The sequence below is a fragment of the Solanum verrucosum genome, unplaced genomic scaffold (genome assembly GCF_900185275.1).
Source record: "Solanum verrucosum unplaced genomic scaffold, falcon-dt-bn FXZP01000006.1, whole genome shotgun sequence".
In the NCBI taxonomy this organism is placed as follows: domain Eukaryota; kingdom Viridiplantae; phylum Streptophyta; class Magnoliopsida; order Solanales; family Solanaceae; genus Solanum; species Solanum verrucosum.
The window spans coordinates 425,989-498,077 of NW_026019841.1; the positions used below are offsets into that span (position 1 = coordinate 425,989).

The window sequence follows — 72,089 nt, forward strand, 5'->3', positions numbered from 1 at the left end:
TGGATATAATATAGTTTGATTATAATATTTGTTAAATTTCAAGAAATAATTATTATTTAGTATTGTTAGCACTATTGAAAAGATAATATACAAAGATATTACATATAGTTTAAATTTCGTTCTTTCTTTTGACATAATTATTTTTAATTGGTATATGATATTTTTTTTATTTAGTTGGTTGCATATAATGAAGAGTTTGACCTATGAATCAAAATATGATGGCGGATTTACTTGCAAAGGAAGATGGTAGAAGGAAAAAAAAGTGAAGCATAATTAGAGATTATTTTTTTCACTTTGAATTGTATTAGCAACTTAGTTACTTTTTGCTAGAATTTTTTAAATTTTGATTTGTATAAACAATTTAGCTAAATGCATTATATTTCAATGCTAATCATTTGATCCTTTATTATTCTACTTTTTCTTTGTTATAACACAAAATTAATATAATTATCTCATTTTGACAACAACAAAAATAATTATGATGATTAGGAGTTTCATTTTTATTATAAATATAAAAAAGTAATTGAAAAATAAAATATTATTTTCATGATGCCATTTTTTACGTATGTAACAATCTGTTTTCGTCATCGTTCTTTTTGCTTTGAAATGTATTTATAATTTTTATGTAGTCACCAATTATTATATTTTCTCTATTCATTTTTTATATTTTCACCCCTTATTTTTATTTATTTATTTTACAAATAAAAATAATGCATAATTAGTCATACATTTAATGTCTAATAAAATTATACATTTGAATTATTTATAACTCATGTCTCTTCATCTTACCTGTAACTTTTAATATTAAATATTATTCATAACTTTTGTATGTTTCAGTTTTCATAAATCTTATAAATATTTATTTAATGTTTAAAAAATTATAATAAGCAAATATAATAATAAGGACATAATAAAAAATCAATTTTGTTTTGATGAAATCAGAGTTTGAATAGAAAATTAGTACTCCTACAAAAGATAGAAAAAATTAAAACATGCATATAAAATATTTTCAACGTAATACAATATATTGTTATTTTAACATATTATCTCTTATTCTATTTACTTCACAACAGTAAATATTTTGCTCTACTATATACATATACAAAAAAAATTATATTTTATATGTTTAAAAAAATAAAAAAATCTATGATATCGCAGATGAAGAGAAATATTAATATTATCTATATATTCGATACTAACCTAAATATTACATATTTCATATTATTATCTTATAATAGTTCATATAGCTGCGCGAAGCGAGGATAATTTCACTAGTATGTGAATATATACGAATCATTTAAAATTTATCATTAACAAAATAAATTTTATATTCAGTAATATGGAATAAACATTTTCATTTTGTCCCTACACAAAATTAAAATCTAATAACTATAAAAAATAGTTACATTAATTTAAAGTCCTATTCATTTATGTAAGTATAAAAGTTATTAAAAACTCATCTATTGCACATTAATTCTTTAGTTGTAACATTATAAATTCTCTTAGTTATTACTAATTATTGCAAATGTTATTCACGCTCTTTTACACTCTTTAGCTATAATATTATGAATTCTCGTAGTTATTACATTAATTATTTCTATCTTTCATCTTTCCTTATATTAACTTTTGACCAATAATTTTTCATATTATTATACCGCCCCTCTATATATGAAAACACGTATTTGTTATTTTTCCTTGGAGGAATCATGCTTGGTTGAATAAATTGAAAATTATTTACAAGTATATGAATTATATCTCTATTGGGTGTAAGATAAACATGTGATTATATATATATATATATATATATTATTTCACAGAAAGAATATATTTTTTAAATTTAACTTTTAGTTTTTTCGTTAAAAAAATGAAACCTTTCTCAGTTAACTATGGACAGTCAGATAACTATCTTTGATTTATGTACACAGTCAATCGAAAAGTCAAATATGAGAGCCAACAAAAAGAACGTCGTCTATTATGTTATAACTTATAAAATAAATATTAATATACAAAAATAGTTCTAAAAAATAGAATGTAGTTGTTCTCCATATGTTCATACGACATCTAAACAAATTAAGTGGAATACACGTGCAAAGCACATCTGGTTAGATGACAAGAAAAATACACAACAAATATCGTCTATAAGGTAATATTAGTGAGATACAACTAATTACATAATTGAACCAAATCAAATTAAAATAAATATATATATTATTGCATTTAACTAATAATTTTTTTTCATTGACCGTCTTCATAGGTTCGTGTGAATAAGAGATATATATGATGATCCACATTGAACATTCACAAAAGAATCTGCAATATTATTTTGTGCAAAACTTATAATTCAAATCTTCGCTTAAATTTTCTAAATTGATAATCATGTGCAACACACGTATCAGAAAACTAATATATATATATATATATATATATATATATTCTCTTATTATATAAGCCAAGAAGGATGAGGACGAACGCAGCTACAAATATTTGTACAAAAAGCAACATAAATTGTACTTTTAAAGTAACTATAGCGTAAAGTGTATTGTCAACGTGGCCATATGTTATTGGATAACTGGATTTCTTTGCTCTTCTATTACAGACACTTTGTATTCTATATTTCAAAGTAAACCATTATTTTTACTTTTTTTAGTACACGTGTACGAACATGCATATCTTATAATTGTAATTTTTTTAACCAAATGTTGTATATGTTAAATTTGGTGTTCTTTTATTGGTAAATGAACACGTGTATCATTTTTGTTACATGCAGCAATAGCTATGCAATAATAGTATCACTTTAATTCTCTTTCTCCTTGTAAAAAACTCTCAACAAATTTATGTCTCCTCTGCTTCTACAATTTCATTTGTTTTTTTTTTTTTTGGAGTTCTTTGTTGTTGCATTTCGGTTGAATTTTTGTGGTCTTATAATTTTGTAATTTGTCAAAATAATGTTTGTATTAGAAGGTAAAGTGTATTTTGTTGGGTTTTTAAAAGGTGTGAATGGAAAATGAAGAGTTGCGACTTTTATGAAGAGTTGTGACTTTAATGAAGAGTTGCAACTTTTATGAAGAGTTGTGACTTTGATGAAAAGTTGCGACTTTTATGAAGAGTTGTGACTTTTATGAAAAGTTGCGACTTTTATGAAAAGTTGTGACTTTTATGAAAGGTGGTGACCTTTCCGAAAGATTGTGACTTTTCCAAAGGTTTGTGACCTTTCTGGTAAGGCACATTAAGAACCTTTTCACACTACCTTTGTTTTCTATAAATTGAGGGATTTCCTCTCATTTTATGAACGAATTTTCTGAACTTCTTCTTCTACTACTAAATCTAGTATTCTAAGTGTACTTTATTGCCGTTGAGTGGCTCGCTGACACCAGCGTTTTGGGTATCAATACACTGGTGATAGAGATCATTCTATCCTGGGAGGACATATTCCAAATCAAACTTCGGATACTAGAGGGGAATAATTTCCTTAAGGGGACACTGTGCATTCAGTGGGCTTGATCTTCTTTCTGTTTTTCCAGATTCTGGTATGTGTTACAGATTTTAGATTTGTGAATTAATTTATGTTCTTTTGTTCTTCACTGGTTCATTAAACTTTGGTAACTTCGTGTTTCTGTAAAGTTTGTTGGAATCAGTAAGATTCTTTAAACACAGATTGACAACAATTCTTCTTTAAAAAAAAAAAATCGTATATTTTATCTAATTTGTTTCTGGTTCTAGTTTCTCTACTAGTTTTAATTTTCTAGTTGTGAAAATGTTCTTAAACTTTATTGTGTCTTATCAAGTTCTTCAAAGTTTTGTTCTAAGTATCTTGGGAATACAAGACGAACAACAATCTTAAGGAAATTATTATACTGTTGGTATTTCTTGTATTCTACTGAATGAGAGAAACAAATCATGAAAGTAGAAGTTTAAGGCATTACTTCTCCATAATTTGGTGCTTTGTTTAGCAAGGTCGAAGTGAGAATGTACAGAAAAATTGGTGCTATTCTGGTTAAAGATTACACCAGGTAACCTTCTTATTATTTATCTAAGGAGGAAAATAGTTTCTAAGAGTTAACAATTTTGATTTTTTATCATGTGTATCTTTGGAAAAAGATCTGCAAACCATTTGTTGTGGAATGAATTTTTCTTGGCAAATAGTATTGCCTTTAAAATTCTTTAGTTTGCAAAATGAGAGATGCACATTTTTGTTTGATAAAATAGTATGTCAAAATGTTATAGTTGGAAGACTATTTGAAAAGAAAAACATTTCTATGTGATAAAGAATATGTTTAATTCTGTTTGGAGGAAAAAAAAAAAAACTTTTGTAGTTTTGTACTCCATGTGAAATTTGATTGTGTCTGATTTTTGTAGGCTAAATACTTTTGTAGTTTATTACTCTGGATAAATCAGACTATGCAATTGGTTTGAAAAATTATGAAAAATTCACATAATAAGTCAATGTTGTACTTTTAGTGGTATGCCTATTTGTGATAGATGGAAAAATACCAGTGACTTAGAGTTTGTGATTTTGTGCCTCTATGAATGAACTTTGACACTATGTAAATATTGTCAAAGATAATTGAAGCAATATAATTCTTTTGTAGAATAATATTTCCAAAAGAGGTTTCATAGTGCCAATGACATTTTGATGGTTTGGAAATATGTGGGAAAAACTATTTTCAAATACTTGAAAAATATTTTTGAGATCACATTTAAAATGTGGGGGTTCTTTGCTTATGATAAAGATAAAATTAGACTTGGTGTCTAATTTAATTTTGGAGCAAAAGATATGAAATTCAATGATACTTTTGTATTATGTTAGACCCACAAAATTCTTGGAGTATATTTTGTATTGTGGTTGTTGAGTTTCTCTATTACTAGTATACGGTGTGACTAGTATGAAACTACCAAATTCTATATATACTTGTTCAAAATAATTGTGTTCTTTTATGAAAAAGTGTCACTTAAAATGTTGTGATTTTTCATGAAAAGATATGTCTATTATGATAAAAATATTTGCATAGACATGAATATTGGTGAATAGTCATTTGTTATGTTCTATAAAAGAAACATTTGGACTATATTGCCTTTATTGGACCCGATGAAACTTTGTTCATGGGTAGTTCTATAACAATCCAATTGAAAGTTATGAAAAGTTCCTTCTGAAAAGGACATTTGACAAGGTGATGACTCTAAACAATGTTTGTATCACACAAAATTGTAAGAAATAGAAACAAAATATTAGTGAGAAAAAAGCTACCTCGTGAAGAGCTTTTCAAACTCAATATTTTTATTTGTTCTTACTTGCTTGAGTCAAAGTTTGTGACATGAACACTTGGGGCATGTCAATTACAAAACCTTGTAAGGAAAACTGATCAACTTAGAAGTTTTGTCGAACTTTGAGTGCAATAAATAAAAATGTCATGTTTGTGTGGAGTCTAAGTATGCTGAGCATTCTTATAAATCTGTTGAAAGGAATTTTAATCCCTTAGAGTTGATTTACACTGACATTTGTGATATGAAGGCAACATCATCTCGTGGTGAAAAAAAGTATCTCATAACTTTCATTGACAATTGCATTAGAAATGACTATGTCTATTTGCTGAATGGTAAGGATGAAGCAATAGAAATGTTTAGACAATACGATATCAAAGTTGAAAATCAGTTGGGAAATACATAAGAAGTGATAAGAATGGAGAGTATAAATCTGCTTGTGCAGAAATATGTTTGGAAAATGGAATTATCCATCAAACTGTTGCCCTATTCACCTCAATCTAATGAAAAACCGAACGTTGAAAGAAATGATGAATGCATTATTTATAAGTTCGGGTTTACCACAAAACTTGTGTGGAGGAACTATCCTTACTGTAAAAGGGAACGACAAAAAGTTTTGTCTGTTCAGAAAGAAAGCAATTTTGTTTGTTCAGGACACAATCTATTCCATATGAGAAATGGAAAGGAAGAAAATCCAACTTGAAATATTTCAAAGTGTGGGGGTGTCTAGCCAAAGTCCAAGTTCCTATTTCTAAAAGGATTATAATAGGACCTATGACTGTGGACTGTAAAATTAGACTTGAGTAGTCTAGTGAAGGGTCTAAAAGACCTTGGAAAGGAAAAAGGAGAATGTACTTAATAAAGAGATTCAGAGGCGTAGTAAATGTCAAAGGACATTTACTTCCTTCGAATATGATTTTGTAACATTTCTTGTGTCTTCTGTAGACTCATCCTTTTGGAAAGATGGTGTCAATAGTGAGATTGATGAAATCTTGAGCAACCATATTTGAAGTTAATTGATCTTCTTCTAGAAAATAAACCTTTGGGTTCAAAGTGAATCTTCAGAAGGAAAATGAAAGTCGATGGAACTGTTGACAAATATAAAGCAAGACTTTGTGTCAATGGCTTTACACAAAAACAAGGTCTTGAGCTTGTCGATATATACTCGTCAGTAACAAGAATTACATCCATTCGGATGCTAATATTATTAGTTGTGGTATATGACCTCCAAATTTATCATATGAATGTGAAAACAACTTTCTTAAATGGAGAATTGGAGGAAGAAATTTACATGGAATAGCCCGAGGGTTTTGTCGTTCCTGGTAAAGAAAAGAAAGTGTGCGAACTTGTTAAGTCACTTTATGGACTAAAACAAGCACCCAAATAATGACATAAGAAATTTGACCAAACTATGTTGGTAAATGGATGTAAGAATGATGAAAGTGATAAATGTGTTTACATTAAAATCACAAGGTCATTGTTTGTTTGTATATTGGTGATATGTTGATCATCAGTAGAGACACTAATGACATAAATGCTACTAAACATATGCTAGAAAGCAACTTTGATATGAAAGATCGTGGAGTTATTGATGTGATCTTAGGTATAAGAATCCTTAGAACTCCAAGATGTTTAGCATTGTCACGGTCTCATTACATTGAAAAAGTACTTGATTAGTTCAAATATTTGGATTTTAATATTGTCAAGACTCCAATAATGTGAGCTTTACACTTCAAAAGAATGAAGGTGAAAGTGACTCACAATTGGATTATACTAGAGTATTGGGAAGTATGATGTATATCAAAAAATGTACGCGATCAGATATAGCCTGTGCTATTAATAAACTGAGTCGGTTCACAAATAATCCCAATTAAACTCATTGGATGAAAATGAAAAGAGTTTTGGAGTATTTAAAACATACTCAAAACTATGTCTTGCATTATACAAATATCCTACAGTATTGAGAGGATATAGTGATGTAAATTGGATCACCGAGGTCAAATAGAGTAAAATCCACGAGTGGATATGTATTTACTCTTGGTGGAGGAGCAGTCTCTTGGAAATTTTCCAAAAAGACATGTATTGCTAGCTCTACAATGATCTCTGAGCTAGGTGCTCTAGATAAGGTCGGTGAACAAGTTGAAAGACTCCGAAATTTCTTGATAGATATTCTTTTTGGCCCAAACCTTTGGCATCAGTATGCATACACTTTGATAGTCAAGATGCAATAGGTAAGGCATGGAGAATGATGTATAACGAAAAGTCTCGTCATATAGGACATAAACAAGATACCGTTAGAAAACTACTCTCTAGTGGAATTATCAGAATTGACTATGTAAAGTCAAGGATAATGTGTCAGATCCACTTACAAAAAGGCCTAACTAGAGAGAAAGTTGAAAGATCATCTAAGGGAATGGATTTACGGCTTAGGACAAGTCATCATGGCGGTAACTCTATCTAGCAGACTGGAGATCCCAAGAGCTAGATTCAAGGAGAAAAACAAAGTTGCGACTGACGGTTCGGCATTGTCAACCAACTCAATTCATTCTCATGATGAAGACAATGCTCAGGAACAAGGATACATCATTAAGGCTTGTTATAGAGTTAATAAAGGTTAATGTTTTTTATGATTTACTAAGTTTGGCAGATTTGACCAAATAGTGTATCTACGCGATAACACGGTTAGAAATCACCTATGTGAGTGTGAAGTGTAAGCCGCTTCAAAGAGGATGATTGTCAAAAGCCCATCTCTCTATACACTCATGAAACCAGGAGGTGTTCATGGCTGAAACGAACACAACCGTAAGAACCATAAATGGTAAAGGGTTAATTGTGTGACATATGGTTGTCTAGGTATACACCAAAGCTCGACGGTTCAAAGATATCGCATCTACCGATTGACCGAGTATATCTGACATATGTTCACTACGGAAAGTCCAAGGGGAAACCTACTTATCCAGATGCAATTAATTCTTGCTTGTAAAGTACACATATTTGTCCGTTTCTTTGTCTTGGAGTCATTCCCCATTTATGCGGGGGATTGTTGGGTTTTTAAAAGGTGTGAATGGAAAATGAAGAGTTGCGACTTTTATGAAGAGTTGCAAGAGTTGCGACTTTTATGAAAAGTTGTGACTTTTATGAAAAGTTGTGACTTTTATGAAAAGTTGTGACTTTTATGAAAGGTGGTGACCTTTCCGAAAGATTGTGACTTTTCCAAAGGTTTGTGACCTTTCCGGTAAGGCACATTAAGAACCTTTTCACACTACCCTTTGTTTTCTATAAATTGAGGGATTTCCTCTCATTTTATGAACGAATTTTCTGAACTTCTTCTTCTACTACTAAATCTAGTATTCTAAGTGTACTTTACTGCCGTTGAGTGGCTCGCTGACACCAGCGTTTTGGGTATCAATACACTGGTGATTGAGATCATTCTATCCTGGGAGGATATATTCCAAATCAAACTTCGGATACTAGAGGGGAATAATTTCCTTAAGGGGACACTGTGCATTCAGTGGACTTGATCTTCTTTTTGTTTTTCCAGATTCTGGTATGTGTTACAGATTTTAGTTTTGTGAATTAATTTATGTTCTTTTGTTCTTCACTGGTTCATTAAACTTTGGTAACTTCGTGTTTCTGTAAAGTTTGTTGGAATCAGTAAGATTCTTTAAACACAGATTGACAACAATTCTTCTTTAAAAAAAAAAATATCGTATATTTTATCTAATTTGTTTCTGATTCTAGTTTCTCTACTAGTTTTAATTTTCTAGTTGTGAAAATGTTTTTAAACTTTATTGTGTCTTATCAAGTTCTTCAAAGTTTTGTTTTAAGTATCTTGGGAATACAAGACGAACAACATATTTAAGCTTAAGAAACGAATGATTAATTGGGTAATTTCCTATCTTTTTTACTTTCTATGCTATTTGTCTAAGGATTTTGAAGTTTTTCCTTTCTATTTGCAGTAGCCAAACTGAATACTGTCCAATCGACATTGTCCTACTTGACTGAGTTCACCATGAAGAATCATCGAAATATATGCCTAATAGGAATAAGCAAAGGTTGAATTGGAAAATATCTTCAAAACGAAAGCACAAATAATTTAGAATTAGAAACCAATTATGCATAGAAAATTCCAACTTCATGATGAGCGTTTGAATCGACTATTTACGTCTTAATAGGATACTACCATAAGCTTTTCTATGCTTACAAATCAAAACGTCGTTAATAATTTTCCATGTTTTCATTACATGCACTAGCAATAAACGAGGATGACATATATAGTTTGTGTACATTTATTTATTCAAACTTATTGCATAACTTTGGACCGAACATGCATGTGGTGGGTGTATCTAATGCTCAGAGCCTCAGGTGACCAAGAAGGAAATTAGTTGTTATCATGCAGTGAAAATACAATAGACATTTTTTATGCAAAATAATTGTAGCGGATGCATGCATTTCATCTTCAAACAGGAAAATTCTATCAAAGTAATTAATCACAAGTGTTAACATGAGTTTGTAGAAGATACATTTTACCCAGCTTCTAACTCGATCTTGAAGTATTGTACCTAACATATGCAATGAAATAATGTAAGTTGAAATTTTACCAGGGCATGCACTACTTATAATTCTTTCTGTTTCTCCTTTAATTTTGCTCAATAATTCCTTTCCTCTAAGTACACAGAGCTGGACTTTGTTGGTTAATTCACACTTCCTTTTATTAATGTGGTACTTTACGGATTCCTCTTTGTAGTAGTTTATTTTTTAGATTACATTTAGCTTCAAACCATGACATGCATGTAAATTTTTGTAGGCAGAGGCGTGTAAAGCTAATGAAAAACTGGAGATACATGGGAGGAATTAATGTAAGTTCTAAGATATTCTATTTTTATCAACTTTGTTGGTTTTAGTTGCTTGTGTTCTTTAGTCTTTACCTTGATTCCCATCAATAACTCTGTTTGTTGCATATGAAAAGATAAACTACTTTTGAAAGTAAATTTTACATCAGTTTACACTATATTTCTGGAATACAGTAAAATTGTTCTCTAAAATAGAACAATCCATTGGTGAACAAACAGATGTCTATAAAATTGCATCCCTTTGTAGTTGAATGAAATACATACCGTTAAGACGTTTAATTATTACAGTATAATTGATGATTAGTAGACATCTTTTGTTGAAATTTAAACCTTGATGCTTCTCTATTCAATTAAGGTAGAACAGGGTCTCTGCAGGTTTGAAACAATATATATAATGATGAAATGTTCAACAATTTGATGCTTATATTGATCGAGCCCCCTATTCTTCTTGCTACTTAGGTCTCTGATCAGAACATGTTCTAGCCAAGTGTCTTACAGTGTTGATAGAGTACTTCTAAGCCCAATTGTCATTAACAAAAACTCTATCTAACCTTACAACGTCTCCGATTATTACACCAAGTATATTATATTTGGAGTCTGTAAATCTCATGTCATTCATTCCACAAGAGTATACATATAGATTTTTTTCTCCAGGAGTTTAATCCTTCTTTTTGTGTTTTTGAGATAGATGTATAAATTTTACTGTACTAATTAAAATTTGTTAATATGAAGTATTCTCTACATTCTATTTTTATCGTTTGGAGTAATATTGATCATTTTATTGGTATTTTGACTTTATTTTTATGTTGATTGGCATTGCCTATGGATTTGATTTGGGAACTAACGCGTTCAATGATTGCTGCCACTACAATAAGCTTAGATGAAATAAAAGTCCTGCCTCTATTGGTGGACAAGGTATGGATTATAACTATTTTTTCGAGTCCAAATGATGTGATTGAAGTAAGTGTAATATTTTTCAAACTCACAGAAATAGAAAATTAATTTTTGTGGAGTAATTGTTTAATAAAGATAGCTCTGTGAAGTAAGAATAAGATGGAATGGTAAATGATTTTGTAAAAAGAAATTTTGTATGAAGGAAAGACTTAGGGAAGACATTTGGAACCAATATGGTGATGGTGGGGCAATCAAAATTATGAATATTTGATATTTTTCTGTTAGTGTTTTCTCAATAACTCATTACATCATCTTCTTCATGTTTGCTATTTGACTTCTATTTTCATCCAATCCTACTACGGCAGGAGAGTGCTTTTTTAAATCTCTTTTCTTTTAGGATTAACAGAGCCACTGATAGTCATTGTGCACAAGGATAGAGTCATTTAGTCCTTGCTACACAAATTTTAATTTATAAGATACTTACAATTTTTTGCTCATCATGATTTAGAATTTTTCTTAGTCAGAGAACTTGACATCAACAAATTGATGTTCTTGAAGACCACGTTAATCGCAAGTCAAATTTTATTAGAGTTTCATTTCAATTGAATCTTCCATATATAATGTATATGCACAATAATATTGATTCATTTTTATAGAATAATGATCTCAAGCCGTTTTATTGATCATACTGTGATTGTTGAATGGTAGCTTGAGTTTGTCTAAAGTGATGCTTTGTTGCATGTAATTTCAGCACATTGTGCTCTAAATTCAGTGTTGTAGGTGTGGCTTGACTACATTAGATTTAAGATGACGAGATAGCTATAGTGGTACAATGGTGTAGTGATTGATCTCCACTTTGTTGCTTATTTATTATGACCTGAGAGATCAATTATGTTACAATCTCATATTCTTTCTTCACTTTGCTAGCATTGGTAAATAGAATTGACTTAACCTTTTGTTTGATAGATTTTGCTTGAAGGACAAGAGAGTTGGATTTTTCTCATGTCATGAAGCCAAGTGAAGTGTAAGAGTGGCTTATGGATTTAAGTGAATGATATAAAGTTGTCAGTTTGAGATTTCATTTTCTAACTATGAATAAGATACATTAATGTAATAGATTGTGGTGTACTTGTAGTATTTTTTTTTTTTTGCATTGTTTCCACCTACACAACTTCTTCCTAGATGTCTGTTGTAGGTAGTCACTGCCCCTATTTTTACTAAACATTAAATGCAAAAATCTATTGTTGGTATATAAAGATAACGAAGCAAAAAATGCTTATTTCTTAACAATTCAATTATTTAAACAAATCAAAATTTTAAATTAGCAAACAAAGTTATTTACAACAGGATCTGGGGTGATGTATTACAACTACATGGCTAACATTTTACTAGGTTGAATTAACCCTTGCCATTATAAATCATAATATTACTATTATATGAAGTATTTATAATATTACTATTATATGAAGTTAAAGGTTGTATACTTTGTTAGAATACTATATTATAAATGAGTATAGAAAACAAGAATAATGACATTAAATTTTTGAATAGTTTAAAAGTTTTTATTGAAAGTAGGTTGAATGCTACTAATTTGATTGAACCATCTTTTAGCACATAGAAATTTTCATTCATATATAATTTTCTGTGTTATTCACGTGGTTTAATTAGTGGGATTGCTTTTATAATTGTGTAATTGTGATTATATTCTATTTGAGAAAAATGGTTATATAGTGGGATCGCTTTTATATTTGTGTAATTGTGATTATATTTTATTTGAGAAAAATGGTTATATAGTGGGATCGCTTTTATATTTGTGTAATTGTAATTATATTTTATTTGAGAAAAACACGCAAAAGAGTCCTAATGGAATAAGATACAATAATTTTTTTTATACCATTTAATTAGATATAAATATAAAATATTTAAGCATTAAATAATTAATTCTATTTCAGTGAAGTTTGATATATATGATTTTGAGCTCTCTAATATGAAGCTCAATTGGATTTGAGAAGTTTGTTGCTAATTAGCAACAAGAGTAGGTCAATACTTGTCATGGAAGACATTGAAAAATGTGTGACGATGCCTAAAAGAACTGAAAATTGCATAAATCACTTTGTAGATGATTGTTGATGCGGGATCAAGAGTTACCTGCTCTTCATCCAAGTTTTTTCCCCTTTATTTTCCTTAGTGTAACTTATAAATTTCACTTGATATTACATTGTAGGCTCGAACTTTGTATATGTATTAAAAATTTAATAAATAATAAATTTTGAACATAGCAAACAAATGCACTTAATATAATTTTAAACTTCAATCCATAAAATTTAAATGCTCAATTTGCTTCAATTACTATAATCTCTCACTTATGTTTTGTGTAAATTATATTTGGTGGATTATTAAAATTTGAAGACGGGTTATAATTGAGTTGTGGTAATGGAAAATCTGTTATATTCACCACAAATCACAAGTTATAATTGTTGACACCCAATTTTGACCCTCCACAATATAAATTAATCATTTTAAGTTTCTCCAATTTCAAACGATTTAAAATAATTAGTTTTATAGAATTTGAAAAAATAAAAATAAAAATAAATAAATAAATAAATAATAATAATAAAAATAAATAAATAAATAATAATAATAATATAGTTTGCGAGATTTTTAAATAGTTTTGTCACTTCTCATAATTTTTAGATGATATATATGTTTTACATAATTATGTATACAATTAGTATATTTTATTATTATTCGAAAATCGTCTTAAAAAAAAAGGGGGGGGGGGGGATTTTATATTTTAAATATTAGGGATGGATATAATTTTCAATTAATGAGTTTTATGAAATTCAAAATACTTTCTAGTTATTTTTAAAGTAATTTTATCATTTTAATAATAAATATGTATATTTTTGCAATCACACTATTTTATAATTATTTGAAAATCATCACAAAGGATTTTACATTTTATTTAAATATTTTATTAATTTACTTTAAGTTTTAGTTGTAATTTCGAGTTAATTAGTTTTGTAATTGAATTAATTAGTTTATAATTAAGTTAATTATTTTTTGTTTCGTTAAGATTAAGAAGCTCATTAATTCATTTATATTAATTCGTCTTATTTAGCTTTTTAGTCGAATCACCAATTAAGCTCGATGTAACTAAATTTTTAAATCCAATCGAACCTAATTGCAATTTGTATGGCCAAATCCTCAATTCAAAACCTAGCCATTTTTATTTCAATTTTAACCATTTATTTCCCCACCTAAACCCATTTGAGACCAATTTTGGGCCTACTTGACAAACTTTCCAGCAGCCCACTTCAATCAATACCCAAGTGTACAGCCCACCAACTCCCAAACCCACTCCCTCTTTGTTTTCCAACTCTCAGCCCAATCCATCTTATTTTCCAGCATACAACAATACATACATCAGTACTAATACAACAAACAGTAGCCAACAGAGACCTAACCCCTGCGTCTTCCTCCTTCCAAACGACTAGCAAGCAACGATCAAATCCCAGCAAATCCGGAAAGCAGCAGGCGTCTGCAATTACCATCACTATGGCCATTCTTTTTCCCTTTTCAAAACTTCCCATCCCTCCCACTGTTGCCTCGAAAAAGGCATACGAGTTCGGATTTCAAATTTGAAATTTCACCCGATTTTCCCTAATTTTTTCCAACTATATATTGCTCTCTTTTGATCACTGTTTGGGAGGAGGAAGCACAATAATTTCTTATTAGATATACAAGAATAGGTTTATATTTTCCCTCTCGTTTGCCCTAACTGGAATTTTTCTGAAACTCATAGGAGATTTATTTGTGGTGGTGTATAGCTTCACGGTTAAGCTCGGCGTCTCAGTTCCGCTGCTTCGAGAAAGGTAATCTACTCTCTTTTCGGTTCTTCGTTATTTCTTGCTTATATGTTTAGATTTAGTCTTTTGAAGTTTGATTTGTAGTTCTTATTTATGTCTTCTATTAGATTAAATCTATTGTTAAAAGTGCTTTGTGAATTTCTATTTAATATTTGCTCATACTATTGCGTCACTATTATGATTATGTTCATATCGATTTTTTTTTTTTTTTTATTTTTTATTTTTCTTTTCTCTTTGATTTTGGGATCGTCCAAATACGTTTGACTTTTCATGGTTAATGGAGAGTCTTGTCTACATTGGAGTTTGTTGTTTGTTTATTCTTGTTCCTTAGCATTCAAATATATTTGTAGGCATTGAATGATCTGAGGTTGAAGCATATGCTATGCTATTGTATGTTAACCTGGAATGGTTGTGCTGCCTTAAGACTTGTCACTTTGTTGGTTTCTTTGAAAAGCATATTTCTATAGTATGATTTGTATGGTGCTTGGCCATTTTTATGGTGTAGCAGTAGCCCATTGCTGAGTTTTAATTATTATAGTTCAATTATTTTGGGCTTGATCATGAATAAGCTAGAGTTACAAGGAACACATATCTTTTGGTTTGTAAATGCTATCCATTGCTAGTTCATAACCAATTAGTTTTCCTTTTTGTCATATATATATATATTAGTAATGATTCTGGTCTTTGGTTTACTGATACTTGTCTTGAGTTATTATGGCTTCATCGTGATCTCTTATCTTATGTGATTTTATCTTCTTCTTTACATGTGACATCCATCCGAGTCCATGGTGGACTCCTCTTCTTTGCATTTTCGAGTCGAGCCATAAAGGCTCCTTTCTTTGTCATTTGAGTCGGCCAGACCATCGAGAGCAGGCGTACAGGTTGAAGGCATGTAGCAAGTAAAAGAAAAGAGGCCTACAAACGGGCTATATACAGTCGTTACAATTATATACACGAGTATACACCCACTGTATACAGTTGAAGCGGTGACATAATGGGTCAAAAAATTAACATACGGGTTCAGAAGTTCAACTGGACTATATACATTTATTATATGGTCAGAAATACAGGGAAATAGGCCGAAATACAGCCTATATACAGAAGGATACGTAAAGCGTATACACAGATCAAAGAGGGCGAAAAAATAGGCTAAAGCCCAATAATTTATCTTTGCACACAGCAGGTCCAGCTCAAAATCAAATGGGCCAGGAGCCCAACCTTTCAGGCAGCAGTAAATATGGCCAAAAATGGCCCAAATTCAACCTCTCTTTTACTTTCCTAATTATTTGATTACAAATACTTATTATATGTTTTGTTAACTCTAACTTTAATTAACTTAATTAAATTCCCCAAAAGACAAGTTATTTTCTTTGTGTTGGTTTGCTTTGAATACTTGTTTTTGTGTTGAGGTCAATTATTTTATTAATTAAATATTGGTCAAATTTTACATCCTCAATTAAGTTAAATTGTTTGTTCTTGAAAAATGTGTTATTTAACGCTTCTTCACACATTTTTGCTCATTCTAAAATTATTTTAAGTTAAAGTATTTTTCTTCAATAAACTTTGAAAAATGGCTTTCTTTTACTTTGTCACTTTTTCTCAAAAAGTTAGTCAAAACTTTGCTTTTATTCTTCAATTAATTAAAAATTATTTTCACGCTTAAATTAACCAATTTGGTTTAAATTATTATTTTAAAAAATGATTCAAATAAAAACCAATTAATCTAGTTTTGTTAATATTTTAATTACTTGTCTTTAATTCAAATGGTTCAATTAAGGTCCCATATTCAAAAAAGTAAAATAATATAAAATGTGTCATTTATTTAATTATTTCCTAAAAGTTAATCAAATACATTGTAAGTTATTATTTTTCATGCTAAATCTTTATTTTTTCTAAAAATAGTCAAATATATTTTAGTCAAGTCGCAGGTCAACCGCATGTTAGCGGACACTTCGAATGCTTAAACCCTTCTCGAAGCGTAAATTGAACCCCGAACCCTCTTTGGTATTTTCAAATGATTTTTTCTGTTTAAATCTTTGGAAATTATAAGTTTTCTTAGTTTCTTTAAAAAATTAAGTGGCGACTCTTTTCTAAGTATTTTTCTCAAATTGTTTTATACTTAGAACATTTCAAAAAGTGATTTTTCTAGAAATAGTTAAATTACGGCACAACAATAATCCTCACTATAGTGGTTTTAAAAATTAATGGAAGATATACAAATTATCCCATCAAAGTTGATTGAAAAATTTATGAAAATTAAAGATCCCAATTTTTACATGGAAGGGTTGTGAAAAATTTCAAACAAACACTTTATGTAATAATAATGATACGTTTGTAGATTATACATTTATTATTGATGATACATGCTAAACACCGAACTACAAAGACATTCACTGCTAAAATAATGTAACTTCAAGTTTCCAATAAATTTGAGGAGTATATAGGTATCTCAGGAACTATAGTTAAAATAAATGAATAATTTTTTTTTAATATAAGAGATTAGTAAAAAAAAAAAAAGTAATAGAAATATTAGTAATTATTAAGTAAACCATCAAATCAATGCAACAATATATAATTGAAACCGTAGATTTGCTTGTCGAAAAAGAATTGCTACAAACGTTTGTAGTTTATTACACTAAAAAAAAAACTTGAAATTAATTATGAATTCGTGTTAAATTGTTTGTAGCTAAAAAATATTTTTTATTATTCATTAGCAATCCATTGCAAAATAGAGTTAGGGACTGTTATATATTTTGCTATAAAATTTATTCGCCAAAAATTATTGTTCGTTGATAATTACTTTAGCAGTGTTAGATTCTTTTTCTAACAAGTTAGAAACAAATAAACTAAACTTTTTTAAAGCTACAATTATCTATTGACGTTGTTGTATTTTTTTCAAGGACTTCTCCAAAAGAGTTTTCTACAAAAGTTTTGAAAAAGTATAACAATGGCGGTTGGGTAAGATTTTCACTAAAGAAGTAAGAAATAAATACACAATAAGCTAAAGGAATTCGATTGATATATTGTATATACATTAAAATGTAATTTTCTATTGAAATAAATCCCGATGAACCCTTACTCCCACATCTTCAGCTATATATCATATCATCATATTATATTATACGTGTGAAAAATGTTAGTCAAAAATTAGATTACCATTTTATCCCAACAATAAATTAAATATTATATTATAATAAAATTTAAAGAGTTAATTACATTTAATTTATGAACATTTTTAATTCACAAACTGTAATAATTTTTTGCATATGTTGGGTTAATTTCAACTTCCGGGCTCCTTCATTTAGCTAAACAAATAAATTTTGCGAGAATTAACTCCCTTAACACACTGAATTGAATTGTTTCAATAGTAAAGTACTATTATGAACCTTTCATTTATAATTTTTTTAAAAGCAAAATGACCAGCAGGCCATATATATCCTCATCTTAGTTTATTCATCACAGAGAATTTCATTTATAATTAATAATTTAATATTTAGTTAATCATTTTATAATGTGTCAATTTAGTGTAGCGGTACAATAATTATCCAACTTTGAACATTTAAATCACAAGTTGAATTACAAAAATATTCTTTTAAAATTAAGAAAATATTTATCCCTCATCAACTATTAATTTATATCCCAAAAATTTACTTTACATTTGATATTTGATTTAGGGTTCAATGAATATCGGGTGTACATTATATGCACTTGAATCTAAACGTTTTTCCCCATTTTATATTTTTGAATTTTCTTTGAAATGACAGAATTTGATGAGTTATTTATCTATATTATATTATAATTAGGGCAAACAACATAAATCCCACTAGTTTAAGAGCTAATTACCTCTCTTTCCGTGAGTTTTTGATATTACAATTTCTACCATATTTTGGTTTCAGATACATGTACATAACACGTTTAGATACATGTATCTCGGATACATGCTATGCAGATACATCTAATTATATGTATCTAAATATAAAAAGGTAGTTTAGATACATGTATCTCGGATACATGCTAAGCAGATACATCTAATTATATGTATCTAAATATGGAAAGTAACGTAAACACATCAATTTAGGAGGAAATCACGTGTTTTCCTATTAATTTCTTCTCCAATTCTTCCATGAATTTCCTCTCCCAAAAATTTCAAAAAAATAAAAAATTTCTTCTCATTTTTTTGAGCATCAGAATTTTTTTCTTATAGGTACATAATCTTAATTCAGATACGTGTACACTTTATGAGATACGCAAATTTTTAATTAGATACATATATATACACATACAACTAACTAGATACATATTTATAACACCGTCTCTCTTCCCTTTCCCCTTCGTCTCTCTCATCTTTGGCAATAGAAAAAGTGGCCATTGATGCCACTAGTAAGAAAATAATAAGTATTTTGCTGTCAAATCAGTCCAATATCATACAAAAGTTTGATTCTTCAAGTTATAATTAATTAGATATTAGACTTCCGCATGTTGATAGTCTTAGAGAAGACATGTCCATTGATGCATTCTTCTGCTCCAGTGGAGGAGTCATCATTGTACCGAGAGTATTTTGGGATGCGATGGGAGTGGAAGGATTAGGAGAGAGAGTAGGTTGATCAGTTGGATGACGATAAATTAGGGGAGAGGGGATGACGTGAGAGATAATTTGAATTGCTAATCAACCATAAATTAAGGAATTTGAATTTTAAGATAATTATTCAACACCATATTTAAGGAACTTGTATAACTGATTAAATCTTTTAAAATATATGATATAATTATTAAAAGTGATATTATATGTAATTGTTTTAAACTAGAGGTAAAATAAATATATATGATAGTGAAGTATGTTTAGATAAGTAGTTTTTCCTTATAATTAAGGAGTATGGTCTAATAATGTGACAGATCTTTGTCCCATTATCTCTTTTTTTACAGTTTAGTTTTGTAAACTCTTAGTTTTAATTGAAATTATTTGTATCTTTAATTTAATTGTTGCAGTTCAAGTCTTTTAATCAATGACCATTACTCTTCCACTCACATATCCACTATTTAAAAAATGACAAATTGCGGAGGTTAGGCAACAGTTGATTAACATTTTAAATTAACAATATCAGTTAAAACATCTAATCCAGTGCTCATAAGTCCTATTAAGCTTCAAGTGAGATAATAAATATAAATATGTAACAATGAGGGGAAACATTATGCTCTGAATAGATGAGAAAATAACTTACTTATCTTCAGTTATCGTTCTTTGAGATTTATCTGCAAATCTTTAACGAATTTACTGTTTAAGAAACTTTCAAGTAATTATTGGTATTTATAGTGAAGCATTAGATTAATTTTATTTAAATTGTTCTCATGTATTATGATTCTTTTACCAGTAATGACAATCTTTTATTTATATAAAAATATTGAACATTATTTTTGTGCCTGTCTCTTGGTTGGAGTTGTTTTCCTACCTCAACCATTATTCTACCTTGTTAAATTATTTAAGTGTAATTTAGACTATAGTGTGTTTGTCATGAGAAACCATACTTAGAGAATATAATTTTCTTAATGATAATTTTTTGTTATCCTAAATTATTGTAAATGTATTGTTTATACGAGCTGATAATATAGTTTAAATTCTGAATTCGTGTCAACGGTAATTTGATTGTATATGTCAATACAAGTTTTGTAGGATGCTAGAATGTAATCAAAATTCATCAATTCTCTCTCGAAAATTTGCTCATATCCATCAACTTTTTTGTGCTTCTATATTTTCATATTTAATTTAAAGAGAAATATTTTGCAACTCAATCATAATTTCTGATATGACATAACTTATTAATATTCAACGGGTTAAATGCGCACGTTGTGCCCGGAGACTAGTATACATGTATACACATACACATTTTTTATTCACAATATAGAATGAAACTAATTGTCAGCTGCGTGGGAGTTGGTGTCTTAACTTAATTATTACAACGGGAAATAATTTATATTATACGAGAAAGAGAAATATATTACCCCTATTATTTAAAAAAAAAAAAGGAATTGATTTTGCTTCTTTTTTCGTTTTGTCCTGTGAGAAAAAAATAAGTCTGTTATCTACCTTGATTGATAAAAAAAAAAAAAGATGATAGTATTTGAAGACTTGATTATGATATTTGTTTGTGTAAAATGTAAAAATTAAATAGGTGGTCTTTCACTATCAAGTTTATTAGGCGCTGGGAATGTGGCACAATTATGGCAAGAATTTAGCATATATATTGCGGGTGCCAGAAAGTAATATGAGTAGTTGTGGTGGCAAATGATTTAGCACGATAAATGGTGTTAAGGCGTGTGACTTGATGCCAACAAACCTGGTATTCTATGCGAACCTCAATTAGTCTGACCAGAGCTAGTTGTTGCCTAATGAGAGACAGATTTGATTGATGAGACCACTAGCGGTGCAATAGTTAGACACCGGGTCTATTCTATTCTATGCGAACCTCAATTAGTCTGACCAAGGAGGGAGGTTCTTACATGACATGGATATCATACCTTTAATAGCCTTACAACTGTTGGGAGAAAAGCTATGAGGAATTCCAAGACTTTAATAGTGTAAATACCCATAGCTCATTCATATCATTGTAAAATGCACCAAGAAAAATCTGTGCCACTCCAAAATCAATTAGAACTATGTTGTTATTATAACTACAAACAATTACAAGTGGTGATTGCTAAACCAAGAAAGCAAAAAAATGCGAACCATAAACATTATATACTCTAAATCATATGCTATTTAATCGCCTTCCAACAAGAAAAGCAAAGCCATTAAAGATCGCACACCCTTTTGCTATGGAAAAATCAACAAGTCAGGCAAACAGATATGAATTTATTATGCATGCTAGTTAAGCACAAATGGAAACTGACCAAAGCACCCCCACAATTGTTCTATGGATAGAGTTTTCAAGATTACACACCCCTCTGCTAGAGACTTACTTAAAGTAAGTTCCACGAATAACAAAATCATACACCTACAAGAACACAATACCATCAAACCAGAACACTCCCAAAAAAGAGTTCAAACTTATCTATCTCAATCTTGTGGCAAATCCATCTTCAAATCACATCAGGATGAACTTTGAATGAGTAGGATGGCTCTAAAGAGCCTTATACAATTCATCAATCAACCTAAATCACAATCACATCAATCAACTACGCCTTAATCCCAAATTAGTTATGGCCAGCTTTTTAAGTCCTCTGCATTTCATTATATTCTGGTTCTTTAGTACAGTATTCATAAATCATCACTCACATATGAATCCAAATCTTCATGCATAGTTACACGATTCAGTACCTGCATTTCTTTGCGAAAAATTGGCTGTATCATATTCACAAGTACATGAAAAACAATCAAATAAATATAGCTAAAATGGATCAATATTCTGAATTAATATTCCTTTTCTGAACAAAACTATGCGTTCCTTTTCAACTAGCTTTACTCATTGAACAGAGCTAGTTGCACAAAGTTGTTGCCTAATGAGAGAAAGATTTGATTGACGAGACTACTAGCACTTATGCGCCTGAATGTCATCTTTACCTTAAAGCTGCTTAAGATTGTTAAAATTCACTATTCGATTGATGCACTGAGAGTGACGAAAAAGGATTTTCGGGATAATGGAGACCAGGAAAGAGTGCAATAGTTAGGGGTGTTTTACCTCGGTTCTATTCTAATTTCTACGTGAACCTGAATTAGTCAGACCAGCAGGCGGGGCGAGAGAGATTTCATTGAAGGGAAGTTATGGATATCATATGGAGAATAACTATGAGAAATTTCAAGACTTTAACAGTTGTAAATAGCCACAGCTCATTGATATCGTTATAAAATGCACCAAGAAAAATCTGTTCCAGTCCAAGATCAATTAGAACCATGTTATAACTACAAACAATTACAAGTGCCTCTCTGCATTTTGGTGATTCCTAAAACAAGAAAGCCCCTGACAAAGCCTTATTGAACAAACAAATGCAAACCATAATCATGTTATACTCTAATCATATGCTATCAATCACCTTCCAATAAGAAAAGGAAACCCATTCAAGATTGCACACCCTTTTGCTATGAAAAAAACAACAAGTCAGGGCAAACAGATATGGATTTATTAGGCATGCAAGTTTAGCACAGAAACTGAACAAAGCACCCCCACAATAGTTCTATGGATAGAGCTTTCAAGATTGCACAATCCTTCTACTAAAAACTTACTTGAAGTAAGTTCCAGGAATAACAAAACCATACCACCTACAAAAACACAATATCATGAAATCAGAAAGCTACCAAAAAAAGAAAAGAAAAAAAGAGTTCAAACTTATCTATCACAATCTTGTGGCAACTCCATCTTCAAATCACTCAGGATGATGAACTTTGAATGAGTAGGACGACTACTCTGGGAAGTCGGATTATGATGATTGTTAAGAGCCTTATTCAATTCATCAATCCACTAAAATCAAACTCAATTCGTACACAATCACATCAATCAACTACGACTTAATCCCAAATTAGTTATGGCCAGCTTTTTAAGTCCTCTGCATTTCATTCTATTCTGGTTCTCTAGTACAGTATTCATAAATCATCACACTCACATATGGATCCAAAACTTCATGTATAATTACGCGATTCAGGACCTGCATTTCTTTGAGAAAAATTGGCTGACATTTTCACAAGCACATAAAAAACATAAAAGATAAACGAATAAACATAGCTAAAATGGATCGAAATTCCAAATTAATAATCCTTTTCTGAACAAAATCTATGCATTACTGATTAGACAAAACAAAAATCACATGTAAACGTTCAAAATTCCCTTAATTGGAAGCTTCTTTTATCATCTTCCTAAAGTCAAATTCAGCCATCTAAAACGGAAACAGAACCAGCAAAAGATGGTGAAATGAAAACCGAAATTAAAAACAACAAACAGACTAAATTTTCCTGTACGACGTGTGTTTCAAAATCAAAGATCTGAACCCGAATAATCAGGCTCCAGAGCCAGAGCCAGATCGGTAGCGGTAGAATTTGCCGAGGACATGCAGAGTAGTAACGAATCCGATGAAGCAGAGGCTCATCACAAGGACGACAGTCGGGCTAATTTTCAGACCTGGAGAATCATCGGTATAGAAACGGAGCATGTTGCTAGCGTTGCCGGAGCCTACTACAGCGTTACCACCACCACCAGAGGAAGAAGCACCGAGCCTGCGTCGGCGCATACCAGCTGTAGCGGCGGCGGAGCCACGGGGTGCGGCTGTTCCCGGGCGGGTTGTGGAGGAAGAGGTGGATTGAGAAGAAGAGCCTCGCGCCATTGTTGGTTATGGAGAGAAAGTGTTGAAGAGTGTGATTATTATGAGGAAATGAGAGAGAGGGTGAAAGTGTAATTAAATAGAAAAGTAGGGGCAGTTAAGATGACATGTTAGTATTGATTAGTTAGGCGGGTTGTTACGTGGATAAACATGAGTGCATAGTGTACAACAAAATAAGATACTTTTGGTGGTTTGCAGAGTCCATAAAAGGATCATCATTTATGTATCTTTTCGTTCGATTGACAAGTGTTAGTATAGGAGTATATAAGAATCTATATTATCAAAATTATAATATTTAGAAATATTAATTGAATTTTTACCTATAATATAAATAATCGTTATTGTTTTTTACTACTCCATTTGTTTCAAAAAAATGACATAGTTTCCTTTTTAGTCTGTATCTAAAAGAATAACTCTCTTTTTTTTAACAACACTTTAATTTTAGATTTTCACGTGTTATATTTAAGGTCATAAGATTAAATGATATTTTTATATATTTGACATAATTTTAATTTAAGACCACAAGATTGAAAAGTTTTTTTTATTTTCTTTAACTTTGTGTCAAGTCAAACTAGGTCATTCTTTTTTAATCGGAAAGAGTATTATTCCAATATTTAATATTTTAAAATTGACTATTTTAAAAAAAAATTGTGTTATAAAATATATTAAAAATGCTAATATTTAAGATTTCAAAATTAATACAATTTTATTAATTTATAGCAATTCTTTCTTTCTTTATTAAACGAAATAACAAGTCATTTTCTTTCCCCTACAAATTTCGAACGCTTCCTTCACACTTTGAAGTGTAGGTTTTAGTAATGACTCAGACGGTTTACATGTGTATTAAATTAAAGAAAAAGACATAATAACAGAAGTTATCTTAAATTTTTAGAAAGATATCTTAATTTGTAAGGGTGTTTTATACCCCACAAAAATATTAAATACCTTTGTAAATATACCATTTCAACTCACTTTGTCACCACATGCGTGATGCTCACCTTTTAATTTAATTAATTTAATTTAACTATTAAATCAACCTGACCCAATTTGTTTCAAAAAGGAAAAAAATTCTTCTTTTGTTTTCTATTTCTCAGTTTGTCTCCTCGTTTTCTTCATAACAACTGATCTTAAAGATCATCTGTTTCATATTGATAAATGGTGACAATTTATATTTCACGACTCGATCTAAATTTGCCTCCAGTTTTTTCATTTCTCCTTGGAAGTTTTAAACTTTTTTTTTTCAATAATTTGAACTCACAATCTTAAAATTGAATCAGATTGAGGATATTTACTTTGTGAGCAAACCCTATTATCAAATTTGCTTCCATTAAGAATGATGATGTATTAAAATGAAGTACATTTCTTTCCATTTTTTCCATTTCTCTGTTGAGTTTTTTTTAAGGGAAGATGATGTATTTAAATGAAGTAAATATTTAATAAATAAAAAAACTGAAAGGTGGCGCTTTTTCATTAGTTTTTTGGCAGCAAGAAAATACATCCACACGCGTTATTATTTGCGTGCTCACAAACTAGGTGAGAAAATGGACCGAAATAATATATTTACAAAGATATTTAATACTTTTGTGAGGGTAATAGGATGCTCGCAAAGTTAAAGGTGTTTTTTTAAAATAAAAAAATTGGGAGAACTTCAGTGGTGACTTTATGTTTTTTTTTGTCACAAAGTGGGTGAAAATCAAAGAAAATGAGCAAAATGGACCTTAATATATAGGTAATGCTTTATGTTGATCCTTAATATATTTCACTTGATTGAAATAGTCCTGCATGTATAACAAATGTGTTCATTTCGCTTCTTAATGTATTTTACTTGATTGAAATGATCCTTAATATATAACAAAATGTGTTCATATTGGTCCTCCAACCTAAATCTAATAGATTTGTAAAAAAAAGGGTGTTTAATTAAACTATGAACCCTATGTAGCTAATAAAATTCAACATTGTTGTCTTAATTGTTAGCTCTAAAGAAAGAACTCCAAAAAAACTAACACCATTTTCTCTCTTCTTAATGTTCTTGCTTTAATGACTTAGCCACACTTCATTGCTCTCATATAAGAGTCATAATACCACACTTGTAGCACTTACATTTATCGAAAAGTAACACCCTAATTCCTCACTTAATTTATGTCAAACCTACAAGATCAGATCTTAAAACTAACATCATCACTCTCATGTTGTCATTGTTTTATCACCAAAATCATCTCAAATTTAAGCTTAGCGTCTAGTACTAAATACGATATCAATACAATTGCTCACATACTATACTAACTTACGACTACTAGATAAAATTAAGAAAACACTCGCCCATTAAGACCTCATGACAAGTAGTTAATATTTATCTTCAGTCTATCAATTTCAATATTACCGTCACATTTCTTTTCACAACCTAAGTACTATTCACTCATTTTTGAATACCATGGGGTTTTCCATTTGAAAATCCTAAGCCTAGATTAGATCTATCACCTCATGAATACTCTTCTCTTCTATTTAACACCTATACTTGGTCTTCACTACTACAACGACACGTTATCTTAAACTCATTTCTAGTTAAAGTATACTTTAACTTATCCTGACTAGTGACTATTTATGTGCCTTCTATACTGAAATCGACATAAAATTATTATTCCTTAGCCTACACATAAAGGTAAAGTCCTCATTAATGATTTACTAGGTACATGGCTATTACTACACATTTACTCAATAACTATCTACGTTTATTAGGTTACTACATCTCTAAATGCATACTTCTAATTATGGGCACTGCTGCTGGCTTATAACATCACAACTCATACTATTTTTCGGGTGAAAAATACTATCCAATCATTCAAAAACATACTCTCCTCTTAAAGAGTGCTGCATGAAACAATGTTTTAAAGAAGAGAATATGAGAGTACGTATTGCTTTGTCTCAAACACACGATTCATATGAATAAGAGTGCATTCTTTTGGATCAATAAACTTAAGCGGACAAATGGGCTTCTCAAGCTCTTATGTAGTCTCTTGACTTTCTGAAGAATTTATTTAAGAGTAACTCATCGATAATGATTTGGGCTGACATTTCAACCACCTTGAGTATGAGGGGTAGTCGAATGGATTTGAAAAACACACGAGAATGAATGATTAACGTTTCAAGGACATTTAATCCAGTTCTAAGCGTCAATGATCGTTAGTCAGTATAATAACCCAAGTAAATGAGTTGGGGTCGAATCCCACAGGGAGTGGTACGTGTTTAAGATTCAAGAGTAAAGTACGAATATGTTCAAATCAGCCATAGGAATAGACATTAACGATAAAAACATAATGTAAATCGGGGGTGACACGAATGTCAAATAAGGGGGTTTTGGTATTAACTATTGATGAGTCCACAAATTGGACTCATTTAGGGCTTTATTTTAATGGAAATAGTGTCCTTGAATGCTTGTTTTATCTCAATACCTGATTAAAATGCTGAAGTTTTAGGTATTAGAAGTTTTAGTAGAAGCATGGACACTTAGGCGCAAAACGGAGCAAATAGGGCGGAAAAGAACAAGAAATGAAATCCTACGGATCGTCGAGTTTAACTTGGCGAGTCGCCGAAACGACATGGATCGACCTTCGTTCCAGTAAGTGGATCAAAAGGTGAGGAAAAAAGCAGTCGGTGAGTCGCCGATCAGTTTCGCGAAGCAGTACTGTACCGCCCAATGATCCAGAATGCGAGGATGCTATAGGCAAGACACTGAAGGCGATGAGTTGACCAAAAGGCGGATCGCCGATGAACTCGGCGATCTCGACTAATGTCGCCAAATAATCCTCCGCAGCATAATCTGTGAAAACTATAAATACTATTTAGAGTTGTAGTCTTAAGAAAAAATGGAGTGTGAAATAATTATTAATTATTATTATTTTCACTTTAGAACATACTTTAGCTGATATTTTTCTCTCAAGTTTGGAGAGGGTTTTGTGGAGATTTGAAGAAAGGAGTTCTTCTTCCCCGAGTTTGGAAGTGGGTCTTCTCTATTCATTTTCCTTTGCTTAATTCAAGGTTTAATTTCTTATACCCAGTTGATTTCATTATCATGTTAGGTATAATTTCTTATTTCTTGATGTGTGGCTAAAACCCTCCATTCTTGGGGTGTGATTTAGCAAATATGGGTTGATATTCTTGTTGGGTCTTGCTTGTTGATAGGTTAGATGTATTTTAATGGTAATTTCACCTAGTGGTTGTGGTTTAATCTAAAGGTTTTGTAGTTGCAAATACAAAGCCACCAATGTGTTTTCGGCTTGCTCGAGAGGGGGGTCGCGAAACCAAAACCACTAGATCGATAGCCTAATGAGTGGGTCGACATGAGGTTCAGCCCAAAAGGGTGAGCCCTAGTCCTATATCCTAACACTCAGCTCGAGAGAGTGAGTGGGGTAAGGCCTATGCTGGTCTTCATACGACAAATGAGTGTCCGAGAGGAACGCATTTGAAACGGGGTAAGTTGCCCGAGAGGGAACTTATTTCCATTTAAAGCTTAGCCTAGTCACTATTCTTTTGCAAATTTCCTATCGAAAGCATGTACCCAACAATTTATCTCAACTTGTATTGCGGTCACATCCCAAGAACCTTTCCCCATACTTGATTTTCTTGTTTATTTTGTTGTTTTAGTACTTGTTACAAAACCCTTTTTGATATTTGACGCTTTCGTGTCACCCCTTTAATCTATATTTTTATTCGTTAATATCTTTAGCTACGGCTAGTTAGAATGTAAATTCTATTTTTCTATCAATTCTCAAAACCGCTCCCTTGGGACACGACCCCAACCTTCGGTTGGGTTACTATATTATCGACGATCGTAGACACGCATACCGTAGGTCAGTGTCGTTGGTCACGATAAGCATCAAAATGGCGCCGCTGCCGAGGAGTGGTGTTATTTGAGAATTTTTAGTTCACTAGAATTTCCGTCTTATTAATCGTAGTTTACTAACTTAACTTGTAGTTTTGTTTTCTTGTCTTTATGTAAGCAGAGGAAGTGAGTATGGCGAGAAACACTCAGGAGCTAATGGAGTTTCTTCCATTAGAGGTAATGATATTTCGGGAGAGCGTCTCCTCACCTTCAAGCAATTGGAGGGTGAACAGATCCACAAGTCATAGGCAAGGTTTACTGAACTAATCAATCAATGCCCAAATCATGACATTCCCGACATAGCTCTTCTTGACTGTTTCTACAGAAGTCTTGATCCTGGAAACAAGAGGTTGGTGGACCAACTCATTCCGGGAGGCATTGCGAAACAACCATATGTGATAGCAGCTCACTTGCTTAATCAAATGGTTGAAACGAACCGAGAAGTGGAAAATGACTTCATGTTATCCGCCCTAATGGCTCAGATGGATGAGTTGGCTAAAAAGATGGCGAAGATTGAAATCCAGTGTAAAAGAAAGGATAAATACATCCCTCCTAATGAGAGAAGAAGTCTCAAGGACAACGTGGTTAAATGCCTTGAGGGAATGCTCTCAATCACTCTCCACAAGGTGACTGAGCAAGATAGCGAGCTGAAAGGAATGAAGGAAGACATTGAAGGAATGAAGCGGATGATTTGGTATCATTCCAGAGTTGTCCAGCTGCTCAAGAACCTCATGGGCTATGCGTCGCACGATCTCCACCCGCAACAAAACAGGGGGTTTCCTAGTAATACCATGGCTAACCCCAAAAATAAAGTTTGAGTGTTGACTTGCGTCGTTAACTAAGGCGCTGTTTGGGAGGCAACCCAAAACCTTTACGAGTTTTAGTTTTATTCTAAGAAATAATAGTGTATTAATTTCGCAGGAGAAAACGTGGAGAATGGATGAAAAATGTGGATTGGTAATTGATAGTCCCGCACGGCGAGCAATCGAACTATTCAGCGACTTCGATTTAGACCGCCGACAGACTTAAGATCCAAGCTACAGTCTTTAACAATCGACGGCGAGGTAAATCACTTTGCGTAACGCTGAATCATTCAGCGGTACAAACTAATATCGCCAAATAAGCAACAACTGGACAGTTTTTAAAGGCCAATAGTTTCAAAAATGGAAAAATGTTCATTTTCTACTCAATTTCTACTGTCGAAAAATCGCACCTAGTAAGTAATTTTCATTATCTCTACACTCCTGGTATTTTAGTTGTCGATTAGTACTAAAGCGTGGGATTACATTGCTTCCTAGCATTTCAACACAGTTCAAGCAGCATAAAAGGTTTGTTTCTCCCAAATCCCGAAACTACTAAAATTTTGTTCTCTTATTAAATTAAAACTGGTTGGGTTGACATGTGCTAGGCCTCTCTCTGATAAACCTATCTTGTCTAAATGCCAGATTCGATCTGAGAATCGTGCCTAATTGATCTCGATTTTTGAAATCCCTCCTTCTTTGCCTGTGCATGAAATGATTTAAGCTTTGGGTGGATGAATGTCATGGGTCTTAATTTAATTTCACTATTGCAACTGTAAATTATATTTTGGGAATTTGCGAGGTCGAATTCGAATTGAAGGAAGGCACGTTAGGTTGTTTAGTGAACTGGGTCGGGTTCGTCAAACAACTAGGCGGCTCACCTAAAGTGGCTTCAATCGCCCTCTGTCTGCATTCCTGAATCTTCATTGCACTGTAACTTTCAGCGAACGAACCTTTGATTGCCGATAGTAGTCGGCGATTCACGAATAGAACTTTCTCATCGCCGACTAGTGAAAGCTATTAGGGCAAAATCGTAGGCGAGCTCGACCCGACTCGCCAAAGAGATTTGGCAATTCGCCGACGAGTTCGACGCATCTGTCTACCACTAAAGGTCTGCACCACTAATTTACTTATTTCTAACTTACTCCTTATTGATTGCAAACATGGCCAGACCCAAAGTTACAAGAAGCAGCATGCCAACTCAAAGCAAGGAAAAAGGGATAAAAATTAACGATGATGCAGCTGCATCCAAAAGCAATGTTGCGAAACTTTCTAGTGCGAGCAAAAAAAGGCAAGGGCAAGGACAAAATCGTTGAGCTATCAGATGCAAGCTCCGATAACATGGGTTTTTACACCAATGACCCAACAACATATACTAGTGATAGTATGAGTTCAGATAAAGACGAAATGATTGAGGCACGGAGGAATGAGCTACGATCCAAACAGCTTAATGACCCATTGCGGATTAGAAATTCTCGATCCACTACTCAGACTCCTCCAGAACATGCAAAAATACTGTCACCTCCAGTACAAGCCCCCCCCCCTCCCCCCCCCCCCCGCCTAGATCATCGAATAGATTAAAGTCTAATGGATTAAGAACAATCATTGAAGAAAAATGGTTGTCCATAGATGGGGTGATCGATAGGTATCTTGAGATAATAGTGCCTGAAATATCATAAATTTCAAGTTTTCACAAAACCACGTGGTTCTTATATGACAAGTTGGGTCAGAGAGTTTTATAGTGCATACAGTGCATTGGTACCTCAGCGGAAAAGACTAGTCACGTCTTTCAAAGCAATTGACTATGTGGTGGTCAGAGGAAGGAAGGTAGCTTGTGACAGTGAGGCTATCAACATAGCCTCGGGTATGTCCAATAAGATTAATGATCACTGTCAGCACTTGATCAAAACAAAGCAGCTGGATGCGATGAAACAGTGGTTGGTCCCACTAATCTCAGATAACAATACTCTGAAATGGCTAGCAGAAGGAATCCCAATCGAAAAGAAAAATCTGAACATAGCTGCAAAAAACTGGTTCAGGTTTATCAACAGCTCAATTATGCTATCACAGAATCAATTCTTCGCCTCGCTAAAGCAACATGTCTTGGGTGCATCATAGAGAAAACAAGGATAAATCTGGGAACGATTATTGCTTCTGAAATCCATATGCGTGCCAAGCAAAGCCAGACATCTCTCCCTTTTTCGGTATTAATTACTGCATTGTAAAAAAATGCCCGAGTACCTCTAGATTCCAAGAAGGATGTAGAAATTATGCCCACAACCTCGACCAATATCCAAAAGATCGAAGCCGAATATCTTAAGTATCAAACAGAAAAGAAGAAGACTGAAGTGGCGACCACTAGATCTTCACCTACAGAAGCACTTCTGCTCACTCCAGCTCTTGGACCTTCAGGTATATCCATTACCACTGCTACTTCCACTGACACTCTAGGTTCCTCTGTTGCTATTTCCAGGCCCCCACTCACCCACGCTTCCGTACTTTGGATGGGACAAATGGCCCTTTTTGCTGATCGTCGGGTTGCTTGTTTAGAAGCAGTTGTTCCAGGCATGATCCAGACAACCCTAATTGATGTTGTGACACCCCTGAACACTACCATTGAAGCCCTAGCGGCCAGGATAGCGGTGTGTGAGCACAAGCAAGGGTCCACTAGTGAGATAAGATTCTTAAAAGCTGCCATTGCTGAGCTGCGAGAAGATGTGAATCACTTGAAGGCCACTGATGTGTCCATGGTCTTTGGGACAGTGGAAATTCCATCCATGCCTGAGAGGCCTCAGACTACTACTGGATATGGGGATAGAGCGGAGAAGACAAAAGATTCTGGAGCAGAAGCAGAGACTGATGAAGAGATGTTCGAGGGAGCTACAACAAACGACATAGCAGAGACAAATGCTTTTATTTGTGGTGGGGTGAGGCCCACCTTTGTGTGTTATTTGGATATTTGGGCTGTCTATTTTAATTTGTGTTATAAATATTGTGTTTTCTGTAGATGTTTGAGCGTATGACTCCTGTTGTTTTCCTTGCAAAATAATTTTGACCCTTTCAAAAAAAAATTCGCCACCTCTTGTGTTGAAAAGTGGCTGTTCTTTTGCAAAAATTTAAGTCTCAATTTCGATCAATACCGATGACTTAAATAGTGCTCCCAATTGAACAAACATAAATGCACGGCTACGACAAGGCCAAATGAAGTTACATAGACAATATGTGCACTCTTTGCATTACACAAAATAAAAAGCTTTTTTTACGAGGTACATATAGAAACTCCTCTTTATTTGATTTGTTACGAAATTGACCATAGATCAATTCCCTTTTTATTTGGGAGTATTGACTACACCCTAATTCTGAGCTTCATGTTACTCTTTCCAAGTGACATGTCAGGTCCAGGGCATCCCAATTGGATTGACTGGGATGACAGTTTCTCTTTTCGAGTCTGTAAAATCAGAATTTCGATCAAATCACACATTGCAGTATACTAGGCCTTCTAATTCTGTGACTAGCCATTTATCGAATTGATTATCTTGTGAGGACCGTTGCACGCTGGCGAACGTGTCTAGTCTTGTTTGATTGAAGTATCGATGCCTTGTGTGATTAGCTTACTTTGAACCATGAATGAATAAACCTAGAATTTGCCCTGTTAGTCTGATTGATTTAGAAATGTGTACTCTTGAGATGATCTTAGGAAATTTTAAAGAGTGTGAGCCAATTTGACATATACCTCTTTTTGTGGCCTACCTGTGAGCGTATGAAACTCTCTTGAACACCCTTTGAGCCTTACCTTTCTTTGGAAGAACCTTGATAAACCCTAGACCTTACTTGATCCACTACATATAATCCTCTTGATTTGCGGTTTAGTGAATAGTCAACTCAGGACAAAAAGCCTAAGTTGGGGGTGTGGTGAAAAGGAACATGAGAAGTCAAGAAGCGCTATAAGAAGTCCCCCTTTACCCATGTTCCAGAACAATGGAGCAACAACAACAACAACAACAACATACCCAGTGAAATCCCACTAGGTGGGGTCTGGGGAGGGTAGAGTATACGCAGACCTTGCCACTACCTCGTTGAGGTAGAGAGGCTGTTTCCGAATGACCCTTAGCTCAAGTACATCAAATCCAAGTAAAATGGAGAGGAACAATGGAGCCCTCCATAAAAAGAAAAAAAATATAGATTGAAAAAGAAATTTGTGAAATAAAGTACAAAGGATATTGGGGCTCCAAGCAATTCATAGGGAGTGAATAAAAGGATGACTTAGAAGCTCTAGAAAAAAAAGTGATAAAGGAAAAGAAGGGAATACTTTGAGAATACCACATCTCACGAGGAAAAGTCACTAAGCCTAAATGACCATACCTTTGCACTCAGCCCCATTACAAGCCTTAGAAAGACCTTTTTGATCTTGAGTAAGCTGGATCGAAAGTCAATTGGAAAATAAGGGCAAACCTATGGGTGAAAACATGCATTGTGTTCCTCTTTTTGAGTGTGAGTGTTGTATCTGATTCCTGATCTTAAATTGACTCATAAATGTGTGTGAATATGGAATCATTCTTTGTGCGAGGGCATTTACATATTTTTGTTGAGCTTGAACTTGCAAAATGCTTTGGGGGTGTTGATGAGTCCACAAATTGGACTCCTTTAGGGCTTTATTATAATGGAAATAGTGTCCTTGAATGCTTGTTTTATCTCAATGCCTGATTAAAATGCTGAAGTTTCAGGTATTTGAAGTTTTAGTGGAAGCATGGACACTTAGGTGCAAAATGAAGCAAATAGGGCTAAAAAGAACAAAAAAAGGAATCATGCGGATCAACGAGTTTAACTTGGCGAGTCGCCGAAATGACATGAAACGCCCTTCGTTCCAGTACGCGAAGCCTTGAAGGAAGTGGATCAAAAGGCGAGGAAATGAGCAGTCGGTGAGTCGTCGATCAGTTCCGCAAAGCAGTACTGTACCTCCCAATGATCCAGAATACGAGGATGCTAAAGGCAAGACACTGAAGGTGATGAGCTGACCAAAGGGCGGATCACCGAGTTTATCGGTGATCTCGACTAATGTCGCCAAACAATCCTCCGCAGCACAATCTATGAAAACTATAAATACTATTTAGAGTTGTAGTCTTAAGAAAAAATGGAGTGTGGAACAATTATTAATTATTATTATTTTCACTTTAGAACATACTTTAGCTGATATTTTTCTCTCAAGTTTGGAGAGGGTTTTGTGGAGATTTGAAGAAAGGAGTTCTTCTTCCCCAAGTTTGGAAATGGGTCTTCTCTATTCATTTTCCTTTGCTTAATTCAAGGTTTAATTTCTTATACCCGGTTGATTTCATGTTAGGTATAATTTCTTATTTCTTGATGTGTGGCTAAAAACTCCCATTCATGGGGTGTGATTTAGCAAATATGGGTTGATATTCTTGTTGGGTCTTGCTTGCTGATAGGTTAGATGTATTTTAATGGTGATTTCACCTAGTGGTTGTGGTTTAATCTGAAGGTTTTGTAGTTGCAAATACAAAGCCACCAATGTGTTTTCGGCTTGCCCGAGAGGGAGGTCGCGAAACCAAAACCACTAGATCGATAGCCTAAGGAATGGGTCGACATGAACTTCAACCCGAGAGGGTGAGCCCAAGTCCCATATCCTAACACTCAGCTCGAGAGAGTGAGTGGGGTAAGGCGTAGGCTGGTCTTCATGCAGCAAATGGGTGTCCGAGAGGAACGCATTTGAAACGGGGTAAGTTGCCCGAGAGGGAACTCATTTCCATTTAAAGCTTAGCCTAGTCACTATTCTTTTGCAAATTTCCTATCGAAAGCATGTACCCAACAATTTATCTCAACTTGTATTGCAGTCACATCCCAAGAACCTTTCCCCATACTTGATTTTCTTGTTTATTTTGTTATTTTAGTACTTGTTACGAAACCCCTTTTGATATTTGACACTTTCGTATCACCCCCTTTAATTTACTATGTTTTTGTTCGTTAATATCTTTAGCTATGACTAGTTAGAATGTAAATTCAATTTTTCTATCACTTCTAAAAAGCATTTAGACTAACAATTAGCAATACCCACAAGCTAAATGAGACCATAATTACATAATCACACCCCCAAGAATTGGGGTTTTAGCTAGACATCATAAAAAGATAAAAATCGTTACCAAATTGTGTTTCCATCAACTGGGTACGATTAATTTCGTCTGTACAAAGGTCCAAATTGAAGAATCTCAAAGACGCACTTCCAATTTCTCAAAAATGGAAAATTTTAATTCTTCAAAGCTATGGAAAACTTGTCTCCAAACTCAAGGTTCAAGCTGAAAATTCTAATTAATTAAAAATATGATCCAAAAAGCTCTAAGATTAAATGTTCAAAAACGTATTTATAGTCGCCAAAAATATGTTGCGAAGGACCATTCGGCGCAGTAAGTCGGGCTCGGCGATCCGTCCTATGGTCAATGTCCTCGCCTTTTTGCCTTGGCCTTCAGCTTGTTCAAGTTCTGTAACTTTGGGTGATCCAACACTGCATCGCGGAACCACTCGGCTATCCGCCGACTGCTCATTTCTCTCACCAACTTGATTTTCTCCTTTAGAGATTGGCACACTGGAACTTTAGGCGGTCAAATGGCCACTCGGCGACTCGCCAAATGGACTTGGCGATCACCAGTCTCTCTTTTCTTCCTTATTTCAGATGGCTTTGTTCCTTTTTGCAAATTAGTGTCCTTGCTTTGTTCCTCAATCCAAATACCTGGAAATCAAGGATTTTACATCAGTTATTGGCACAAAATATGCATTTGAGGACACTAAATCTATCCAAATAAAGTCCTAAATGAGTCCAACGGAATCATCAACACCTCCAACTTAAACTTTTGTTTGTCCTCAAGTAAAACTGAATTTCAGCAGTTCAAAAAAGATGTCTCAAACAGTGCTACATAAGACTCAAACATGAATGCATACAACAAGACTCCATTTACTTATGCAAGGATTAATTGTGCACTCAAAATTCAAGTTGTGACTCACATTTATCAAAGATTCTCAAGTTCACAATACTTTCTTCAAATGCAAGTTCAAGCTCAACAAAGATATTCAAATTCCCTCACACAAAGAATGATTCCATATTCACACACAATGGTTCAACACTTTTATAGTTCCGGAATCACCTACAACTCTCACACTCACAAAGATGAACACATGCATGACTCCACCCATAAGTTTGCCCTTGTTTTCCAACCAACACTTGTTTCAGCTCACTCAAGATCAAAAAGGTCTTTTCAAGGCTGGTAACAGGACTGCGTGTAAATGTATGGTCATTTAGGCTCAGTGGCTGCTATCCTCATGCAATGTGGTCTGAACAACACTTCATTTCCTTCTCTTCAATAATTTCATTCATGCTCAAAAGTCACCCCATTATTCACTTTCCATGGAATACCGAACACCCCATTTGTTTTGCAACTTTCACAACTTTATTCCACAACTTTTTCATTATTTTTCTTTTTTTTTTCTTTTTTTTTGTATGGAGGGGTTCCATCTTTCTTAAAACTATGGGTCAAGGGGGACTTCTTTGCACTTTTTGATTTACTCTCTCTTTTCACCACACTTCCAACTTAGGCTTTTGGCCTAAGTTGGCTATTCAAACAAACCACACTTCATGAGGAATATGGGTGAAGGGATAAAGAAAGGTCACAATTTCATCAAATTTTTTCCCAGAAAAGGATAAGGCTCAAATGGTGTTCAAGCAAAGATCACACACTCACAAGGTAGGCCACAAAAGAGGTATAATGTCAAATGGTTTCACTCTTTAAATTTTTTGCCTAAGATCATTTCAAGAGTTCACATCACTTGGTCAACCGGACCAACGGGGCAAATTCTAGGTGTCATTACACATGGTTCACGGTAAGCTCATCACACAAGGCATTGACACCAATGCCAAACAAGACTCCACACTTTCGCTAGTGTGCAATGTTCATCACAAGAGACTCCATTTGACAATCGGCTAGTCATAATGAGATGAAAAGAGTTTACATATTGCCTATGCAACTTCATTTGGCCTCATCGTAGCCGCATATTCATGTTTGTTCGATTGAGAGAACTATTCAAGTCATCGGTATTGATCACAACCGACACTCAAATTTACACAAGAACAACCACAATTAAATACATAAGAGGTGGCAAAATATTTTGGAAGGGTCCAAAAATCATTTACATTCAAAATAAGGGGCCACAAGCTCAAACATCCACAAAAATAGTGCCAAAACATAATATATAGCACAAAACCCAATATACATAAAAGTCATAATCACAAGAGGTAGGTATGGTAATACCTCACCCCACCACAAAAAAAAAGCAATTTGTCCTCAAATGCAATAAATATCCAAAAATCAATAAAAATGATAGAGAGGGAGGTAAAGAAAAGTCCTGTCTAAGCAATCGCTCCATCTGTCGGGGCATCAGTGCCCGAGGTAGTAGCAGCAACACTCAATCCACTAGGGTCAGCCAAGGGTGTGTCTGCCAAAGAAGTCTGCACAGTTGCATCTACCATGGCCTCTTCAGTCTCCGTAAGGCCCTCGTAAGAAACCTCCTCAGCAGCCCCAAACATCTTCTCATCTGTCTCAGCCTCAGACTCGAGATCAACTACCTCCTCAACTCAAACATCATCTCCGGTGGTAGTCGAAGACATATCTAGATCAACTAGTACATCTGGGATCTCCACCGTACCAAAAATCATAGACATGTCAGTTGTCACGCCCCGAGCCTACACCCTGGACGTGGCCGGCACTCGAAGACCATTGCTGGTCCCCAAGCGAACCCTCATCCTGGCTGACTCCAAGCGGAAGACTAACTTAAGCATACAAGAGCTTAAAACTGAATAAGAGTTTATAAACTCAACTTTACAAATCTTTAACTCAAAAGAAAACTCTGTATAATAGAATATATATACAACTCGCCATAAAAGGCAACTTTAGTCTTCAAAACATTTAACAAAATAAATGAAAAGACTTCTGAAACCCTACTGTCTATCTATGAAGCCTCTAACTGATAAAGATGGAAGTCGGGACAAGACCCACGACCTCCTAACAACTGATACAACTGAAAGGTAAATGAAATCCTCTGGAAGCAAGGAGGTTTGTCATAGCTAACTGGAACTCCCGGATGTATCAACGAATCTCCTGATGATGATCCTGAATACCTGTGTATGCATCATAAGAAGATGCAGGCCAAATGGCTCAGTACGTGGAATGTACGAGTATGTAAGCTGGAAAGCTAAACAACATAGGCTAGAAGAAAAACTAGAATAAACTGAATAACTTACCTCTGTTCAAACTTTCTCAACTCAAGGAATACTCAAAACTACTTAAACTTACTCAACTCAGAAGATAGTTACTGGACTCAGAGACAGATACTCAACTCAAAGATATATACTCAACTCAAAGATAGATACTCAACTCAAAGATATATACTCAACTCAAAGATGCTTAACTCAAGGATTACTCGACTCTTGAATAACTGAGCTCAACTCAACTCAACCTGACTGACTTCTTTCAATATAAGGCAATTTAAAACAAGTGCGATATAAAGAAAGACTGTTTAAAACATGTTATAAACTCTGTGTGTATACAAGGATACAATAAGCCTGAGATGTATATAGAAATACAATTGAATTGATGTATATAAAATACAATAATTTCTATGTATAAAACTACAATAACTGTTGTGGGAGTTTCTTTAACCGACAACCATCACATAAGAGCTATAGTGATGATACAGCGATCGACCTCACGCTGCCAGAGCATCTTGTACCCGGCCAAAGGTATAAGACCTGAACTGCCTAATGGATCCACTAGTCTAATATGAAAAGGATTCATCTAAAGAGTATGATCCTTTTCTACCCATGGTGGCTAACATGGTTCTATGGGGGCTGTGGGTTCTTTGAACGCTCCCCCAATTCGGTGCTCGATACTACTCCCAAAAATGTACTGGCTCTTATGTTTTTAAAACATATTTATTCCTGCTGATATGAGACAATTACTCAAAAACTAGCCCGAAGGCTTTTTTGGAAATCTCAGTTTCCAACCTTGTTTAAATGTAAAAACATTTCTTTAAAACTTCTTTGGGAATACATAGTTCCCTAATAACTTTGAGAAATGAACTCAACTCTAAACTCTTTACTTTACTTGAACTCTTGGCTTGATGTGAAACTCTTAACTTAACATGAAACTCTTAACTTTTGACTTGACTTGAAACTCTTGACTCAACTTGAAACTCTTAACTTAGAACTCTTCATTCTTTACTTAACTTGAGCCTTAAAATGAAGTTAAAACGATCAATGAAGACTCTTGGAAAACCTTAAAGACTTGTTTTGACTTACTTACTTCTAAGCTTGACTTCACTTGACTTGGAAACTAACTTCACTTGACTTTGAAACTAACTTCACTTGACTTGGAAACTAACTTCACTTGATTTTGAAACTAACTTCACTTGACTTGGAAACTAACTTCACTTGACTTGGAATCTAACTTCACTTGACTTGGAATCTAACTTTACTTGACTTGGAAACTAACTTCACTTGACTTGGGATCTAACTTCACTTGACTCTCCTTGAATTGGAATTATGGATTCAAAGGTAGTAATTTGTGTTTGGAAGGACCCCATGATGTTAGGAATAATTTAGGACAGCTAGACTTAAGAAAAATTTCGAAATTTAATTTTGAAAACAGAACAGATTCTGTTCACAGAGGGAACACAGCTGCAACGCAGACTTGCTTCAGGCAAGCTGCCCAACTTTTCTCCTTCATGTTGCCAACTCTAAACCCTCTCAACCTCAAAGGTTCTTTTCCCAAACACTTGGGGTCATAAACCCCTCAACATACAGTGGATTCCACTCAAAAACGCAACCAGATCCTGTCCCAAATCAGCAAGAACTTGAACAACTTCAACAACCAAAATACATCTTTTCTTGGAATTAAAAACGAGTTGGTGTGTGGGGGTATGAACCAACCAACACTAAAGATCATAAAATCCCTCAATATACAATAGATTTCAGCTCAAGAACACAACCAAATCATGTCCCACAACCAACAATAACTTCCACAACACAACTAACAACATCAACAACAACTAACAACTTCAACAACAAATCCAATCTTTTCTCAAATCATAAAATGAGCTTGGTGTGTGGGGGAAAGGATCAACCCACACTAAAGAACTCACATACCTGATTAGGGATCACCCCCGACGAAAATCCACGACGATCCTTAGCTTCTTCTTCTCTTTCTCCTCTTCTTTTCCTCTTCTTTTCCTCTTCTTTCTCTCTTATCTTCCAAGCCCTAACTCTCACTCTTACTCTCACTCTTTAAAATGGGACAAAAATGATCCAAACATCAGTCTAACACCTCAATATAACCCAAAGAAAATATTAGGGAAAAGACCAAAATACCCTTAAAATTTTCGGACTAAACAAACTGCCCTGTGCGACTGTGCCAACAGCCCAACTTCCAAAGGGCATAACTCACTCATACGAACTCGAAATCAAGAAAACTCGGCGGCGTTGGAAAGATCATTCCAAGGGCTTTCCAGACATAACTGGAAATTCGCCTAAATCATTTTGAGCTAGGAGTTACGACTGCTCAAAGTTGACAAAAAACTCTTTTTTTTTCCATACTTAGCCAAATTTTCCAGATTCTTTCCAAAATGACTATTTCCAATTCAACTCTTCTTGGAACTCAATGTGCTACACCTAGGGACCTTAACTTAACACTCAAGAAATTTTTATTCCTCGGTAAAATCTCACTCCACATGAAGGATGGCTCGAGTCTTAGTTCGAAAAATTCTCTGGGGTGTTACATCAGTGGACCACAGCTGGTCCACATCTCTCCTTAGCGCAGCAATAACGGCCTTTAGAGTCGTCACCTCCTCAGTGGCTCCTTGGCCATGCTCGCACACCGTTATCCTTGCCGCAAGGGCATTAATATCTTCACTCAATGGTGTCACAACATCAGAAAAGGCCTTCTCAATCATGCTAGGAATGGAGGCCTCAAGTCTAGAAGCGTGTCTATACAAAGAATGGGCTAGCTGCCCCATCCGTAGCAATGCAGCCTGGTAAGTGGAGGTCGGCCAGCAGCAGCAGTACCAGATCTGGGAGGCACAAGAGTAGTAGGGGAACTGGGAGTAACAGAAGGGGTAGCACTAGATGTACCTGAAGGCCCAGGAGCCGGAGTAGGCAAAGGTGCCTCTGCAGGTAGTGCATCTGTATCCACAACCAGGGAAGTGTCCACCGGGGCTGCCTTCTTCTTATCTGCCTCATTCTTCAAATATTTCACCTCAATCCTCCGAATGTCAATAGAAGATGTGGGAATCACTTCCACATCCTTCTTTTCATCTCTAGGTACTCGAGCTCGTCTGCACAGCTCGGTGATCAACACTAAAAATGGGAGGGAAGTCTGGCGCTGTTTGGCCCTCATGGACATCTCCTGCTCAACGATCATACCCAAATTTATGTGCTCTCGTGCAATGATCGAGCCGAGACAAGCTGCCTTTGTGTGGCGTAGGACAGACTCATTTTGAGATGGCATGATAATGTTGCTTATAAAGCCAAACTAGTATCTTGCAGCTACATTTAGGTCATTTTTTTCTATTTGAGCCCCTGCCTCCAACCATCTTGGAGTACCATCACATATGAGAGGGGCTAGCCAGCTTTTCATGTTCTCCAAGGATTTATTCTTGATCATGTACTGGTGGGCATCTGCAATGTTGTCGGGGCACTCCAATACCGCATTTATGTTGGTACTGTCGCACATCACTTTCTTGCCCCTTACAACCACATAATCAACCGGCTTGAATTTAGCAGCCAACTTCTTCCTTTGAGGAACTAGGGCTCCGTAAGCGGTGTAGAATTCCTGGACCCAAGTTGGAATATAGGAACCCCGGGGTTTTGTGAAAATCTGAAACTTATGGGCCTTTATGGTGCGCCAAATGTCGGGGTATCTTTCTATCACCCCATCAATAGAGAGCCTCTTTTCTTCAATGATAGTCCTCAATCCCTCAGTCTTTAGTCTGTTCATAAACCGTGGGGGAAGACCCTATACTGGTGGTGCTAGGACCACAACTTGTGCGTGGGCAAGGGGAGGTGTAGTGGCCTGGGGAGTCCTGATGCTAGACGGATCATTCATCCTTTTGGATCGCAGTTTCGCTCTCTGGGCTGCTAGTAACTCATCTTCAGGCTCAGAAATTTCAACCTGATGCTCCTAGTGCTCACCCTCGCTTTCAGAAATGGTGAGGTGAGTGGCATAGATGCCGTCACTATCGGAGCAGGCCCCGATGATGCAGGTGTAGGAGCCTTTCCTTTTCCCTTTCCTTTCCCACATGTGGTGGGAAGTTTGGTAGCCTTAGCCTTGGATGTAGTTGCATCCTTATTGATTTTTATTCCCTTAGCTCTGTTGCGGGGCGACATATTTCTACCAGCCACTTTTGGTCTGGCCATATCTGCAAAAACATCAAACAGAGTTAGAAATAGTTCAAACAAAGTTGCAGCCAATAGTTGCAGACAGACTCGCCAACTCGGCGAGTCACCAAATCACTTTGGCGAGCCAGATCGGGCTCGCCGAAAGGATTGGCTTAAAAATTTCTCAGACAAATGGCATGTCGGCGATAGGAAGGGCATTTCGGTGAATCGCCAACAACATTCGGCGAGGAAGGACTAGCCTGCCGAAAGTTACAATGCATTTTAGGGGTTAGGGTTACAGAAAGGGCGATCAAGAAAGATAATTGGTGAGTCGCCGAATGCACTAAACGAACTCAGGCTTCTCGCCGAAAGTTACAGAACCCAAACTCAAATTTAGCATGGAATTAAAATTGAACTCGGGAGATTTGGTGAAACGCCGAGTGGTTCAGCGAGCTCGACCCAGCTCGCCAAACTACCCAACGTGTCTACTTTCAATCAAACATCCAAAATTCAACCTTGTAGCCCCCGAAAACAAAATTAAATCATGCACTCATTCAATTAAACTAAGACCCATTACGCCCATGCCCCCGGGATACTCAAACTTCTCCCTGTTTGGCCAAATTTGGCCATTTGACGACTTTTGCCCTTAAGAATGAAGTCAACCGCTCCATCATTGGGTAAAACACGTCATTTGGCACAAATGCAGGTTACTTAGACTTCACCCGACTAGACCCAATAACAACCCAACAAGATTGATCAATTTTTAAGCACAAAATTTTGGGAAATCAACAATATTGACGTTGTACGCATGATATTCAAATTTAAACAGGCACATAAGCACACATTTATGATTCAGAAAGGCCCAGCACACAACACTAAGATACGAACAATTGCAAATGAGTAAAAATTACTAATTACAATTTCGGGGTTCAGAAAACTAACCTTTAATACCGAATAGAAAATTTGAATAGCTAGGCGGCAAATGATCCAACTCGGAACACACAATCGACGACCAAAAAGTGGTAATAACGCAAAAATACGGGGAAAAAATGTGCGGGTGTGAGTTTGGAAAGTTGAAAAATGAGGGAATGTGAAAGATTTTGAACTTTTGACCTTTAAAACCGTCCAGTTCTCACCAATTCAACGACATAAGTTTTACTCACTGCCGAGTGGGTACTTACCTCGCCGAGTTTTATAGGACCTCCAGTTAATGTGGTGGTCCAAACGGCGGATTAAGTCGTGATTGCCGACCTGTTCGGCGAGACGCTGATTTACTCATGGGCCCACCGAGTTTTACAGACTCCAATTTCAAAATTTCTTGAGTCCAACGGTGGTCAAAGTTGGGATCGTCGACCTCTTCAGTGAGTCACCGACTGGACTATTGGCTCGCCAATCACCACTTTTCGAACACATCTTACACTTCAACCTGCAAAATCAACACACGGTTATTTCTAAATCAAAACAAAAGCAGTAAAACACTTGGGTTGCCTCCCATGAAGCGCCTTAGTTAATGTCGTGGCACGACGCAATTCCCCACTTAATTTTGAGTGGTGGGGTAGAGACGAGACAAAGCATGACCCATTTGGGTCTCCAGTAGCTGAATAGATATGAAATAAGAAGCAATCATCTTATTCAACAGTGAGACATTCTTTTTTATCTCATTTAACACTTTCTTGTGTTCTTTGATTTTGTGAAGAATGAGTGAGAGTATCTCTTCTATTTGTCCACATTTGTACTCATTAGGCTTTATACGCTCGTGGGGGGGAATGTACCAGTTTTTCTTTTTGTCCGATGCTTCCAATTCCATGATCTTTTTGGCCACGAGATTCAGCTGAGTCAAAAGTGTGGCTAAAATTTGGTCCTTGTTAGTCTCTTTGTTGGTCTTGGCCATATGATCAAGGAGCTGGACTTCTATTGCATATGGTAGTCATGTGAGACCACCAGAAGAAATTCGGTCAGCCACTACCCTGTTCTCCGGACCAAGACCTCTATAGAAGCAGTCTAGTAGCATGTTATATGAGATTTCATGAGTTGGGCTTTGCAGCAATAGTGACTTAAATCTCAACCACAACTCATGGATTGACTCATCCTCCATTTACCTGAAACTTAGGATGTTAACCCTAAGAATCATTATTCTCAAAGGAGAGTGGTCTGTTTGGTCACCGTTGCTGCAAGACATGCTCATTTATTCTTCTTTAAACCAGTAACATGAAAACAAAAACTAAAAGTAAGTAGATTCAACTATAACTAACAGGAACAAAATTCAACTTAACCAAAAATATATAACCAACACCATCCCCGGCAACGGCGCCATTTTGATTAACGTTTCAAGGACACTTAATCCAGTTCTAAGCGTCAACGATTGTTAGTCGGTATAATAACCCAACTAATGAGTTGGGGTCGAATCCCACAGGAAGTGGTACGTGTTTAAGATTCAAGAGTAAAGTACGAATATGCTCAAATCAGCCATAAGAATAGACATTTACGAATAAAAACATAATTTAAAAAGAGGGTAACACGAATGTCAAATAGGGGGGTCTTGGTTTTAACTATCAACTACAACAACAACAAATAATACGAAGATGACAATAATGAGATGGGTTTTTGGGATGTGATTTGATTATAGGCTAAGCTAGACAAATGGGTAATTGCAACTGTTAGTAAATAGCTCTAAATTAGTGAATAAGCTAGACTTTAGAGGAGGTAAATATTTTGTCGAACAATTTACCCCGAATCAAGTCGATTTCTCTCGAACATCGACAAGCATGCAAATAAAAATAGCCCATGCTTTAGTCCATTCACTCTCTCGAGCTGAATGTGTGGAAAAGGGTTTAGGATTCACTCTCTCGAGCTGAACCCATGACAACCCAATACCTATAGACCATCAATTCAGTAATCTTGGTTTAAAAACCTCTATCTCTAGCAAGCCAAAAACATGAAGGTAGAACTGCATTTGCAACTACAATTCTTTAAATTGAACCACAATTACTGATTGAAATCACTTCTAAACAACATTTAGACTAACAATTAGCAATACCCACAAACTAAATGAGCCCATAATCATATAATCACACCCCAAGAATTGGGGTTTTAGCTAGACATCATAAAAAGATAAAAATCGTTACCAAATTGTGTTTCCATCAACTGGGTACGATTAATTTCATCTTTACAAAGGTCCAAATTGAAGAATCTCAAAGACCCACTTCCAATTTCTAAAAAATGGAAAACTTTAATTCTTCAAAGCTAAGGAAAACTTATCTCCAAACTCAGGGTTCAAACTGAAAATTCTAATTAATTAAAAATATGAACCAAAAAGCTCTAAGATTAAATGTTGAAAAACGTATTTATAGTCGGCAAAAATATGTTGCGAAGGACCATTTGGCACAGTAAGTCGGGCTCACCGATCCGCCCTTTGGTCAATGTCCTCGCCTTTTTGCCTTGCCTTCAGCTTGTTCAAGTTCTGTAACTTTGGGTGATCCAACACTGCATCGCGGAACCACTCGGCGTTTCGCCGACTGCTCCTTTCTCTTGCCAACTTGATTTTCTCCTTCAGGGCTTGGCACACTGGAACTTTAGGCAGTCAAATGACCACTCGACGACTCGCCTAATGGACTTGGCGATCACCAGGCTCTCTTTTCTTCCTTCTTTCAGCTCGCTTCATTCCTTTTTTTCAATTAGTGTCCTTGCTTTGTTCCTCAATCCAAATACCTGGAAATCAAGGATTTTACATTAGTTATTGTCACAAAATAAGCATTTGAGGACACTAAATCTATCCAAATAAAGCCCTAAATAAGTCCAAATCTCGGAGTCATCAATGAATAAGTTCCTTATGACAGTTCTATTGCATGATTTAGAGTATTAAAGAAGGGATTCTTTTCTTAAATATTTGTAGTCCCTCATTTATAGAAGTGGGGCCCTCACAACCATAAATAAATCCTACTGACACGATTTCATAGACACCCTAGGACACTTGAACTTTGTGCTCTGATACCAAGTTTTTCACGCCACGAGCCTTCTCCCTGGACGTGGCCGACACTCGAGAACCATTGTTATTCCCCAAGTGAACTCTCATTTCGGCTGACTACAAGCAGAAAACTAATTCAAGCGTACACAAACATAAATCTGAAAGAAATGTTTAACAACAGTTTACTAAATCTCAAAATTCTTTGAATATATTGAGTATAAAACATAAGTTTTAAATAAAACATTTGAAACTGAATGACTCTCCAAAACTATCTATCTATGAAGTCTCTATTTTATAAAGATGAGTGTCGGGACAAGACCCATGACACCTCAAAAAAATTACTATGAACAACTCATAAAAGATGGAGTCTCTCCAAAAGCAAGGAGGCGTCACTCAAAGCTAACGAGCGGATGAAATGATCTCAACGGAACTCCTATTGAGGAACCTAAGTACCTGAATCTACATCATAAAAGATGCAGGTCGAATGAAATCAGTACATTAAATGTACGAGTATGTAAGATAGCTGAATAACAAATAACAGAAAGGAGTGCAATAGATATAAATATATACCCAACTAAATGTAAAGTAATACAGTATGTCTCGTCCATGCTGTCATATTTGTCTTATACCTTGCCGAAATATAGAGCATCCTAACTAAGTGGATTCACTAAAGCTCTTCTTGAAAGTAATAAGGAGTCGTCTAAAAAAATACTCCCTCTGTCCCAATTTATATGACTCACTTTCCTCTTTGTTCAGTCCAAAAAGAATGACACATTTCCTTATTTGGTAAATATTTAATGACATTATCCCTATTTTACCCTTTTTGAATCTCATTATTTCAATAGTTGCACTCTTTTAATTTAAAGAAAAAGTTAATGAAATGCAATAAAGTACAAATACTTTTCTCTTTTTCTGATAGTCAACAATATTTTAAACATTTTTTTCAATACTTTTTCATATCCGTTTCTTTCTTTTCACCACTTTATCATATTCTTTCTTTCTTTTACACTATTGATAGAATTGTGAAGTACGTGAATGTAATTTTATTTTTACTTTTAAAAATTAAAGAATGTAGAATCAAAAGTTGTCCTCACTTAAAAAAACTTTGATGAGTGTTTCTTCTTTTTTCTTTAGTTAAGATTCACAATAAAAATTTTCAACTATAAACTTCAAGAAGTAAAATTTTCTTACATTTACCAAAATGACAATTTTCTTCAATATGTTGAATTTACAATGTCCCAGTGAAAACTTTAAACTATTCCAAAAGTAAATTACATATTGCAAGATTTTAACATAAACATTAAACTATCCCAAAATTAAATTAAATTTGCAAAGTTTTAATATAAACATCAAAATGTACAAAAACACAAGTTGTTTTAATACTTGTAATCCCATCACTGTTGAAGTAGAGTTAAAGCATGATTAAAAACATCAACATCACAACGAATTTGAAGCGGAAGATCATTTTCTCTTTCTAGTCTTTCTTTGTTCATATGAGGCAATTTGTAGTTATTGCCACCGCTATCTTTCATCACCTCATTCATATAACACTGCAAAGTCAAAAATACATGATTGAGTCGTTCTACTTTCATTTCCTTGAAGGATTTTTCAACAACCTCCACTAATTCATCAATATTTGAAGGAGCATTTTGATATTGAAGAGATTGAATTGCTCTAAAATATCCAAGGTCCAAAACGTTAAGATCAGGACTATTTGGGGGTTGAAAGTATAACTTAATATCAAATCCATCCCGTTGAGCGGCTTCCATGAATTTCAAATCATTAACACCAATATGTGGTCTTGCATTATCTTGTTGGATGAAAATGGGTTCACTTGACGTTGAAGCTGGTCATTTTGATCAAATGGCTGGAAGAACTTTCTCTATCAAACAAGATCTTGTGATATCTTTAGTCACCGATAAAATCGGTTATGTTTTGATAATTCATGTTGTTCGATTTTTGCTATTCCATTTGGCTGGTTCCTTAACTACAAACGGAAAAATTCCTATTTTTTCCAAAAATAACTCAACTCCATTAGCGTCAAATCTAGGACGTGCAACAGCCGCCATAAACATAACTTTTGTGAGAAAAGTTTTACTTTTGCAAGAACGATATGGATTAGACTCTTCTTCTTCGGGAAGATGATAATACCTTTCAGATTTTTTCGATAAGTAAAACTTTTTTTCATCGATATGGAAATAATTAAACATATCTATAAACATGGGATTTGAGTGAAGTGTACTCTGATCAATCTTTGACAGGCAAAATCGAAGTCTCGCCTTTTTGTTTTCTTCGGTCAAGTGTGGTTTGATGGCATTGGTGTGTGGCCTAATTGCACCTTCTTTCACACGTCGAAAAACTGTTTTGCCATATTTATTGCAAAAGAAAGAGATCGAATATTTGTTCGATGACATAGTGGAATTTCTTTGAATTGGTTGATATCGACTTGTATGCGTTTTCTACCAACTCTGCCTGCAAGATTAGTTGAAACATTTAACGTGTCACCATTAGCAACACATAATCTAGCTTGTCTCCAAATACGATCAATGGTACTTCTTGATGTGTTGAACAAAATAGTTTCTTCCTTTACAGAACCATGTTTAATTTTTCCATTCTTACTTTCTTTCAAAAGTCACTCCGTAATTGCTCGACGCTCGTTTAGATTCAATCATCTTTTTGAGGTAATTGGGTCTTTTGAAAATTCAACACTCATTTTAAGATCACTGATTGGAAAAAATGTAAAAGGAAGAATTGAAAAATTAAATATGAAGTATATCTACTTATATAGAGTCCATTAGCTAATATTTTAAAATTTGAAAAAAAAATTGACGCTTGAAACTGAAAAATTTGATCTTTTCCCACAATTTATTTTTTGATGTTATCATTTTTTTTGAAACTACAATTAAAATCATGAAAAAGAACTACTTTTACCTGCAATGGTAAAAATTCCATCATTTTGGAGTCTGTCTTCTTCATTGAAAGACTAAGGGAGAGAGAATGGAGAATGGAGAGTCCAGTAGAAAAAAAAGAGAGAAATAAGTATATTGGGCTCTTTTGATGTACATTAATGGATGATCTGACATTAACTTATGAGGAGAGAGAAAAGTAATAAATTTTCTATTAAATGTCAGATGTAGTATTTTTTTTATTTAACAATTTAAACTTATTAATAAGGGTATTTTCAGAACATTATAGAGTCTTTCCATTTTTCTTAAAGTTTGTGCCAAGTCAAAGTACCTAATATAAAATGGGACGGAGGGAGTATGATATTTTACCCATGTTGGCTACATGGTTTATCAGTGCTCAATACTACTCCCAATAACTATATAACTAAGGAAGAGAAGTACAAATTAATATGGATAAAAGATAGCTTCCATCCAAGATTAATTTTTTTCTATGGAGAGCATGTAAATGAAGGATTTCCATTGATGATAATTTGAGAAGGATGAGATTTGCCATTGTATCCAGATGTTGGTGTTGTGACACACAACAAATGAAAACAATGTCACATTTATTTCTAACAGCTTCCATAGCTCAAAAACTATGGAAGTATTTTGCTTCCTGTGCAAATCTGGATATTGAAGGCAGAAATCTAATGCAAACTATCAAATCCTGGTGGTATGTTAAGGCTCCTAGTAAACTTAAGTTTGTTCTATGAGCTATACCAGCCTTGATATTGTGGAGTTTATGGAAGAGAAGAAATCATATCAAACATGGAGGCCAGAGCAACTTTGAACAACTGGTTCAACAAATGACAAAGCATATATATATAACTTTTGACAACTGTGAAAAGCTCAGGAATCATTTTAGTTGGAAGGTCATGTTCAGAAGTGGTAACAGTACCAGGGAATTACAAACCTAGACTCTACTACTACATTGTTAAGTGGAAACCACCGGAGGTTGGTCAAGTAAAATGTAATACATATGGTGCAAGTAAAGGAAAACTATGAGAGAGTGCATATGGATTTTGTTTCAGGAAAAGAAATGGAGACATGCTACATGCTCAAGCCAAAGGGATAGGAATTGCTACAAACATGGAAGCAGGGCAAGAGCAATACAAGTAGCTTTGAAGGCCAGTGCAAGGAACGGGTATCAAAACGTAGTAATTGAAACAAATTCTCTTCCTTTGAAAAACATTATACAAATGATATGGAGAGTTCCGTGGAAAATTGCAGAAATAATAGAGGATATAATGAAGGAGATGTGCATACAAAAGGCAATAGTTAAACATATATCCAGAGAAGGAAATCAAATAGCAGATTATTTAGCTAATTTAACTATTAATCAAGGAGACACACATATATTAAATAGCTTCTCAAAACTTCCAATAGCAGGCTGAAGGATCATAAACATGGACAAAACACAGATTCCAACAATCAGAATAATAGGTAGATTAAGCATCATGAGGATTCAGCTTCAGACATATAAACAAATTAGGGGGGGGGGGGGAGCAAGAGGACCATTTACATGATAAAATGCCCTCAGATGGGGATCATTACACCTGATAGAATAAAACTAATATATATTATTTCAATAAAGCATCAGGGTTATATCATCATCTTTGACACTCAAGCATGGAGAGCAGCACGAGATCCTAGAAGATATGGACAGGGAGCACATAAGCAACTGACGCAATATAGCAAAGGGTCAGATTGTACAGAAGGAAAGGAGAGAAAGGCGGAGATTGAGAAAGAACCTGGGTTGGTACTGCAAACTCAGGATGAAAACCACCATGAAGCACAAATGAACCACACATTACCGCTTACGCAAGGTCAAGGGCAAGAGAAGGGTCAGTGGCAAAAAATGAACAACAAGAAGAAAGAGAGGAAGGAAGTAGATGTACCAAGCGACTTCTCTTGTGTGAACTGTGCCGCATTGAAAAGAAGGATGGTGTTAGAGTTTCTTTCCTAAATATAGAACGAGGGTTGTTTGGTCTGGGCTGGGCCAATTTGGGAATTAGGCATATTAATTTAGGCTATTTGGCCAGACTGAATGTGATGATGCTTGGTATTAATAAAAAGGAAAAACTACATAATTAGACATACTTAACTATCATATATACATAGTTTACCTATAGTTTTAAAATATTACTCATAATACCACTTAATAATAAATATACCATATATTTTAAAAAGTTAAATCAAATACACAAATCCCTTAAATATGATATTGAATAATTATCTTAAAATTAAAATTTCTTAATTAAAGGTACTTTAACAATTCAACATCCCTCAATCTCCCCCCCCCCCAACCCCACGTTCTCCACCATTTCTCTCTTCCTATCCTTTCAACAAATAATTTCTTCAGAATATTTATCAAAAACGATTTTCGTTCATCCTTTCAACACAGAAATGAGGATTACTCCTATTCAAACATCAATTGTTCCATATTAAATATTCGTCTAAACTATTCAAACCAAGCAATTTCACAGTCAAAACTTGCAAATTCTACCAAAATTGCCAATTTCCTTCGCTTCCACCTTCGGCGACTATGAATTGTGTTTGATTTCAAATATCCTATGTATCTAGTTTGTTTGTTTCATGTATCTGATGTAATATTTTTATGCATTTGATCTTTATGTTAATGTATCTAAGCTTTCAATGTCTTGTATCTGCTTTTTTGTTAATGTATCTAAGTCGTTAATGTCTTGAATATGATTTTCCTATTAATGTATCTGGTATATGTATATGAATCTGGCTATTGTGAAAACAATTTCACCATCACAGTTTTGAAATGGGATAAAAATGATTATTGTGAAAAAATAGAGATCAAGATTCGAAGAAATAAAATTGAATTAATGGAAAGAAGTAGATTTTATATGCTTTTTATCTTTCTCGAAAAAGAATGAACGAAATTCTATATTTTTGGAAATGTTTTTTGAAGTTGTTATGTTGCAGATCCTCAAAAGCTTTGAATCACATAATTTACTCCGCCAATTAAGGCATTAAGTTACAACACTTAATTTAAAAATATTTAAATTGTGTATCTCGGCCTTATACACCCGACTGATACACGTATCTGAGTCTTTAAATCGCGTATCTGGGCCTTATACACCCGATTGATACACGTATCTGATGTATCTCGATACATGTACCCAACAGTCGAAAATGGTAAAGAATGTAATATAAAAACTATCGAAATTCCTAGTAATTAGGATCAAAACTAGTGAGATTAACGTAAAATAAAATAAACAAAATTTATTATTTGAAAATAAAGAATAACATTTTCATTCCTATTATTGCAATAACACAATAATTTCCCCACTTCTAAAAAATGACTACTCAATCTACATAATTTCTCACTTCTAATTAGCTCCCCTTTCGATAAACAAACTGCATCACAATTGTCAAAAAAATCCACGAGAAATGAAACTCCTTTGATGTCATGATGGAGTGGACTCAAAGATAAGTAAAAAATTAATATTATCAATAGTTATTATATGTTATTTATTAAAAAGTAAATTAAGAAAAATATAAAAATATTGTCATAATTAAATTTCAACATGATAATTTAAATATAATTGAAAATCAATCCAAATAATTAAAAAATCATTTCATAAATTTAAACATAAAATAATAGTCTGTAAAATATAAAATAAGATAAATAATTTATTCTGTGAAAATGAAGGATAAGAATGGTATTGTGTTATTATAATAATAAGAATAAAAAATTATTATTTCTTATTAAATAATAAAAATTTTATTTTATTTTACGTTAGACATAAATATTTTAAATATTTTGAGATCGGATGAGCTAATATTAAAATTTTGAATAAATAAAAAATTAATTTTTTGAACAAACAAAAGAATTAGTTAATTAGTAAAAGAATTTAATTTAATTAAATTTTGATTGGAAGTATTTTTAGACCAAAAGGTAGAAGGAAACATATTTTTTAATAGAAATAAAGGTGGAGGGCATTTTTAGACCAAAAGATGGAAGAAGTGTATTTTTGAGCCATTTTCAATAGCTTAGGGATATTCTTGACCCTTTTCCCATGCATTTATTAATCTTTTCTATGTACAACATAAAATTAAAAATTAAAAATTAATTAACTCATATATTCTTCATCATTTTAATTTATCTATCTTACTTTCTTTATACTTCGCTATGAATATCATGTGATTTTTCCTTTTCTAACAATTTAATTTTTCACTTGACATATTTAAAATCAAACATTAAAGGGTATTTTGATGCATTCTACATAGCTTTAATTTAATTAAAACACAAAATTCAAAAGTTCTTTTACTTTCTTAAACTACATGTCAACCTACAACAAGACAATCAAATTAAAACAAAAGGAATATATTGAATAGTTGACACATAATTGTAAATTGATAATTAAACACCGTCATTGATGATGTACGTGCTGAATGTTATACATAGCAATTAAAATGCTACAGACAGTAATATTAAATATTCTGAATAATTCACTTTCTAACCAACAATCAAACATCATCATTAATTCAGTAGCTATGACGTTGAAGAAGTGGAGGACCATGCAAAGCTTGTAGGCGCCTCTTGTGGTGGTTCTGGTCATTCAATTCTTGATCAACACAGGCCTAATGGGCTATGGCAACTGTAATAAGCACAACACCTAAACAAAACACTGCATAACATTGTCCTCCTAATTGACCAATTATCCCTTCAAAATTATCCATCTCTTTTCCCTTTAATTTCCCTCTTTTAATTTTGTGTGAACAAACCATATAAATGGATATGTTTTGTAATGGTAGAACTGTGTTATATATATACACTAGATATAGGACCCCGTGCCAGCACGGGGCCCAATATATATTATTTTTTTATTTTAATTTATGTCATATTATGAAATTTGAGAAGTTATTGAAATTTTTATATGATTTTAAAAATATTTTAAATTTTTAGCTATTGTGATTTGCAGTACTTTTTTTTAACATAATTTTGAAAATAATATTTATTACTCTGTTTGTTCTAATTTATATGGCACACGCAGAATTTCAAATATTAACCCTTTTTTATATGTCTCTTTAATATATTAAGTTGTTAATTATTGTATTTTATAGTACATTTTGAACCTAATTTTTTAATAATATATGTTATTTGCCATGTCCCAATTTATGTGGCATTAATTGATAGATTTGTTGGAGTCGAGAGATTTATTTTGTTAATTATTGTAATTTATAGTTTTTTTTTCCGTCAATTTCAAACAATATATGTTGTTAATTGATAGAATACTTTTAATGTAATTTTTTTAAAAAAATATGTGTGACTGTCCATGTCCCAATTTATGTGGCACATGTAAAGTTTTGACAATTAACCAAAATTTTAATACATTTAAAAAAAATAAATTAAGTCGTTAAATTTTAAGTAATTTAAATTGTTGTATTATTTATCACAATTAATAATACTTTTAAAGTAGTTGAAATATTGTACTATTTATTATGATTTATAACAGTTTTTTTTTAAATTTATGTCATATTATGGAATTTGAGAAGTTATTGAAATTTTTATATGATTTTTAAAATATTTTAAATTGTTAGCTATTGTGATTTGTAGTACTTTTTTTTAACATAATTTTGGAAATAATATTTATTACTCTATTTGTTCTAATTTATGTGGCAAATGTAGAATTTCAAATATTAACCCTTTTTTATATGTCTCTTTAATATATTAAGTTGTTAATTATTGTATTTTATAGTACATTTTGAACCTAATTTTTTAATAACATATGTTATTTTGCCATGTCCCAATTTATGTGGCATTAATTGATAGATTTGTTGGAGTCGAGAGATTTATTTTGTTAATTATTGTAATTTATAATTTGTTTTTCGTCAATTTCGTCGACTATTTATTTTATTAATTATTGTAATTTATTGTTTCTTTTTCGTCAATTTCAAACAATATATGTTTATCATATAATCCATTTTATGTGGTACCAATAGAATTTAGAGAGTCAATTAAATTTTGTATATAAGTTTTGAATAATTAAGCTGTTAATTATTGTAATGTATAGTATTACTTATATTATTTTTAAATATATTTAAATGTTATATGTTAGGTTTTTTATCCTAATTTATATGGCATTGATAGAATTGAAAGTGTCAAATAATTGTTAATTATTGTAATAGATAATATGGAGTATTTAAGTCATTCATAGTATAGTAATTAATATATAATATGTAGTATTTAAGTGTTATATTATGGAATTTGAGAAGTTATTGAAATTTTTATATGATTTTAAAAATATTTTAAATTGTTAGCTATTGTGATTTGTAGTACTTTTTTTTTACATAATTTTGAAAATAATATTTATTACTCTGTTTGTTCTAATTTATATGGCACACGCAGAATTTCAAATATTAACCATTTTTTATATGTCTCTTTAATATATTAAGTTGTTAATTATTGTATTTTATAGTACATTTTGAACCTAATTTGTTAATAATATATGTTATTTGCGATGTCCCAATTTATGTGGCATTAATTGATAGATTTGTTGGAGTCGATAGATTTATTTTGTTAATTATTGTAATTTATAGTTTCTTTTTCGTCAATTTCAAACAATATATGTTGTTAATTGATAGAATACTTTTAATGTAATTTTAAAAAAAATATATGTGTGACTGTCCATGTCCCAATTTATGTGGCACATGTAAAGTTTTGACAATTAACCAAAATTTTAGTACATTTTTAAAAAAAATTTAAGTCGTTAAATTTTAAGTAATTTAAATTGTTGTATTATTTATTACAATTTATAATGCTTTTAAAGTAGTTTAAATATTGTACTATTTATTATGATTTATAACACTTTTTTTTTTTAATTTATCTCATATTATGGAATTTGAGAAATTATTGAAAATTTTATATGATTTTAAAAATATTTTAAATTGTTAGCTATAGTGATTTGTAGTACTTTTTTTTAACATAATTTTGAAAATAATATTTATTACTCTCTTTGTTCTAATTTATGTGGCAGATGCAGAATTTCAAATATTAACCCTTTTTTATATGTCTCTTTAATATATTAAGTTGTTAATTATTGTATTTTTTAGTACATTTTGAACCTAATTTTTTAATAATATATGTTATTTGCCATGTCCCAATTTATGTGGCATTAATTGATAGATTTGTTGGAGTCGAGAGATTTATTTTGTTAATTATTGTAATCTATAGTTTCTTTTTCGTCAATTTCAAACAATATATGTTGTTAATTGATAGATTTTTTGGAGTGGACTATTTTTTTTATTAATTATTGTGATTTATTGTTTCTTTTTCATCAATTTCAAACAATATATGTTTATTATATAATCCATTTTATGTGGTACCAATAGAATCTAGAGAGTCAATTAAATTTTTTATATAAGTTTTAAATAATTAAGCTATTAATTATTGTAATGTATAATATTACTTATATTATTTTTAAATATATTTAAATATTATATCTTAGGTTTTTTATCCTAATTTATATGGCATTGATAGAATTTAAAGTGTGAAATAATTGTTAATTATTGTAATAGATAATATGGAGTATTTAAGTCATTTATAGTATAGTAATTAATATATAATATGTAGTATTTAAGTGGAAGGTGGTGGGGCCCACTTAAATAGTTTGATAAATATATTGGATATTAGTAGTGATTTATAGTATAGTAATTAATAATATATAATATGTAGTATTTAAGTGAAAGGAGGTGGGGCCCACTTATATATTTTATATAGTAAGTATTGGACATTTGTAATGATTTTATTGGAACAATGGTAGTAAATCCTAGACTCTTCTAATATATAGTAATAAAGTTGGATATGTAAATGATGATGTGACATTTCTTAGAAGCTAAGATTACTATTTATCGAATTTCTCCAATTTTTGAGTTCTTTTGTCATACTAAATACAATATGTTTTATTATAATTACATTCAATATAGTAAACAATATGTTCTAGGAATTAAAACAAAATTATCATTTCAGAAAAATAAATGTTAAATTATAATTTTATTATGATTAAGGAAAGATAAAGATATTATTTGAATATCCCATAACCACATTCAATACATTAGAAATTAATTGGATATAACTGTAAATGGAAAATGAATCACCATTTAAGTTAAATAAATGTTTGCAATACCATAATAATTAAGGAGAGAGTAAGATATTATTTTAATATCCTAATTCGGAACTTTTAATCTACTACTCAATTAAAAAGAAAATGCATTTAATAACATTAAAAAGTTATTAGTTTATATTTTTTCTCATTGTACTAATTCAATTCAATCAAACTTAATTTTAAAGATAAAATAACAGCTTCATTTTAATTGTTATCAATATATTTCAAAAAATTATCATGAAAAGGCTTTTGTTGCACCTTATTTTAATTTTCATATACTATTATTATTTTTTCTGTCATTTTTCAATGATTTTTTATTTCGATTTAAAATTTAATGTTTATTCTTAAACCTCTGATGGTACAAATTAAGGTGGAGTAGAATATAATAAATGATGATTCTTCTACTAAATAAGAAGGTATAATGAAATTGAAAGGGTGAAACTTTTTTTTTTTAAATGGATAGGAAATTCTATTAAGGTATCATTACGTCATTATTCAATATATTTTGAATATAAATTTCATTTGCTGATGCATTTGTTTAGTACTCCTTCTATCCCTAATTACTTGTTCACTTTTCTTTTTATAGTTATCTCTAATTACTTGTCCATTTTGACAAATCAAGAAAGAACATTTTTTTTTACCTATTATACCCTCAATTAAATGACTAATTACTTTGAAAATTGCAGAACTTTTCATCTACTTCATAATTAATAGGGTAAAATGATAAACTCACTATGTCATTAATTGATTTCTTAATAAATGTGTCAATTTAAAAGTGGACAAGTAATTAGGGACAGAGGGAGTATTACAGTGTTATTTGACATTATGAGTAATTTCTTAGACATTTAAGGAGAATGGTACACCGAAATATATATTATATATTAAAGGATCAACTTCATGAAATGGAAGAATTTGTTATTAGCAAATATATTTTTACTTATTTGATAAAAAATATATTCTTCCTCATTTAATAGACGTAAAATTTGTGAAGCTTTATTTTTTTCACAATCTTCATATTATTAAAACAAATAAAAATATTACGATTAAACAACAGAGTAAATATAAAATTAATCAAAAATATTTAATTTAAATGATCGCGCGAAGTGCGGCCAAGTTCTCTAATTTAAAACAAAAAAGTAAAATTTAAATGGGTCTACTATAGAGTTTCTAGAAATCGAACTTGAAAAATTATGTTAAAAATGGAAAATAAAAAGTGAAATAAATTTAATTGAGAGTTATCCTTCATCTGTCCCATTTTATGTGACACTTTTTATTTCTCGAGAATCAAATAGTTTAAGTTTGACCATAAATTTGCATATGATATCTTCAATTTTTAAAAAAAATTGGAAAAATTAGATAAATAGTAATCTTAGCTTCTAAGAAATGTCACATCATTATTTACATATCCAACTTTTATATATATAAAAGAGTTAAAAAAGAAAAAATAAATGATTTAAGAAAATTATATAAATAACATTAATGATGAGATGAAGATTAAGAAAAAACGTCAAATAAATTAGTATACACACAAATTAATATAAGGAAGACAAAAGAATTTTTTTAAATATATTTGTGGAAGCTCTTTCTAACAATTGCATATATATATTTCATTTTTAAAATATGATTCCCTCCGTTTCGATTTTAAAAAGATAATAACCTTTAAATTTTAATATTTTTTGTATAGCATATTTAAGATCACAAAATTAAAAAATATTTTAATATATTTGATATATACCACAAAATTTAAATGTACATATAAATTTTAATTTTAATTGATTTCCACCAAATATTATACTTGATATATAATTAGTAAGAGCTAAATGTAATTATAATTTATTTACTTTCATGTAAAAGAGATGTATCATTTCTGAACATATCCACTGACTTAAGAGAAGAGTGAGACTCTAATTAATGGGGAGAGCGATTTTAAAAATTTAAATTTACAGAAAGAATAAATTAATTTGGAATTTCTTATGCAAATTATGTGGGTTATTAATATTTTGTATTGGTTGAGAGAGAGATTTTTTAAGTTCCTAATTATTGTAATTTATAGTTATTAGTTTGTTGTGATTTATAGTACTTTTTGCTCATCATTTTTAAATAATATATGTTATTCATGTTCTAATTCACGTGAATAATCATAAATATTTTCAGTTGTTAATTTATTGTGAATTCTAGGACTTCTGACCCCATTTTCAAATAATATAAGATACTTCTTTTATTTTAATTAGCCAACCAAATTTCCATATATAATTTAAAAATATTTTCAGTTGCTAATTATTGTAATTTATAGTATTTCTTATGTAATTTTTAATAATACATTTTATTCTATTTATTTAAATTCATGTGACAATGATAGAATTTTAAGAATCAACTAAATTTTTTTAGAAAATTTAATTTCTTTCTACTATATTTTTGTAGCTAAAATATAATAAATGAATTAATTAAATTTCAAAATGTTAAATTTTCAAGGAAGAAATAAAGTGGGAAAAAATAAAAAAGAAACTGTGAAGAACAAATAAAAGAAGGAAATGAGAATTGTTAATGGGCAATTGGGTAACAAAAATTAAAGAAAAATAGAAAAATATGATATAGGCAGAAACAAGGGCCCACATTTTTCGGCTTGAGGTAAAGGCAAAGGAAAAGATGGGCGGACTTTTAAGCTGACCTACGTGGCGGTTTTTCATTGGACTTTTAAGTTGACCTACGTGACGGTTTTTCATTGTTTTCGTCGGACTGAGGAACTCTCACTTATTTAGAATGACTATTTACGGAAGTAGCCTTAAATGTACAGGTGTAAGCTATTTATTGATTTGGTCGGACTGAGAAGCAAATAAGTAAGTAATTAAAGATGTAATACGTGTCTGCCAAAGAAAAGGCTGCATACACGTGGCTAGGCAAGAAAATAAAAGAAATAAAATGGGTCCTAAGTGAAGGTACAATTTATGTTACTTTTGGTACAATTTCGTGTTGCTTTGTTTGTCCTTTTGGTACAACTTGAACTGCTTTTGGTATCACTTCTTAAAGTTGTGTTAGTCCCAACCCAATAGTACAACTTGAACTGCTTTTGGTATCACTTCTTAAAGCTGTGTTAGTCCAACCCAAGTGTCACTTCTAAATAAGAGTAAAGTAAAGTAACTAGAAAGCATTGCACGGGCCCAATAATATTAAGTATTATTTTTTTTTGTTAAGTTTGTTTTTACGTGAAATTGGAGAAAAGAAATTTGATAGATCTAAGGTGGTGTTCGTTATGTAAAATGTTAATTTTTCTATATTTGATCACTTAAAATCTTTGCAATATATTTTCTCTAGAAAATAATTTTTTTTCCTTTTAAAATGAGGAAATGATTTCTATAATAGACGTATAAAAAAAAAAGTTAGACATGATATTCTACATTGATAATGTCTTCCTCCGTTTTCAACCACACCATCTTTACCCCATAATATGGAGCTCCCCCCCCCCCCCCCCATCTTCATCTCCTCCACCACCACACACATCCCTACCCTCTACCTTCACCTCTTATAGTATTTGTCTAAATTATATAAAAGTATTTTTAGGATAATAATTTATGCCAACCTATCAAAAACAAGAAAATAAATAAGAAACATATTTATTTTCCTAGAAATCATTTTTAAAATAATATTTTTAATCTTAACAAACACATCCTAAGTAATTATTAATCATATACTCGTAGTATTGCATACTAAAAACTGAATACGCTCTCGATCCATGAATAGATGTTGATTGTCAAATAATAAATTATTATACTCATGGAAACTTTACTAATTAATTTAATTTTAGACTCTCAATTATCTAGGAGTTTAACTTGACTATTAGTATTTTATAGAATTATTATAAAGTCAGGCAAAAATAATCAGTTTTCTTAATTTATTGACATAAACAAGTAATTTTATTATTATAAGAGTCAAATTAAAGATACCATTTACTATTTACTTTATTAATTATAATTAGTGGATATGAATTGATTTTCGAGAAAACTCTCAGCCAATAAGAGGATAACATTTTCTTTGATTCCTATAATTGATTCTTCTCATTATTTATGCTTTCTACCATCTCTTCTCATCATATGTTAAGTCAGCTCATTTTTACTTGTCATATTTGGACTTATATATTCATTACAAAAATAATTTATAGGTTAAATAATTAATACTAAAAAATAATATAATTTTTTTAAAAAAATTATTCTTAATATATGAAAATTGACAATAAAAATAAAAAAATTATTTTTAAATAATAGACTAGTAAAAGACGGATGAAGTATGTACTCCCTCCAACCCTTTTGACTTGTGAAATTTTGACTTGACACACCTCTTAAGAAAATAATGATTGGTATAATGAGTTTATCGTTTTACTCTTATTAATTGATAAAGTTTTAAACATATTTACTCACTACATTTTAAAAAAATATTAATTTAATGTTAATAAATTGAAGGTATAATAGGAGAAAACGAATTTTAGAAAAAGAATTTTTTCTTGATTTATTAAATATATTTGACAAATAAATAGAAACAGAGAAAGTATCTATGAAATTTATGTCAAATGGAAGAGGGAAAAAACAGAAGTGGACCAAAGCCCACGTCCTATGATACTTGTGGCAAATAGAAAAGTGAGGTTCATCATATTCTTCAATGACAGGGCATGATTTTGTAATCAAATAAAAAAGATTTAACTTTTCTTAAAACTATTGCTGAGGTACAAAAAACAAAGCAAGAAATACAACTTTTTGAAGCAAGTTTATCTTGCAAAATCTTTTGTAAGACTTTAATAACATTTATGGCAAATAGAAAGTGGGACCGATCATATTCACCTTGGGCAGGGCATAGTTTGTAATTAAATAGAAAAAGGTGGCAAATAGAAAGTGGGACCCATCATATTCACCTTGGGCAGGGCATAGTTTGTACTCCCTCCGTTCACAATTATTTGGCAGGTATACTAAAAATTAGATGTCCAAGTTTTATTGTCAATTTAAACAATTAATCACTTTTTTCCAATTCTGCCCTTAATGATAGTGTAGTTCAATTGAAAAGTTATGTAGACTTTTGGTATTCTTGGTATAATAGGGTTATATTAGTCAAATTACACCTTCTATTAAATTTTCCTTGAGGGGTGTGCATGACCTTACCCTGACAAACAATTGTGGACGGAGGGAATAATTAAATAGAAAAAGGAGGATCTTTTTAAAAGCTCTTTCTTAGGTTCAAATAACAATGCAAAAGTTACAACATTTTTAAGCAAGCTTATCTTGCAATTTTTTTAAAAGACTTTAATACCTCCAAACTTTAATCTAATGTCAGAAAACTGACATGTTGAAAAGGACTTGAAACTGTCTCTTCTATATAAGTAAATATATATAGGCAGAGTGACGACACTCATCTACCGGTCAATAGTAAAAACAGAAAAGGGCTATATATATAAGGGGAAAAGGACAAATTATTGAAAATGATATGTAGATATTCTCTATCATACTTTTGAGACATTAGTATAAAGGGTATATATGATTTGTTTTTAGACGGCAGGAGCGCCAATATCCCAAAAGTATGACGGAGGGTATCTGCATACCATTTTCGATAGTTTGGGGTATATTTGTCCTTTTTCTCAAAATAATACTTCATCTGTCACTAATTCCTTGTCCACTTTTGAATTGACACACATTTTAAGGAAAAAATAATTAACATAGTAAGTTTACCATTTTATCCCTATTAATTATGAAGTGGATGAATTAAAAACTTAAAATTTTCAAGAAGTTCTACATTTTTCAAAGTAATTAATTGAGGGTATAATAGGTAAAAAAATAATTGTCCTTTCTTGATTTGTCAAAATGAATAAGTAATTAGGGACAACTAAAAAATAAAATGTGCACAAATAATTAGGGACAGAGGGAGTAACAAAACTTGATTGATTCAACCTTTAAAATTCTGAACATAAACACATTATATTTTCAAAATTATAAATTTAGAATTTAATATTTGTTGACATATTAATCATTTTCATATATCAATATTCAGAATCAAAATACCAAATTCAATTATATCCAAATTTTAGAGATGCGTATAAACTTATCGAAACACGAGTATAAAAAAAAATGAATATGGGGAGATGAGAAAACAGGGGGCAATGTTAAACTGTGGATTATTATTGTTGTGGATAAAAGACAAATGTGCACGGTTCCCACAACTTATCATGTACAGAGAAGGAAGGTGCTTGTCGTTTTATGTTGGACCAAAATTGCTTCACATCACTTCGGCGCCTACCTCACTCTCCCAACAAACTTAGCTTTTCGTGCGCTTCTAACTCACTACGTTAATTATAGGTCCCGAGTTTTTTTTTATATTTATAACAAATTTAGTTAGCGTTTAATTATACATTTCAAAAATTATTTGATCATGAAATTCGATTAAAATATTTATAAGTTTTTAAGAATCCATTATGTTTCATTTTTTCCATTCTTATTTATTTGTCATTATTTTAGGTTTCACACTTCTTAAGAAATTAAGAAAGTTTATCATTATGCCCTTATTTAATGTTCTCTTAAAGTCAAGTTTTCAATAAATGAATATGAATTAGATTATTTTGAACCAATTAATTTGACCAATTAACATGGATAAATACTTAGTTTTTCTATGTTGATCAAATTTATATTTTCAAGGCTAATATTGTCCCTAATTACTTGTCCACTTTTGAATTGACCAATCTATTAAGAAAACAATGATTGACATAATGAGTTTACTATATTACCCCTATTAATTATGAAGTGGATGGATTAAAAATTTAAGATTTTCAAGAAGTTTTACCTTTTTCAAAATTAATTAATTGAGTGTATAATAGGTAAAAAATGTGTCATTTCTTGATTTGTCAAAATAAGCAAGTAAAAAAGGAAAATTGAACAAGTAATTAGAGATAGATGAAGTGACTTTTTCAACAGTATAATAGGAAGAATAGTGTCATTTATGTATTGATTTTGTGAAATGACAAATATTAAGGAACATCTATTTTTAATAATGACGACATGTAAATAAGAGCGAAGGGAGTATTTATGTTTTTTTAGACTTCTATTTATAAAAGTTTAAAAAAAAAAATCAAATTAAATGATGTCCTAATACAATTTTAAATCTAAAATCATAACTTCAAAAGCTCAAATCTTTAAGTTTTAACTTCAAAATCTATTGTCAAATTGAAAGCTTATACTTTGTGACTGACAATTTCACCTTACTCTTTAATTTTATCGTGATTTTTTTTGTTATCATTCGAGTTCGTATATAACATAGTTGTATATATAGATTCCCTTATTTTATTTGGTAAGTTAAGTTAATCATGTTGAGCAAAGAGACTGCAAACTTAAAGAACAAAGATGCAAAGTTTAAGAATACTAGATATGTGCTGAAATCTCAATTTTTTCTGTATATTAAATCAAAGCAAATGTTGTCTTTATATAGGTTACAAATAAGCAAACTACTAAGTTACTAAGTTATCACCACTGCCACTAATAAAGCAACAACTAACCGATAACAATAAATAATAAAAGTAATACATCATGACCTACTAAAAACCCTAGAATATAGGACACTACTAACAAACTAAATTAACCAGGTCATACACTGAGTTAGTCTTCAATACTCCCCCTTGATTCAAAGTTACAGACTCCGGCAAAGCCCTCAAATAGATAAAATTGTCTGATGCCAAAGACTTCGTCAGTATATTAGTTAATTGCTCATGAGTGCTGCAATGCTTTAATATAATCTCCTCCTTTGCGACCAACTCATGAATGAAGTGGAAGTGAACATCAATGTGCTTGATTCTACTGTGAAAGTTTCGATTATTTGTCATTGAAATAGATGTTTTGTTGTCATAATATATCTATATTGCCCTTTCTTGCTTATGCTGAAGTTCTGCTAACATCCTTCTCAGTCATGTGGCTTAGCAAGCAGTTGAAGTAGCTGCAATGTACTCAGCTTCAGAGGTGGACAAGGTTATTGTAGTTTGCTTATTGGAACTCCAATTTATTACTCCTGACCCAAGAGTAAAAACATTTGCTCAAACGCTACGCTTATCCTCCAATGAATCAACACAGTCACTATCAGTGAACCTACATAATTTGAAATTGGAAACTTGTGAGTACCGAATCCTATAGTCCATAGTTACAACGATATAGCATAAAACTCTTTTTGTTGCTCCAGAATGAATCGTAGAAGGTTGTTACATAAACTTGGAAATGACACCAACAGAAAATGCAATATCAAAATGAGTGTGAGTTAGATAAATTAAACCTCCAACCAGACTTCTGAAACTTCAAGCGTCATCCATCTTTACTCCATCATTAATCTGCAATTTTTCACCAACATTCGTAGGTGTAGTTGCAGGCTAACAATTAATGAGAAGGTCCCTGGCATATTTCCTTTGTGAAAGAAATATTCTATATGCAGCTTGATGGACTTCAAGGCCAAGAAAATAATCTAACACACCCATATCCGACATCTCAAACTCACTCATCATTTGAGACTCAAACTTATCCATAATAGAAACAGAAGAGCTAATATAGATAATATCATCAATATATATATAAAGGTAAACAATAATAAAATCAGTACCTTTCTTCTTTACATACAACGTGGGTTCATTCTCACTTATGATCTTTTTTTCTGAAAATAACCATCAATTTTACTATACCATGCTCGAGGGGCTTGCTTGAAATCATACAATGCCTTTTTATGATTAGCTTGTAGACCTTTATTTTATTTTCTTTCTTTACGAAACCTTTTGGTTGCGCTACGTAGGCTTGTTCTTATAAGTCTTCGTTGAGAAATGTTGACTTGACATCAAATTGATAAACTAGCTATTGTGACTGTGCAACTAATGCTAGAACAAGTCTCAGTTTCAAACTAAGCTACCAGAGAAAAGGTTTCTTCAAAATCAATATCATATTGTTGTGCATATCCTTTTTTCCACAAGACAAACTTTATGCTTCTGAAGACTCCCATCTGTTGAAAATTTTGTCTTGAATACCCACTTCAAGCCAATTGGATTTTTGCCTTTTGGTAATTCCATCATATCTTTAGTGCTATTCTTTTAGATAGATTTCATCTCTTCTAACATTGTTGTCTGTCACTCTTCCTTTTCAGCTGCGTGTAGGATCAGAAACAACAAAAGAAAAATGACAAGTTGTATATATGTCATTAGCATACTTAGGGTTCGAGTTTGTCAACCTTGTTGATCTTCTTAATGGAATTGGCTCATCTAGAGACTCTTCAATAGTCGTAGATGAAGAGTTCCTACTCGGTGAAGTTGAAGAAGATGAATCTGGAGAAGTTGTTGAATATTTAGTTGTTGTAGTTGTAAGAGTCGGTTGTTGAATTCCATCAAAAGTGATTCTAATGGGTATAGGAATCTGGTTTTGCATCTTTTCACTACTTCCATTCCATTTTCAGCTTGCCATTTCATCAAATACTACATCCCTTCTAATTAAAATCATGCTACTAAGAGGGTTATACAATCTATAGGCTTTGGATTGTGTACTATAACCAATAAAAATGCATTTTTTAAATTTTTCATCCAACTTATGACGAAATTAAGAATTTATCAAAGCATAAGCAATACAACCAAAAATTCTTAAATAACTTACAAATGGTTTTCTATCCCGCCAAAACTTCAAATGGAGAATGATTCATGAAAACCTTTATGATAGATAGATTCAATAAATGGACTGAAGTAGCCACAACTTCAGCCCAAAAATAATTTGAAAGTCCCTTCGCTTGTGGCATGCTTCTTGCCATATCTATAACGGTGCAATTTTTTTGCTCAGCGACACCATTTTGCTCAGAAGTGTGTTAAGTGTTGTCAGCTCCCTGCGGATGCCAATTTCTTCACAAAAGTGACTAAACTCCTTGGACAAGAATTCTCCGCCTCTATCAGTGCGAAGAGTTTTGATGCATAGACCACTTTTGCTTCTCAATCTTGGCTTTGAAGTACTTAAATTTCTGAAATGTTTTTTATTTGCTTTTCAACAAATAGACCCAACTCCAGCAACTACAATCGTCAGTAAAGAGTAGAAAATAACGACTCCCACCAAAAGAAGTAGTATGCATTGGTCCGCATAATCATTATGAATTAATTCAAGACACTTTGAAGCCCTTCAAGCCTTTCCAACATGAAAAGTTTTTCTAGTTTATATTCCATAAATAAACCCTTCACACAATTTAATATAATTAATTTTGATAGTCCAAGAACCATACCTTTGTCAACTAGCAATTTCAGTCCCTCTATGTTGAGATGACTATACCTCAAATGTCACAACTTCAAGTCTTCTTTGCACTTGCAGCGAGAGCAAAATATTTCATATTAGAAACGTCCAGTGGAAATATATTGTTTGATGTCATGGTGATGTAAACCTTTTTGCCTAACTTCTTGTTTGTAATGACGCAAAAGTCGTCATCAAACAAAAGAGAATATTTGTTAGTCATTAGTTGTCCAACACTTAACAAATTGAGTCCTAAATCAGATACAAATTAAACACCATTCAACGTTTTTACTTTGTCATGGCTAGCGTCGACAACCACCTTGCCTTTTCCTTCAACCTACATCTATTTTGTGTTGCCAAGTTGCACATTCGTCTTTTGCTTCTCATCAAGCTCCCGAACATAGATTTGGCCCGTAGCATATGATTTAAATAACCACTGTCTACGAATCTTATATCACTTGGCTTATGGTCTATATCAATGCAGGCCATAAAAAGATGATTCTCTTCCTCATTTTCTTTAGCTGCAAAATTTAATTTTTGGTACCTGCAATCAACCTTTATATGCCCATAGCGGTGGAAATGATGAAATTGAACACCATTTTTTGTGTTGCCTTGCTCATAGGACTGCATGTGCCCATTATTTCTTCCTCCGCCTCTTCCATAACCACAACCTCGACCATCGCAAAATCCTTCTCTTCCACGACCTCTATTTGCTGGATCATTATTTTTTTCCATATTTAATGGCAGAGTCTTTCACTTGGAATGCCTTCTCTTCATTCTTCTCTATATATTGGTTGATTCTTGCCTCATCAGCTTGAAGAGATCCCATCAGTTCATCAAAGGAAAAAACTGAGAGATTCTTAGACTCTTCTATAGCAGCTATTACATGATCAAATTTTGGAGTTAAGCTTCGTAGTATCTTTTTGACAATGGTCTGGTCAATAACTTTCTCGCCATAGGATCATATTTTGTTGAAAATTGCCACTGTTCTGAATAGAAAATGAGAAGTTGGTTCTCCATTTTTCATTATCAATGTTTCAAAGTCACGCCGAAGTGACTGCAATCTCACCACGATGACCTTTGAATCACCTTGAAACTCTTTCGGCAAAATGGATCAAGCGTGCTTTGATGTTATTGCTGCTACACAATCTCACCACGATGACCTTTGAATCACCTTGAAATCTTTCGGCAAAATGGATCAAGCATGCTTTGATGTTATTGCTGCTACAATCCGTGAAAATAGGCTAGCATGGACAGCCTGCTAGATAAACACCAACGCCTTAGCATCTTTTTTCTTGTTGTCTCACAATCTAGTTTCTTTGTCAGAATCTGCAAATCCTTTTTCTACCAGGTCCAAAGATCTTGAGATTTCATACGAATACTCCAGAATTCGAAGTGTGTCTGTTGCAAGAACACATACCAAGAGAGTGTTGAGCATATTTTCTATGGGGGACAGTGGGCTAGTGGTTTATAGAGAATTATTTATGGGACTCTTGGAGTTTAGTGTAGTAACTCTACTTATAGACAACTCTTGTTCAACATATGGAAGAATAAAGGATTAGATCCTATCAAGGCTCTAATCTACAGATGTCTTCCTATTTTTACTTCTTGGGAAATACAAAGAGAGCGAGGTGTGCACGTAAATATGGAATGGAAAGATTTTCTTTTAATAGAGCCATGACCTTGATTGCATTCAACATCAATCAAACAGCTGAAAATTGACTTGGAATGGGTTGATATCCTCTATTTATTAAGCTATAATTTTCAAGTCATAAAAAGAATTTGGGTAAGATGGAATATGTCTTCATATTCCTATGTTAAAATCAACTCGGATTAAGAGCCGGATGAGAATCCTCTCAAATCCTCGAATGAAAACTTCCCTTAAGGAAGGAATGAATCTAGGGAAGAAGTCGCAAGACGGGAGTTCTAAGAATGAAAAATGTGGTGGAGGAGGTATTTGTTGGCAGTTAGGTTTATGGAGTATCGTTTAGTTGTTGCATTTGTTTAGGAGTCCAATAAGTTGTTTCCTAGTCTTTAGGAATTAGGAATAGTGGAGTCAGTTTTTAGCTTCAGATTTTCTAGGAGATTAAACATGTTGTTTCGTTTATTAGTTTTCATCTATTTAACACTCTTGTAACAGACTGTTTTGCTAAGCATCAATATAGAGAAAATTTCCACACTTTGCGAGTCTTTTCTTTTCATCTTTGTTGCAGTTAATTTTCTATCATTTGGTATTCGAGCCAGAAAGTCTTTTTTTCTTTTTTTGGAGTACTATCTCAGCAGCAAAAGATGGCTTCTGAAAATTTTGTTCAACCCGTTATTCCGCGCTTCAATGGTCATTACGACCATTTGAGCATGTTGATGGAGAACTTCCTTAGGTCCAAAGAGTTTTGGCCAGTTGTCAGTATTGGCGTGCAAGAGCCAACAACTGGTACTACCTCGTCGGAAACACAAAAGGCATAATTGGATAGTCTAAGGTTAAAGGATCTCAAAGTGAATAATTACCTGTTTCAGGCTATTGATCACTCAATACTGGAAATCATTCTTTGCAAGGATACTTCCAAACAAATATGGGATTCCATAAAGAAGAAGTATTAAGGAACAACGAAGGCAAAATGAGTGAAGCTTCAAGCACTCCGTGGTGATTTCGAGACTCTACGTATGCAAGGTGGTGAGTCGGTAATAGATTATTTCTCTAGGACGTTGGCTATCGCAAACAAAATGTGAATTCATGGTGAAAGACTGGAGGATGTTACCATTATTGAGAAAATACTTCGCTCAATGACAGTAAAGTTCAACTATATTGTTTGCTCCATTGAAATATCCAAAGATATTGATACTCTCTCTTGACGAGCTGCAGGGTTCTTTGTTGGTTCATGAACAAAAAATAAACCAACAGGACAAGGATGAAGCAACATTGAAGGCAACAACGTCTTCAAAAGGAACAGATCAAGTGAAACCCAAATGTAAAGGAAAAAATCCACACCATAAAAAGAAGGATAGTAGTTCTGGCGATTCTCTAGAAAAGGAAAAGAGAGAAGATAAGTCTCAAGTTGAATGCTATCGATGCCACCGATTCGGACACTATCGATCTGAGTGTCGTACCAATTTAAATAGGAATCGTGGCGGCAGATCTAACTTTGCAGAGACAAAGGAAGATGGGGAAACCAAAGAAGAAGAAGAGGAAGTTTCACTTTTGATGGCATACACTTCCAACGAGAAAGTTTCCACTCATTTATGGTACCTCGATACCGACTGTAGTAATCACATGTGTGGGCAGAAAGAGGCATTCTCAGAGTTGGATGAAAGTTTTCAAGACACTGTGAGATTTGGAGATAATTCAATGGTCTCTGCCATGGGTAAAGGGAAGGTACAAGTCTCAACCAAAAACAACTCGATTCATACCATAGGTGAGGTGTTTTATGTCCCTGCATTGAAGACAAATTTATTGAGTGCTGGACAGCATCAAGAAAAGGGATATGAAATTAATATCAAAGGTGGAGTTT

The 72,089-nt window shown here is 32.7% G+C and overlaps 1 protein-coding gene across 1 annotated transcript; it reads right to left on the bottom strand.

Annotated features, from left to right (window-relative positions):
* Positions 1 to 23,671: 23,671 nt before the first annotated feature.
* On the bottom strand, positions 23,672 to 24,195 carry LOC125816197 (protein transport protein Sec61 subunit beta-like). The gene has a single exon (XM_049495785.1). It carries the CDS (start codon positions 24,179 to 24,181, stop codon positions 23,858 to 23,860), a length of 324 nt encoding a protein of 107 aa, XP_049351742.1. The 5' UTR covers positions 24,182 to 24,195; the 3' UTR covers positions 23,672 to 23,857.
* Between the last annotated feature and the right edge of the window lie 47,894 nt (positions 24,196 to 72,089).

Bases quoted from the DNA above. Each gene is read 5' to 3' on its own strand.
- LOC125816197 (XM_049495785.1), bottom strand. From the start codon at position 24,181: ATGGCGCGAGGCTCTTCTTCTCAATCCACCTCTTCCTCCACAACCCGC.